Source organism: Cupressus sempervirens, chromosome 9 (assembly GCF_028749045.1).
Source record: "Cupressus sempervirens isolate cs-2001-9-10 chromosome 9, ASM2874904v1, whole genome shotgun sequence".
Taxonomy (NCBI): domain Eukaryota; kingdom Viridiplantae; phylum Streptophyta; class Pinopsida; order Cupressales; family Cupressaceae; genus Cupressus; species Cupressus sempervirens.
Genome location: NC_143126.1, coordinates 826,585,092 through 826,657,180, shown reverse-complemented (window position 1 = coordinate 826,657,180; position 72,089 = coordinate 826,585,092). Strand labels below are relative to the sequence as shown.

General features: G+C 35.4%; 1 protein-coding gene across 5 annotated transcripts; it reads right to left on the bottom strand.

The window, feature by feature from the left end:
• Positions 1-14,825: 14,825 nt before the first annotated feature.
• LOC149541228 (syntaxin-125-like) lies at positions 14,826-51,563 on the bottom strand. 5 transcript variants are annotated; one of them, XM_089802239.1, is made up of 4 exons: positions 51,225-51,563; positions 50,717-50,799; positions 50,507-50,604; positions 14,826-16,121 (listed from the first exon to the last, which is right to left on the bottom strand). In XM_089802239.1, the coding sequence occupies exon 4, from the start codon at positions 16,110-16,112 to the stop codon at positions 15,186-15,188; it is 927 nt and encodes a 308-aa protein (XP_089658365.1). In that variant the 5' UTR covers positions 16,113-16,121; positions 50,507-50,604; positions 50,717-50,799; positions 51,225-51,563; the 3' UTR covers positions 14,826-15,185. The 5 variants fall into 5 exon arrangements, 4 of the variants coding, with proteins under 4 accessions (XP_089658365.1, XP_089658366.1, XP_089658368.1 ...); XM_089802240.1 differs by having other exon boundaries at positions 50,507-50,592; positions 51,225-51,468; XR_016356496.1 differs by lacking the exon at positions 14,826-16,121 and adding an exon at positions 42,752-42,880 and having other exon boundaries at positions 51,225-51,370.
• Between the last annotated feature and the right edge of the window lie 20,526 nt (positions 51,564-72,089).

The following is a 72,089-nucleotide window of genomic DNA, read 5'->3' as shown; positions in this document are numbered from 1 at the left end:
GCTTGAGGATATTGAGGATCCATTCAGAGTGAGGTTGGCACAAACTAAGTTGAAAGGACATGTTTCTCTTTGGTGAAAAGAATTACAAAGTGATAGAGAAGAGGAAAGTGAAATGAATATCACTAGATGGAGGTTGGTGGTGACTTAGTTGAAGGCTAAGTTCATTCCTATTGATTACAAACTTGAGTTGTTTAAAATGTTGCAGAATCTTAAATAGAAAGATATGTCTATGAAAGATTATACCAAATAGTTCTACAAGTTGACTATTTGGTCTAGTCATAGAAAATTATCAAAGGAAAAGGTAGCTTAGTACATTAATGGTTTGAGATTCAATATTTAGGATGAGGTTGGTATGCAGAATATTTTTCAAATTGAGGATGCTTATCAGTATGCTTTGAAGGCAGAAGATAAGTTGAAAAGGAAAATTCAAGGTAATGCTAGAGGGAAGGAGAAGCAGGATAGCTTGGCACAAGCTAAACTAAGTGCTGAAGGTGAACCAAAACCTGTTGATGAGAAAAGGGGGATGGGTAGAGGTGAGTTCAAAGGTAATTATTTTAGATGTGGTAAAGAAGGGCATAGATCATTTGAATGTCCACTTGGTAAGACAATTGTTGTTTTGAATGAGGTTGTAGTTCAAGATAGTCAACCTAAGCAAGGAGAGAGTTTGTTGGATTGGGAAGTACTGGTTGGTGAGAGGACATTAGACTCTTGTCAGAGGACTAGTTTGTTCAAGGCTTGTTGAAAATCTAGTGTTAAAGTCTACAAGGTGATTGTAGATGGTGGTAGTACTAATAACCTTGTTGCTGAGGAGATGGTTTAGAAACTTGGTTTGAAGAGAGTGAGACATCCTTATCCTTATAGGATTGGCTGGTTGCAAGGTCAACATGCTTTGGAAGTGAGGGAGCAATGCCTTGTTGATTTCTAGATTGGGCAGTATAAGGATCAAGTGTTGTGTGATATTGTGGACATCAATAGTTGTCGTGCATTGCTTGGTAGACCTTGTGATTCCAGGGCTATGCATGATTGTGTCAAGAATGTGTTTACTATTGAGAAAGGTGGCAGGAAGTTTTCCTTGATTCCTTTGTAGAATGAAGAGCTTGGTTGGAGTAACCTAACTATCAGTAGCCGAGTTGAGTTGGCAGATTTTGAGAATGTTTGAGATTAGTGTGGAAAGAAGACTTCTAGCACACCTAAGATGGATGTGAAAAAGCAGATGAAGAACAAGGGAAAGAGTGTACAAATTGAAGATTTGGAGGATATGTACGTGAAGAACTAGTTTGGGATTTATGTGTTGAATCCTAAAAGATGTTCTTCAAGTTACTAGAACATCTTTTCAAACCTGGAATGTCTAATGCAAGAGCATCCTGGGATTTCTTGCAATCCTACATGTTGGAGTTGAGTGCCAATGGTTTCCAATTTTTCTATTTCTATCAAGCTCTTAGTGGATGTTGAGTTATTGTAGCTCCTAGTGGATGTCGAGTTATTGTAGCTCCTAGTGGATGTCGAGTTATTGTAGCTCCTAATGGGTGTTGAGTTACTGTATCTCTTAGTGGGTATTGAGTTACTATAGCTCTTAGTGGATGCTAAGTTATTGTAGCTCCTAGTGGATGTCAAGTTATTGTAGCAATCTTGTGTTGATTGAGTGTTCCTATATGTGTCGAGTGCCAGTATTGGTCTTGGTTCTGTTCTTGTTGAGTTTTCTATGAGCCGACTTTTGGCATTTAACTTATGTGTGGTATTTAATTTGTGTTGTGGCTCAACATATATTTAATGTGAGGGATTTAATTTAATATTTTATGCACGAGGTCAACTTGTGGCTTAGTTGGGTATAAGTAAAGGTTTTGTGGAGTCTTTAGGATGAGTTGGAGAATTCATTCATTCAAAGGAGTGGAGGGGATTATGTAGATGCAAATTTTGAAGAGCTAGGGTTGTAGCTTGAGAACCAAAGAATTTTCTTGGTGGACCTGAGGGTACAAGTGTGTATTTTCTTGGTGTTCTTATCCAGTTGTAGATCTAGACTAGCTAGAATCAAGTTTGTAAGTGGAACTTTTTGGATCTTGCATAACTAATTTTGTAATTGTTGTTTGTATTTGGCTCTAACTCAAAAGGCCTTACAACCAGGCATATTGCACGTAATCAGTTATATCTATGAATAAAGAGGTGTGATTTGGTATCAAGTCTTGCATTATTGTTTTTTTGTTGTTGTATTTCCATTGTGTGGTTGTTTTTTGGGAGTTTGGACATCTCCTTTGGGGATTCTTCTACCATGCATTGCGGAACTTGCTACACTAAACTTGGGGAAGCTAACTACACTAGTCATCTTGACCTTTATGTCTTTGGTGCCTAGGTTGGGATTCCACATCTCAATCTGATATATATCATATTCATATTCTCATAGTTATGCCAGTGATGATTGTATAATCTTTCAATGTCCCTAATAAAGCTCGATGAGGAAAACTAGGGCTTACTTGTGCATCCCTTGCAATTACACCTTTTCATACTAGCTTGCATTCTAAGGCTCTTTCTAGTTTAGCTTTTGTATTTTGTGTGATGAGAGAGAACTCTCTATATCTTTTATGGACACATCAGCTAACTACGTTCAACTCCTCTCATTTCCTCTCGATCATGACTTTCGCTTCTTGTCAATCTTATTAACTTACTGCTTCTTTAGTTCCTGCAATCGCGAGGGTTAATCTCATCATCATACCTAATCTATCCAAGTGGTAAGTTTCCAACCATAAGTTGATATCATAACATGAGAGTTAAAACATCTATGAGAGAGATATATCTATACATCCATGAGAATACAAACATAAGATGAGAATAAACATGAACATCCATCACATGTGCAAGAAAGAGACAAGTACACAATACTATATTGAATCCAGTATCTCATATACATCATGAAGTATTACAAACACATTGTGAAACCAAAATTTGGAAACATGTCTCTCAAAAATGATACATAAAATATCACATGGACATCAATACCTCAAACTATACCTAGACCTAGGACTAACTCTCTCCTTCATGTGTGGGAGGAGCCTATGGCGGTGGTGCCTATATCTTATCTAGCGGTTGTACTACCCCCCCAACCTCCTGACTCTCTTAGAGTTGTTGGGTAATCCTTGTCCTTGTGGTCAAACACCTCTATAGACTACGTAATAGTATCCTACCCTTTCTCCATGACACTTTGACTCTTGTCATGTTGTGTCTTGCTCTCGTCTCATCTCCTCACTTTGTTCTTTCTCATCTATGAGTTGTTGGTCTCGCACGACAATGATAGTTTGTGCATGCTATAGCTCTGCCTCCAACAGTCTAATTCAATGGTCCCTCGTATCATAGCCCCCTCCAGCTAGTGCAAGTGGCACTTGACTCTACTCCTGCCTAGGCTACCCACCTATCCACCTGAGGTTGTCTAATCAACCTCTCCTCCTCCATCTCCTCATCTTCCTCTATCCTCTATGCTTGACTCCTAGACTATGTCTGATTGCTAGATAGACCCCAAGAGTCACTAGGTCTATCTCCTCTCCCTCCTATTCCAGACCTACTAAGCCTCTCTCCTCTCCCCCTCCTCCTCCATTGCCCCCATCTCCTTCGTCATCCCCTCCCTGTCCATCATCACCAGGTAGTGCATCTAGTACTATGAACTTGGGAAACAAATGTCTCCTCATTTCTCATGCATAGTCTGGTGACATCTATGTATTTTTTTGTGTAGGAAGATAGTACCAGAACTATCTCTGTAATGCATGTGGCTCTTGGAGACATGCTACATAATACAATATCGACAACCAACCCCTGTCCTCATCTTCCTACACTTGAACGTAGGTAGTGGTCTCAATCGACACCTGTTGTCCCCACCAAAACTACTTCTATACTTGAGTAATCATAAATCACTCCATAATGCATGCATGATGGCTTACTAATGGTTAGCTCCTAAACATGTAACCCAACTCATTTTGGGCCTCTCGCCATACCTTGCAACCTATGTAGGGTCTCAACTTGAATATTGCTAACTCATTAAAAATCTATTGATAATATGTCACATCCCCACTGTGAGGTTGTGATATAAACCCATAGTACTTGTATATGTATGGATTCTATCTATCCCTTGGTTGTACTCTTGGCTAAATCATTGCAATGTGATCCATATTTGTGCCAGGATGGCCCCATACACCTAGGTCTGTCCCTCTCGGTACACAATCTCATGTAGCTCATGTTACATATCTACTAGTATAGCGAAACCCCATGTCATCCGTTGTGGCCTCCCTACCAAGTCCATCACCAATCTGCCCTTGCCTAAAGGGAAGCCTCTTTGGCTCCTATCAGTAACTAGTCCATGTGCCACCAAGGAGCACACTATACACTCCACTGGATATTGATCTCCATAATCTCTTATCAGTCGATCCCATCTAATGTGTCTATCTAGGATCATCACATCCTAGAATAGTGTCTGCAGTGTTGCTCCGTCATCCTCAAGGGTATGGTCATAATACACCCATGACACATAAGCTTGTATCAGTACTCATCTACAACATGCTTAAGTACAATACACTCACTAAACATGCTCAACATACTCATAGCATCCCCATGGCATGGTACTTGTAGGATGTGATACACATCATCAAGTGTAATGGCGGCCTCTCCAATCAAAAAGTGAAAGGTGTTATGCTCACTATGCCACTACTCTGCAAGGGTTGTAAGGAGAGAATGGTTTTCCCAGATATAGGGCATCTATAACCACCCAAACCCCATGGTCTGTAATCTTCCCCTGTCAGCATCATCCAATTGTCACAAGAGTCTCAAACTGACCACTATGGGTGCCCTAATGTTAAGGGTCAAGAATATTTCTTGCATAGCCAAAAACAAGCAAAAATGATTAGCATATGTCAGATGGAAACTAAAATGCAATTAAACACGTCATAATTCAGCTACTCAAGCACAAAAAAATACACAAATCTGATGCAACATGTGAAATAGGCATAAAACTCAACAAGATGTTGAACAAGTATTGTGCAATACTTTCTCCTATAGTCATGCGATACTATTTGTCCATGTGATACTTTGCATGCTATCATGTGGCAGATGGGTAGGGCTCATACGATAGCCTATATACAATGCATGTGATACTTTTTGCATGCCAAAAGTATCACATGATAATTTCTAAACTATCACACAAATTTTTGTTGACAATGTATTTTGACCTAAGGAAATGTGCTAAATACTCATAAAACACACTCAAAATGCTTAGAAAATTGAAAACTTACTAGTGCTCCATACTATGGAGGTTGGTTATGTAATCGATTACGCTTGAATCGGTGTTAGTCGGTCAAAATTCCCTACTAAGCCATCACTATCTCTCTCTAGGTGCTCCAAGCTCTCAAAAAACAAATAAGAAAAATGAATTTAAAATAACCCCTTGGGCCCCATTTATACCTTTTGACCCCATTTTTGAACTCCTCGACTTTGCACTAAAATTGCACCTTTTGAGGCCTACTCTTTGAATATTGTTGGGATGTCTTTATTTCTCCATGTCTTCATCATTTCTACTTTCTTCCACTTTTCTTATCCATCCCATTTTACCATATTTTCATCTTTCTTCTCACTTTGACCTAATTGTAATGCTTCATCTTCTTTGGTCAAACTTAGTAAAACTAGGGAATAATATCACCTCTTGGTGGTCACTCTTTAGTTTTAATCTCTTATCTATCATCATGGACCTTCCTTTTATCCTAATTTGATAATATTTAGCTCACTTCTACATCTCCTCTATCCCATTTCAATTTTGATCCCAAGGGAGCAAAGATATTATATCATCACTACAAATTGCTTTTGTGCTATGACTATCTATTTCTTAGGAGCATATGCTTGACCTTTCTATTTGCTCTTGATCTTGGCTTGACATATTAGTACTCATCTCGAGTTTTTATATTCTCTCTCTCTCTCTCTCTCTCTCTCTCTCTCTCTCTCTCTCTCTCTCTCTCTCTCTCTCTCTCTCTCTCTCTCTCTCTATCTATCTATCTATCTCTCTCTCTCTCTCTCTCTCTCTATACCTCTCCATCTCTCCCCCCTCTCTCCCTCTCTCCTAGTGTTTAGTACTGTCACTAACAGACTATGCATCAAGGATTTTCTATCTCTTTCTCCACTTTGTTCTTCGAAGCCATTTTTTGCTATCTGCTTGGCGTCTTCATTCTTTGACGTAATGTGTTCCCAGATCGATCACACATTAGTCAAAGAGGGGCAAATGTAATCGCCAAAAAATGGTTACCTAGACTATCAACCCCCTTTTGTAGCATATTTGCTAAATTTATTAATCATCCATTCTTGATCAAATCTTCAAAAATTAATTTATTTTATTTTATCCTATAGTTTGACCACTATAACCTAAGTCATTATTTGATTAAAAGGAGCATGTGTTAAAAATTTATTCAGCACTCCCCTTGGGATTTGTGACAAGGGCTCAACTACCTCCTGTGTACGATAAGTTGAGTGGTTGTATCAAGCATTGATAGATTGGTCTTTTGGTGCAATGGAAACCCCACTCTAACAAGTGGTATCAAAGCTTGGTCACAAGTTTGAATCCTCAAACCCTTGGGTAATATTGAGGGGGAGATTGTTAGAAATTTGTTTAGCACTCCCCTCAAGATTCGTGACAAGGGCTTAACTGCCTCCTGTGTACTCTAAGTTGAGTGGTTGTATCAGGCATTGACAGATCACTCTTTTGGTGCAACGAAAACCCCACTCTCACACATATCCCTATTTTATTAAATAAAAGACCTCACTCCCCACTTATCCTAAGTAATTGTATGCACATAAAGTATTATTCCCACTTTAAAAATAAAAGAAATGTGTTTTTTGTCTCACATGGGGCACAAAGGTTAACTCTTGATTACGATTGGTGGAAACACTTGTGCACATGGATCACTCCATTTTCATCCTCCTCCCTTGATTAGATCATTCTTGCCTCATGATCCCCACCATCCGTTATTATTTAAAAGGGAGATCTCTCTCTTCATCTCAATCACTCATTTTTGTACTAACATTATGTTGTAGAGATTCTAGGTACTCTTCGGAGCTTGTGAAGACTTGTTGCATCATCTTATCTCTTGCATCTCATAGTAGCATAGTAGCATTAGCATAGCTTCTATTTTCATGCATTAGAATAGCACATCTAGCTTAAGTAGGGGATTGTAACACTTCACTTGTTAATTTTAGCTTGCATTCTACATTCTCACTTAGCTTAGTTATCATTGTGCATTGCATTCTCATAAAGATATTAGAACACTTGCATTCTTGCTCTTGTTCTTCAACCTCCCATTTCATAATGTACCTTGCAAGGGGCTAGATTTCTAAGCTCATTTGAGAGCACAAAACACTTCATTTGTACCCTTTGCACATCATGAATAGGGACCTCTAGGTCGACATTCAAGGCTCTCAATCCATTAGATTCCTTGGATAGGACTTAGAGAAGAGCACTCTTTTGTGTGTACACCAAGGACCCCTAGGGACCTATTTTATTTTTCTGAATGGGTCGAAAGGGGTCATATGATAACCTATATGACCTATTTTATTGAGTGTTTGAATGAATTGAAAAGGGTGATAGGGTACCATATGAACCCTTTCAATCCATTATATGACAACATATCTTGCTAGGGTTACTAGAACCCCTAGGGACATACATCATGTGTTTGAATGGATAGAAAGGAGTCATAGGGTATGTTATGACCTGTTTTGACCCATTATATGACACCATATGTTCCTAGGTGTCTAGGACCCCTAAAACATACACCATGTATTCGAATGGGTTGGATGGGGTCATAGATTGTCATATATATAACCCCTTTAGACTCATTAAATGAGAAAAAATGTTCGTAAGGGCCCCCTAAGAACATATATCATGTGTTCAAATGAGTTTAAAGAGGTCATAAAGCACCCTATGACCCCTTTTGACCCATTATATGACAAAATATGTTCCTAGAGGTACTTGGACCCTTAGGGACATTTATGGAGTGTTTGAATGGATTGAAAGGGATCATAGGGTACCGTATGACCCCTTTCGACCCATCATCTAACAACATATTTCCCTAGGGGTACTAGGACCCCTAGGGACATACATCATGTGTTTAAATAGATTAGAAGGGGTCAATAGGGTACACTATGACCCCTCTCGACCCATTATATGATAACATATGTTTCTAGGGGTCCTAGAACCCTTAGGGACATACATCACTTGTTTAGATGGGTTGAGTGGGCTGATAGGGTGCCATATGACCCTTTTTGACCCATTAAGTGAGAATATATGTTCCTAATGGTCTTAGGACCCCTAGGAACATATATCATGTGTTCAAATAAGTTGAAAGGGGTCATAGAGTACTATAGGACCCCTTTTGACCCATTAAATGACAACATATGTTCCTACGGGTACTCAGACACCTAGGGTCATACATCATGTGTTTGAATTGATCGAAAGGGGTCATAGGGTACACTATGAGCCCTCTCAACCCATTATATGACAACATATGTTTCTAGTGGTCCTAGGACCCATAGGGGCATACATCATATGTTTGAATGGGTCGATGGGCTCATAGGGTACCCTATGACCTCTTTTGACCCATTAAGTGAGAATATATGTTCCTAGGGGTCCTAGGACCCCTAGGAACATATATCAAGTGTTTGAATGAGTCGAAAGGGGTCATAGAGCACCTTATAACCTCTTTCAACCCATTATATGACATTAAATGTTCTTAGGGCTCCTAAGACTTCTAGGGACATACATAATGTGTTTGAATGGGTTGAATGGGGTCATAGGGTGCCCTATGACCCCTTTTGACCCATTAAATGAGAATATGTGAATATGTGTTCTTATGGCTCCTAAGACCCTTAGGAACATATATCATGTGTTAAAATGAGTCAAAATGGGTCATAGAGTACCCTAGGACCCCTTTCAGCCCATTATATGACAACATATGTTCCTAAGGGTACTATGACTCCTAAAGAAATACATCATGTATTTGAATGGATCAAAAGGGGTCATAGGGTATGTTATGACCCCTCTTAACCCATTAGATGACAACATATGTTCCTAGGGGTCCTAAGATCCCTAGAAACATACATCATGTATTTGAATGGGTCAAATAAGGTCATAGGGTACCCTATGATCCCTTTTGACCCATTAAATGAGAACATGTATTCCTAGGGGTCCTAGGACCCTTAAGAACATATATCATGTGTTTGAATGAGTTGAAAGGGGTCATAAAGTACCCTATAACCTGTTTCAACCCATTATATGACAATACATGTTCTTAGGGCTCTTAGGACCCCTAGGGATATACATTATGTGTTTGAATGGGTAGAAAGGGGTCATATTGTACCCTATGACCCCTTTTGACCCATTAAATGATAACATGTGTTCCTAGGGGTCCTAGGACCTTGATGAACATATATCATGTGTTCAAATGAGTTGTAAGGGGTCAAAGAGTACCCTATAACCCCTTTCAACCCATTATATGACAACATATATTCCTAGGTGTACTAGGACCTCTAGGGACATACATCATGTGTTTGAATGGATTCAAAGGGGTCATAAGGTACCCTATGACCCCATTGGTCTCATTATATGATAATGTATATCCCTATGGGTATTAGGAACCCTAGGAACATACATCATGTGTTTGAATGGATCAAAAGGGGTCATAGGGTATCTTATGACCCCTCTCGATCCATTAGATGACAATATATGTTCCTAGGGGTCTTTTAGGATCCCTATAGATATACATCATGTGTTTGAATGGGTTGAATGTTGTCATAGGGTTCCCTGTGACCCCTTTTGACTCATTAAAGATAACATATGTTCTTAGGGGTCCTAGGACCCCTAGGAACATATATCATGTGCTCGAATGTGTCAAAAGGGGTCATAGAATAACCTATGGCCCCTTTCGATGCATTATATGTCAACATATGTTCCTAGGGGTGCTAGGACCCTTAGTGACATATATCATGTGTTGAATGGGTCAAATGGGGTTATAGGGTGCCCTATGACCCCTTTTGACCCATTAAATGAGAACATATGTTACTAAGGGTCCTAGGACCCCTTTGAACATATATCATGTGTTAAGTGAGAACATATTTTCATGTGTTAAGTGAGAACATATGTTCCTAGGGGTCCTAAGACTCCTCTAGAATTTTAATTAGTTAAGGTGATCAAACACAAGAGTTTTTTAATTCTGAAAATGGTATAGTAGAAAATTCATAATTATTTATTTATTTGGAATAAAAATTCCAGAAAATATGTGTCACATCCAGGCATGAGTGTACTTCTTATATCTAGAATCTTAGTAAAAAATATTTTCATTTGATTTTGGTTAAAGTTGTCAGACATACACCTACTTCTTATTTTTGTCCTGTAATTTTTGTACTACTGTATTAAAAACCAAAATTTTGACCAATAAAAAAAAATTCAGATAAGACCTAGTAGTTTGGAAACTACATTCAATTTCCTACAGATTCTTTTGTTACAACTTTTTGATATAAAGTCCATAACTAATTGAAAATTACTCGTCAAGATGACATAACCCTGATTGTTGGTTTTTCATTGCCACTTAAGGGCATAGTTTAGTTGACCATGATCCTGCACATACCCATGTCTTTATATTTCATTATCATATAAAATCAATTCTACATGTGAATTTTACATGTATAACAATGTGTCAAAGGTAAAATGAAAGATCAACAGGTTATGTTAATATGGTACCACAATGACTGCATCCTAGCCTCCTAAGCCCTTGGATTATCCGTCCACACACAATTCATGAGGTGGGGTGTGGCCCAGATGCTTGTATGTTCTATTCACATCATTCCAATTGTGGCTTGGATCTTGAGTTTGATCTAACCATAAACTTTTTCATTTTCATGGGAGTCTACCTATAAAAATTCCCTCACTTATCCATAACCAAGTATATAATAATATGCTTCTCATAGCATCGACTCATATCACAAATCTTGTTCAGTATTGTTCGTTCTATATAGGATCTTTCAAAACTATGCATCCATGTGCACACTAATTTTGACATAGTTCAAATATTTAGATGCAAGTAAAATATTGTAAGTTCTTCATAATCTATTCGATCAAGTTCTATGCTGAAAATCATTACCTTTTATGCTGAAATTTTTCAGCTCAACCCATACTTGGGTCCTAGATTGATCATAAGTATCTAAAAAAAATTTACATAGGGTTCTTGTCAGGTAGGTAGATCATTTGGGTGTGCTTGTCAATCACCTGTAAACGTTTGAAAAATCACTTTTCTTATTCATGTGACCGAGGCTCTCATGCCCATCTTGTCACCATAATGTTTCAAGGAAAAACTCAAGTCAAACAAAAGTTACATCTATAAATAAGCATTGATAGTTTCAATTATGCAAGTGTTCTTACTCCATACTAGAGCACAAAATGATATATGGCCTTCTCCTCATTAAATCAACATTAGAAAAGAACAACACTAGCATCATGTAGGCATTTCTTAACCACTTTAAGATCAAGGAATCTCAAAATCATGGTTTACAATTTTTCAGTTCAAGTCCAAAGATGGATAACAAAATATTAGCTACCATTTCATATGAACGGAAATGTAACTGCACAAAGCATAATGCTAAAACTGATATAAGCATGCAACTACAAGAAGTAATTAGTTACTAACAAGGTTTAGATCACACCACATCAAATAGAGTGTCGATTAGTCAAGTGCCAAGGTTGTGGACACTTTCCAATCAACCTATCTTACAACTACTAGCACTCTGACCTCTAGCGATCACAACAACAATCTTGCCACTAATCCTACCCTAGCCAAGGATTTCTAATGGACACTGTGTGCCCGATTACCCGTCGCTCAACTTGTCCATCATGTTATCTTCCTTAGTTTTGATCCATTTTTATGATTTTGCAAATTTGTGCATCTATCCTATTCATATAGACCACACGATAATCTCGACCCTTCCCCAATTATTCTGGATAATCTATGGTGTGATTTTCTAGCTTACAAATGTAAAATATCTAGTTATGCAAAATAAATATTCATCTTGTCTCATTCAACATTACATTTTCAGCTTCTCTAAAACAGTGTTGGGCCCAAGGTTCAGTGTTGAACCTAGAGATGTAATACCATATGTAACATCCTCATTTTTCGGATCTTGGCTAACAACTAGATAACATCAAAATATAGATACTACTTCACATTCATGAGAAGGTAGTTATAATAGTTATGTTCATATGAAAGAGATTAATGAATACAACCTGTTTAACCGAAATGACATAGCTAACAATTGAAGGCATGATCAATAAATCCAGTTAGAAGATTTAAGTTTTCCATAGCCTAAATTATGAAACTAGAATCCACCTAGGGCAAGATCTACAAAACCCAAGTTAGTCCACATATACCACTAAGGGCACAAATACTTATAACACTATATCGTATTGAAAAATACTATTTAGGGCATCAAATATCATTGTGACATAATGACAAATATCATTAAAGGCATCAAATACCACAATATCATAATGACAAATACCATTTAGGGCATCAAATACCATTGTATCATCCATTTTCTCCTATTGCTAATTAAGGCAATAACATATAGTTACAAGATACGATCATATTATTCATGTAAATGAAATTCAGATGTAACAACCATCAGGTAAACCTTCCTCACGCATATAGATACTTCGTGTTCAATTGGAAAAATAACTAATTTAACAATTATCCAAATACATTAAAGAGGAACTGAATCCTAAGCATTTAAAGGGAAAAAGCTAATTAAGCAATATCAATCAATCTAACATATATTTAACTTGAAAATTTCAAATTCATTAAAGTACAATACCTTTTACCAACAGATATGAATGCATAACTTATATGTCATGTGCATGTCTTGGCATTTGGTGGAGAGGAGAAGCATTACCTAGGGCTTAACCTCCCAACCATAGAGCCTTGAATATCCCCACACAATCTTAATTGAAAAAGGCCCTCCCTACCCTAGAATTAGGCCCGAGACACCACTGACTAGTCACTGAGCAACCTGGTGCCAGAGTAACAAACCATCACTCGACTCAACAAGAATCCTTACAAGGATTTCCAGAGTTATCATTTTATTGTATTAGATTGTTTTAATTGATTACACTTTTCTTTCATTGCAAGATTCTCCCCACTCTCTCCCTTCATCTCGATCCTATTGATCCTCATGGATGATTGTTTAGGAGGTTCATTACATGATAAATGTCTAATATGAATTCTTATACATTTTCCATCTTCATGCCAATTTTGGCATATGGTATCATAAGGAGATTTTGCTTTCATTATGTTGATGGTTAATCATACGGAGTAGTTTCCATCTCTGTATGACACGTACTCAAATAAAACATATGTAAATGATATTCAAAGATTTTCATAGGCAGGGCATTTTGGAAATCAAAAAAATTGCTATGAGAATTACCACAACTGACTCTATACTTTCAATCAAAAGAAAACTCGCCTTAAAGTGGCTTATGATAAGTTCAGATAAAACATGAAAACATAGTGCATTCCTTGATTCAATTGGTACGGTTGAGGTAATGAATTTAGCAATTTTGAACCCCCAAGCTTCTATTGATATCCAATATGAATCATAGATTCATTCTACAAGCTTCGGCACAGAAAAATAAACACTGTTGAAAATAATCACTCTTTTGCTTGAGTTTGAATAGAGGCAAGACAATTAAACAATGAGAAATTGAAATGCGAAAGAGGAAGAACAAAAACAATGTGAGCATCTCCCAAGCAGCAAAGCAAAGAGCATATATGTAAGAAACAAGAAACTGGCCAAGATGAGCAATTGTCACCACGACGTGCTCAGTTACGCCAAGGCTAAGGTGGCAAGAAACGTTTGCACAAATTTATAAATTCAAATTATCAAAAAGAAAGTTCAATGCCATAAGGTGGCAGATACAATGCAGGCGATCATTCCAAGCAATTTAAAATAAATGACCATGAACAAGGTCAAGAAATACATAAAAAATAAAAGGTGGCAACATACACCTAACCATGTCTTAGTCTAATATGTCATTCCTAATATAATCATGCTTGCATGACTAATTTTGATATGAATGTTTGTGTGTGTGTGTACATACACGATAATAATGTACTTTGTGTGTGTGTGTGTGTGTGTAAATATGTACATATTTCATACCCACACAAGTATGAGTATAACCATTATATTACTATATTAAGGCATTGCAATTTTGCAAGAATACCAAGATCATCCATATAATGAAGGTAATATTTCTTATTTGAGTTTTATAATGTTTTTAATTTAATTAGTTAGCTTATGGTTGTCCTTTGTTCTTCTTGCTTGTCTTCTTGTTTCATCCTTGGTCATGGTGGTCTATAACTACAATCTATTTGTTCAATGGTGGGTGGTGGGTGCCCCTTTGTGCCCAACTCCTTTCAATGTGCTCATATAGGTAAGACATTCTCCATGATAATATCATATTCCTCAATATAACCATAATTACCATAACAATTATTATTCATAAACCATCATAATGGCTAACCACCATTTCACTTCTTATGGATAACATTAAATTATCATCATAATGGTTAACTAGCATACCAACTTCATATGAAATTATAACACATAACCATCTTACTATTTCACATAATCATAACTAATTTTACATGTCAATTGACTTCACATGAAACCTCAATGACTATATGAACATTTTTTAATTGAGCCAAAAATTGGGATGTAACAAAATATAAATAGATCTTTTCATAAACAAATACGACACGATAGCAGAATTTATTGTAACAAAATTTAACATACCAGAGAAAGAATATATAAATTGTAAACTGAAATCAAACAGGAGTCCATTTCTTATGTAATTTTTCACTCTCAAACCAAACTCAAAGACACTATTACATTTTCAGGGTTCGAACCAAAGAAAAAATGTCAAGAAATCAGATATTCAAACTCAGAATGCTTCCAATCAGTTGATCACTGCTAGGTAAAACTGTTAACTTCATCTGCATTTTCTGAAACCTTCCACTTGGATATATTCTGTATAGATGCAGCCTGGAGTTGAGATGCCGTAACCGAAGCCAACTTTCTGTGAGACGTTTGCCTCAATACCAATGATGTTCCCCAATTAAAAAATAATGTCACTTCTTTTTCAGGCTAGTTACGATAGGAATTACAATAATCAGAATAATTATCAGAAGCAAAATAATGCCTATACACATGCATTTCCTTGAGCTTCTTTGATGCTTCTTAGCAACTTGAAGCTGCTGAGCTCCATGGTTAACAAAAGAAGCAGCATTAGTAACATGGTGTTCAATATCATTAAGTTGCTCTCCTTGAGCTTCAACAAGAACAGCCATATCCAGAAATATCTGATGTAAATCAAGTAAGTTCCGCTCAAGCTCCATGGCAGCATCATGGCGCTCTCGAATCTCATGAACAGTATCAAGAATATGACCACGGCCCTGTTCTTGGATGGCCTTTTTAAGAAAGTTTTCACTATCCCCTGTTTGTATAATGTTTTCTATGGTCTCTTCATCTGGCTGCTCACCTGTGACAGTATAGTATCTTCTTTCAATTTTTTCTCTATATTCTCCCATGATCTTTTGTCTCAAAACCTGGAAATCTCCCATCAAATCCTTCAATTTCTTTCTCAGCCCATTCACAACTGAGGTACGGGTGCGATCTGTGGGAGTCCCATGCCCACACCCTGGCAATTTACGGTTCGCAATATTGGCATTATCAAGAGCTTCAAGTTTTCCTTTAATCAGCTTAGACTTTTTGAGAACCATTTCAATATCTTTATCCATTCTCTCTCTCAAGTTTTTCATAGTTTTAGCATTGTGGATGGTTTTGCTTTCTTCATTTGCATCTTGCAGCTTCTTCAGCAGCCCTTCTACCAAATCCATATCATTTTTCACATCTCCAATTTCATCAAAGAATTTACCTAGATTTTTTTCAGTGTTGATACTTATCATTTCCACATCATGTCCACTCTCCAAATCATTCATACCTTCCTCCCTAAGATTTCCATATCGTTTAAAGGATCTTGAGAGAAGATCATTCATTTTGTCAATCTGCAAAGAAAAATACCAAACAGTCAGAGCATAGTGCAGAAATCCCCTATGGAACTAAATTTAGTCAATTCTTGTAAAGCATTGAAGACTTACCGTGTTTTAAGGGAAATACCAAATAAAATAGACTTGAGAACAACCACACACTCTTACCGAAAACAGATTGGCACTCAACCTACTGTTTTGAATTTTGTCCTACATCTTGTGCAATAAATACTCCTCGATCCATGCCTCAAGTGAAAGTATATGATTATCCGTGCAATGAATATGAATGGATATTTCTTTGCCAATTTATAAAAAGGTGTCTGTGAAATGGTCCATTGTCTAAGTATGAATAGGTGTGGACCTTGATGGAAGAGCATCCTAGGCCCATAAACAATCTTTGCATGAACCAAAAATATTTTCTTTATGCTTGTTTGTCTTTTGCAGGTTATATTTCTTGTTTTAGTCTTAAAACAGTTAGTATCCTTGTTCAGCATTAGTACAACTATATCCAATCATCATGGCAGTTTAACAATAGCATCTGCAGGTTACAGTTTTTGACATTGTTGTTGAAGTCCTTTTAGAGATTTTTCGGTGTGATTGAAGGGTGATATTGATGGTTTATCTATGGTTAGGTCATACCATTCTAAAGAAGACTTGCAGCTATGGATGGCATGTTGTGAATTCTATTCAATCCATTGAGACATCTGAACAGTTAAAATAATTCTGGCCATCCCTTATTTCATTGCCCAAAATAATTCTGGCCATCCCTTATTTCATTGCCCAATTGCTGGTTTGAAGTGGTTGGAGTGGGGTTCTTGCATACTTGTATGGCCAGTTAAATGCTGTACAACCTCGAGGCAAAGGCATGAATGCTGGACAGTAAAATTTCCCTCATATCCTTGCTTTCTCTTGCTTGAATGATGGTATATAGACATTATGAAGCTGGTTACAAATGTTTGAAGTTGTATTTCATTATATTGGCATGAGTTTGAAGTGGTGTATTTGTTGGAACGTGTCCAGGATACCACCTCTGGAATTGTGACATGGCCTAACGGCCTCCTATGAGATCCTTAACTGGAATAGCAGCAGTTTCTTGAAGAGATGCTTCTTTTGAGAGAAATGGCCAGCTCAACTCTGCACAAATGGTATCAGAGCAGGGTCACAGGTTATAATCCCCTTGGGTAATGCTAAGGGGAAGATTGTTGGAACGTGTCTGGCATATCTCCTCGGGATCCATGACATGGTCTAATAGCCTCCTATGAGATCCTTAACTAGAATGGTAGTGGTTTCCTAAACGTATGCATATTTTTGGAGAAATGGCCTGCTCAACTACCTAAAGCATTGAACTGACTAGAGTTTATCATTGCTGTAAATTTCTTGAATCTGGATGATAAGAAACTGGGAGGGAAGTTTCTTGTATGTTATTTCCAATTGCTATATTTTCAGAATAAAAATTCTAGGGATGTTATTCAATTTAAGAGCCAAAAACTATTTAAAAGAGGGCATTGCCCATATTTATATATAAAAAAGGACCAAAATCATGCAATTGCTCTGGAATATTCAAGAATTACAAGAGAGAAAAGAAGAGGTAGCTATCAGGCTGCACTAAACATTTGGCTGATAATTAGCTAAAGATGTTAAATTCACTGTTGAGATGATGCATGCATGAGTACTTAGACAATCAGAAAATTCATTTTGGTTTATAATAGGAGCAAAGATTTTAGTCAAGCTTGTCAGAAAAATCACATGAATAATAATGTGTTAGCCTCTAGAATTTGGTTGACTGATGCATTTGGAACATTCATGAGGGCTCGTAAGGAGTATGCTACAATGGTAGGTTGTTAAGGTAGTTGAGGTGCACGATAGAAACATTCTAGGACCTCTTGGAATTCAAGTTTGATTTGGGTATTTGTTCCAAAACATTTTAGGCTTAATTCTTTGTACCTACGTCCATACAAAAACATATAAAACCATAAATAGATCATATTTGCAGCCTAAAATCAGATATATTAGACATCTAATATTTTTTATGTTCAAAATAATTGTAATCTTTGTACAATATTAATAAAGTTAATATATAATATTATAACATAATACTGTAATAATAATTGAAGATTAACAAAAATATTACTATTAAAAATAAAATTTGCAAAATGAGATGTTTGGCTTTAAATTTGCTAATTGCATTTCCTTAAATGTTCCAGTGTTTTTTCAACAAGTATTTTTTGTGCATATCCTGCAATAATTGTATTCTATGATACCACATAGTTTTGACTCAGAGGTATTCTGTCAAAACAATTCACATGCATTTTGTATGCTTTCACATGTTGCAATGCATATCTACCAAGGAATTTCCAACTATAATATCTGATTAAAAATCCCTTTTCCATTATAGTTTGATAGATGACCATACCAAGACTCAAGACTCTTGTGTTGGCACAGGCTGAAGCTTGCTGGCAAAAGTGAACTAGTTTAACTTTAAACACATGTTTGTTGCATTCAATAAAATGGTGTCAATTCTTGTGAGGATAACCATGTTTTCTCTGTTAGCCACAAATAAGCCTAAAAACAACAAGGATGAATGATTGATTAATAATCAAATTAGAAAAATGGAAAAATCACAGAAAACTAAAAGTGATGGATTCATCCTGGCAGGAGCAGGAGGAATTTTTTTGGATATGTTTGTCCCAGATGAATCCACAAAGTGTGTGTCAAACTCCAGTGAATCCCTTTTTAGATCAAACTTGAATATCTATTTGAGCCAACTCAAACTTGAACCTACAGGTCCAGGGTGGCTGTTACATCCCAAATTTTTGATCTTTTAAAATAATATTATAGCTGTTGTAATGGTTAGTTAGAAACTCTTGGATATCATGGTCTTGTGGATTGGAAGTTATGATAACCAAATTGATTCATATATAAATGACTTGTTAGTTGATTATTGTTATTTCAATTAAAAATGAATGCTTATATTTTAAGATAAATGTTAGTAGTGGTTAGCCGTTGTGACAGTTATCAGTTATTGTGTCTTCTTGATATTTCAATTTAAATGGAGGAACATGTTATTACTGTGGAATATGCATTTTTGGTTGCAAGGGCAGATGAAGGGGGGAAACATTGCTAAACGAGATTCAAGGAATGGGACACCAATTTAATCCATCATCAAACCATCAGTTATGGCTTCTAACTACTTTGATAAAGGATTTAATGGCTAGGCAACGGAGTATACCTTGGACAGTCATGAGCTACTTAGCCAATTTTTATAACAAGATAAATATTAAACATTTAATATCATAAGAAGAACTATTACCTCTCTTTTATTTTGAGACTATGGAAGTGATCAACATTGTAACTTCACATACATACATATATATATGTATGCGTGCGTACTTAGAGAGAATATAATGATAAAAAGGAATTATACGTACTCTCAAGTTACACACGCGTATAAATATATGTATATGTATGTACAATTATAGGTAGAATTCAATAGCATGATGACATTATATATATATATATATATATATATATATATATATATATATATATGTTTTAAACCATGAGAAAGTATAATCTTTATGTTTTATTATGACTCCATATCGATGAGCGTTTGCCACCTTAGCGGCATCAACTTTTAAAATTTGAATTTTTGAAGTTCTTGTAACCAATATCAAGCTCTTTTTTGTAACCGGAAGCATGGGAGGCTTTATCTTCCTTCCCCGTGGCTGAAGGATCATTCTTTTATTCACTTCTTCTTGTCATGCAATTACTCTGAACCAAAAATACCTTTCTCTTCTTTCTATCCATATCCTAGAACATATTACCATACTTGATCTGCAGTCTTGGGCTACGCTAGTGAAAGCATTATCCCATGGAGTAGTTGCCTTGGGATCACATCAACGATTAAACTGTTTTTCTCAGTTCATGAAACATTTCCACAAGTTTGTTCTTATTTCATGCTACACCTTTTTCAATGCAAACTTCTCTTTATATATCATTATCGAATGAAGGAATATCATGATCATGAGCTTGGTTACATATCTGGGCCGTAAGAATGACTCAAAAGAAGCAAGAATTTCTGATAAGTACCAGCCCTGCTCATTCTTTATTTATGACTAGTTTCTTATCTATGCATATCGGGTGCATACCCGTAGAGTTTAGTCCAATATAGTTCCCTTAAGACTAAAAGATTAAGTATTATTTAATGCATAATATTGTGCACTGTATAAGGTATGCTCCATCATTTGGCATAAAGTATTTATCTGACTTATACACTGGTATTTGCTATATACCAGCTGTGATAATAATCAGAATGGTATTCCCAAAATCTGATTGATAAGGATCTCATGATTACCAACAATCTCCTACGATGCACCCAAGGCTAGCAGAGCCAAGTGTAAATGGGTGAAGAGGACAGATATTCCTGCAAGAAGAATGAACTATTAATCAATGTCTAAAGTGCATGAACATTCAAAAAAAGAAAATTGTTTAGTCCAAGTCAGCTCATGATTGTCCAAAATATATTCAATTGTCAAATCGAGTGGTGGTGGTGGTGGTGGCGTTCATTGCCCACCTAAATCCTTGGCCAAGGTAGATTAGAGGTATGCTTGCCACAATTGATAGAGTTAGCCAACAGGGGGGAGGTTGACGAAGGAATTCCTCAGTGTTGTCTACTGCTTAGCCGACACTCTAACACCGGAATGCTTGGATGGCAGGACTATGGTGCCCCAAGCCTAACCCGGGGTAAGGAGGGTATTTCTTGTAAGAGATTGTGTGGGGATATATTAAGGTCTACAGTTGGGAGGTTAAGCATATGTCAATGCTTCTCCTCTTCACCAGATGTTGAGGCTTGCACAACACAACGACAATTATTTCAGTTCATGTATGAATTGTAAATCTGTTACTTGTACATACTTTTATATAACTTGAAATTTATAATTGTAAATATGGTTAAGTTGGTTAGTTTTCTTTCAAATGTAATCGTAGAAGTAAGTTATGGAAGTTAAATTAATTGTCTTTCATAGGAAATGGATATAGTCGTTGCTTAAATTCTGATTTTATATCTAGTGTAATAAATTCAGAAATAGTTTCATTTTTGTATGATGTATTGGTTTCCAAATTACTTCATGTCATTCCATTATGATATTCGGTTATAATCTTAGAATATGTTCTTTACTTTCAGCTTAGTGAAAATTGTATGTTACAGGGGCAAACCGATAAGATAGCCAACAATCAATGTCAATTACGGTATTACTAGTCCTAGGAAGGTTTATCTCTAGAATTCCATCAGGTTTGGAGCTTACATCTTGCCACATATAAAAAAGGTGGGCATCTATAAGATTCATAATAATGCATTCAATTCCACAGAAAAAAAAATGAAATCATTTAATATTGATCCCACGATCCTTATTTTTAAATTTTATGGCACATGTAGCAATGCACTATGCCTTTAGGTGCTACTTTACTTCACCAGACTTCATTAAAGCTAGCAAATCACTTAGTAGAACTCAGTTCAGTGGGACAGAAAGGAATGGTTTAGAATTAAGAAACTTAAAGGAGAGAATAAGAAGATTAGAACAAATTGTAAAAGAGAATCCCAACTATAGTCTTGATTTACACTAGTTTTCATTGTAATCAAAGGTTGCATGGAGCATTGCACTATGTCTTTAGGTGCTGCCTTACTTCACCAGACTTCAATAAAGCTAGCAAATCGCTTAGTAGAAGTTCAGTTCAGTGGGAAAAAAAAGAATGGTTTAGAATTAAGAAACTTAAAGGAGAGAATATGAAGATTAGAACAAATTGTAAAAGAGATTCCCAACTATAGTCTTGATTTACACTAGTTTTCATTGTAATCAAAGATTGAGGCCTAGATCTAATTTTAAGCCAACTGGCAAAATTCAAAATGTAATTTGGATATTCTAAATCAATATTATGCAGGTGTTTTTTTTCATTCCATTGAGTGTTATGTGAGTATATTTTCTGATAGGCTCAGTGGTTGGATAGTCTTTTCCTAGATCCTCCATCCTAGCTGCATTATTCCTACGAAAGCAACATATCCCCACCAAGCATTTAACTAACGGAATATCTGACATAATAATGCAGTCAAGGTTAGGGTGTCAAATTAATGACAACTTTAAATTGTAACTAAAACAACTTAGCAATTACTATTAGATATAAACTGAGATTCTAGACATTCGTCTACTAAAAAGTATGCCATTTCATTTTTTTCCCCTTGAAAACAAACAGAGATTAAAATGGGTTAAAAACTTTAAAAAAATCAAGAAGATGGTTAGGACAAGTCTTTAGACTTCAGGATCCCAAACTACTCCAACTGGAATGCAATCCACTCACTGAGGAAGTCAGAAGAATGGAACTCTTCCTCAACCACTTCATCATATAGTTAGCATCAACTGGGACAGTTAAGAGTCTGACCACAAATGTATTGCTGTTTAAACTCAAAAGTGGATTCTTTAATACAATAAAAATACTAGATCAGATCTATCCTCAGTTTCTCCTAGATCCTTCCCTAACTCTGGATTCTTCATTTTTTGTGGAATATGGCCCTTCTTTCTATAAAACATTTTTCCTTCAACTCCCAACAAAATACATAGATCTCTTGCTTGATATTTTTCTTGTATATATCTGGAAGAACAATTTTTCCATAAATAAAGGAACTACAAAAATTAGCTCTTTGATAAATCCAGCAAAGATTCCTGCAAACATTTAGAGTCTGCAGATGGGTGAACATATATCACTGATTAAGGAACTGTGCATAGGTGAATTTCACAAAATGAAAAAAGAAAAGGATATGGGGGAACTTCGAAAAGCTAAATTATTAAACCCCAAAAGACACTTTTTTAGGTGTACTGCTAATTTCCTTCACTTCTTCTGAATCAAAATTAAGGAAATGATGTAATTAAGATCCAGATGTTTTCCATGTCGAGTAACACACATCTAACAAGTTTGATTGATATCATAGAAGTAGAGTTGCATGAATTTGTTAAGGAAACTTTTTTTTTTAAAATCAAATGAAACAAAAGAAGTGAATTAGCTGCCATGATGATGGCCAGAGTCTAAGTCCTATCGGGCATGCTTCCATGTTAACATGGCTGCACTCTTTCTTTGGTTCCAACTTGTATGGCTTGAGAATATAAGATGCAGGTGTGAATGTTCATCAATGCGCTGATTAAAATTAGAAGTCTCTGAATTCGCAATATGGAAACTGTACAGGTTTTAGATAACAGCAATTTTCTGATAAAAAAAGAACGAAGTGACCAGCATTCTTAACATAGGAAATCGTGTAAGACAATATGCATGGAGATATTTTTATCTATAAGCTTGGTGGAGCAATAGCATTCATGTGATAATAGACATTTTTTAGAAAGTCATGTCTTGTTAAGAGGGCGAGATATGTTATCATATTAGTTATTCCAATACATTCTGGTTAGTTAAAAACTTAAAAATATTACTTGTTACTGTAATACATTCAATCAAAAACTCCATCACTTCCAAAAATGCCAAACTAAGATTCAAAAACAACCCCTATAAGATGACTGTCTATTTGCTGATATTTTGATGCAGGAGCATCCAGAGGTATAAGGGCAATCCTGTGTCACCCAAAAAATGTACTTAAACTTAGTTTCTGTTTCATGTCTTTTCATTTTTGGATACCCATTTGGGTCAAATAAAGGTTCCAACTCTCACAGTTCAGCTATCAGTGTGCTAGAAAATCCCAAAAAAATAGGAGCATGCAATTTGGCCATCATTTTGGTGACCTAGAAGGTGTGAATTGGCCAAATGAATGTAATTGTGATTTAGAGCATTCCAAAAAAAGAATCAGGTCAAAAGGCCCCACGGTTTGAAAGTTATTGCAGTTTTTCGGGTTTTGGAGACCTCCTAAGAATGCTTCAAAGTCAGGGTAGGGGCATTAAATGACCTCGAAAAGGGCCGAAAAATGGGGGACGAGCAAAAGCTCATCCATAGGGCTATAGAGCGCTTCGAGAGCTTTCCGAAAATGTAAACGGTTCGTCAATCAGAGCTACGGTTCAAAAGTTATGCCTCCCAGAAGTTCGGCTACCGTTTTTGGATTCTTCTAGATTTGCACCGACTTCTAACGCAGCTTCTAGAACCTTCTATTTGGTCGGTGGATGCCTACTAGCACTTTCTAGAATGTACTCCTAGTCCTTAACCCTCCGGGGTCTATTTAAGGAGATTTCTGGCATTGTAAAAGGCAGTTCGGAGTGGAGTTTGAGAGGAGGTACTGAAAGGAAAATTATCTCCAGATTTATGCTATTGTAAGCCCTTAGGGCATGTCTTGAAGTTTATTTTCTCTGTACTGTTTGTACTAGCTTATTTTCTCAGTTAATACAATTTCCCTTTTCTGTTGTTGTCCATTCTATTCTTGGGTTGTGTCCCCATCATATTTTATTCGGTAATACAATAGCAAATAATATAGAATTTGATTGCATGTACCCCAGATCAGGATTTAATGAGCATCAAAAAAGCTTTCAGGCATGATTATAGGAGTCATTCAATGCTTCCATCCAAATTTTAATTACAAAACTCTCTCCATTATCCCTAAAATGTAAACCATTAGCACAATTATGTTTGTGATTCCAAGTCTATCAGCTAATTTTGGAAATCATCATGGAATATGATAGACACCAAGCTTTAACACCCTAAATTATTCCTTGCAATTGGAAGGTTGATTGCGAGGATGAACTCAAACGAGAAACTAAAGGTATCAACTAATTACAAACAAATTAATTATGTTCTACAAATCATCTATGTTACAAGTATAGTTGTCGTTGCACCAAAAGATTGACCTATCAATGCTCAATACAATCACTAGACTTATAGAATTCATAGAAGGTAATTAGTCCCTTGTCACAAATCAATCCCCCCTCAGTGCTACTCGAGGAGATTCATATCTGTGACCAAGATCTGATACCACTTGTTACAAGTATAGTTGCCATTGCACCAAAAGATTGACTTGTCAATGCCTGATATAGCCACTAGACTTATAGAATCCATAGGAGGCCGTTAGTCACTTTACACGAATCCTGGGGGGGGTGCTAACTATTTTGCTAACAATTAACATACAAAATGCAGAGATAATTTGCAGGGCACAGGGAACACAACTTTTTAATGAAATTCATTGACCTAAAGTACACATTTATACAACAGGGTTCACAACCAAATCCAACTAATCTGACCAACTACCTTCTAACAAATTACTTTACTAATTACTAAGAATGTTCATTAGCCATTATGTTCTTTCATTCTCCCCAATACGAATGTTGTAAACAATATCAGAAAAATGTATGTTAGCTAATCCATTTCTCCCAAATAAAAGCATTGGGAAGAGCACAAAGTGAAGTGTATGAAAGTGTACATCAGAAAGGAGCTCTAAAAAAATATTGATAAGTTGTATTGTACTAGGACAATAGACGAATCCAACCAAGCCTTGTTGAACCAACTTGCTGATGTAGTGGTGCTGACTGTCAATGTTCTTAGTCCTGCTATTGAACACTGGACTCTTACTTATCTAAGTCGTACTCTTAGTATCAAAATATAACACTCTGGGACCATCCCAGATTTGCTGCAAATCCTATAAAATTATTTTCAACCAGATTGCCAAGTAGTGAAAGTGACAACTTTGTATTTAGCATTGGCAATAGAAAGAGATATAGTGGGTTATTTCTTGGATTCCCAAGAAGTGACTATGGAACTAAGACTAAAAGTATAACTAGAAGTAGACCTAACATCATATAAATTGCCAACCAGCTTGCTCTTCTTTGAATGCTGAAAATGAAGACCATAACATGAAGTCCTTCAAAGATATCTAAGAATCCTCTTACCAACACTCCAATGTGTCTCCTTAGGTTCTAACATGAATCTGGATACCAAGTTTATGGCAACACAAAATCTAGTCTAGTAGTGGCCAAATAGAGAAAACAACCACCTAGGAACTTTAACAAGGTTGCATGGGGATGGGGGTACTTGGGTACTTTGGGTACAGGTAAGACTTTTTTTCAAAATAGGAGACGGGTACTTGAGTACGTCAATTTTTTAATATAATTTAATATTTATAAAAAACCTGAAAATATGAGTCACGACAATGGTTTTTCAAAACAAGAACAGTGATAAAGTTTACTGATTAGTGTATTGTTTTTAGTTTCAGATTTGTGATATGCTTGTAATAATAATATATGCTAAATGTTTATTGTTAATCAGTACTGTATCAAAGTCCAGTAGTAATCAGAATTGTATCAAAGTTTCAAACTGATTACATATTGAATTAATCTTGATAAACAACAAGCTGATATGCAAACAAAAAACAGAAACAAAAATCAGAAATCTTAATCAAGGTTCTTAGCTATGATGCTCTACACTAAGCACCCAGTACTTGGGTATGTGGGTACCCATCTCAAGGGTGTGGAGACGCATACCCATGCAACATAGCATTTCCGAATTTTAACAAAATTGTTTAGCATCAAATTATGACACCAATTGGAGGGATGCAATGCTTAGACTACTACAATATAGAAATCTGAAATTTATTTAACAATCTGAAACCAAGTGCTCATAATCTTGGATTACAATGAAGAGATTTAATGGATTTCAATAAAAAACTACTATTGTTCTAGCATACAACACGTGTTTTCCATGAAGCCTTTCTAGAAAAAGAACTCCACTAGGCAGAGAGAGAGCAAGCATATGTCAACTTTGAAATCAAGATTATACTGTCATTCTCCTCTTTGCCTTCAAATTTGCAACACTTGTGTACCCATGAACGGTCTCAACAAAACCAACTCTCTATATTGTTCCTACATTTATTTCTTCCTTTACCAACCAGTTGCGATATTTTTACCATCCTTTGACTTCAATATATGGACTTTCAGAAAAAGGAAAAGCATTGGTGGTTTACAAAATAAGAGGAAGCTCAATAGGTGCCAATAAAGCATCCAAAAATGATCCTTTGTGAATTCCAATGCCCAAGGCAACTCAAGAGTCACCTTCATCCTTACCAAGCCTACAACTTGGGGAACACAAATTATGTGTTTGGAGCTCAAGACTCGTGCTTCACTCTTTCCTAGGTGTTTCACTTGGAGGTGAAAATTCATCACTTAGTTTTGTTTCCACAAGTCAACTTTATCATTGCCAATGAACCCCTCCTTATGAATGTTTTACAAACAATAGTTGGAATTAAATCTATAAATTAATTTGCAACACACCCTAAGTCCCTATAGACATTTTCAAAAATGTTGGAAATTATCCAAAATGATATAGGATTTACAAGATAGATGGCACTGTAACAACTAGTTTTCCCGGGTCTTAATTAACAACTATCATATCAAAGAAATACAATTATTACTTCATTTTCATAGGAAGATAGTTAATTAGTTATGTTCATGTGACTGAGATTAACAGTTACAATTACCTAAACAAAAAACTCATAACTAACATCTGAAAATACCATCAATGAATTTACTATAGAAATTAAAATCTACATACCATGGAATTCGATCTAAAAAATCAATGTAGGGATGCTTCTGCAATCACCCAGATTAGTCCACAAATATCACTTAGGATCAATTGACGATTACCATCAAATACCACTATATCAAAATTAAATGACGATTACCATCAAATACCACTCTATCATTTAGTGCATCACATACCACTGTATCAATTAGGGCATCAATTACCATTGGATCATTTAGGGCATCAAATACCACTGTATCAATTAGGGCTTCAGATACCACTGTATCATTTAGGGCATCAATTACCATTGGATCATTTAGGGCATCAAATACCATTATATCATTTGGGGCGTCAATACCAAGTCGTATTATTCCTTTTCTTCTGATTGCTTAATTGTGGCAATAACATAAGATTAGAAGATATGCTCTTAATCATTATTCTTATAAATAAAAGATTGAGATAACAATCCATCAGATAAATCTATCTCTTGCAAATAAATATATTCCACGTTCAGTTAGAAGATCAATTGATCTAACTGGTTGCCAATTATATTGACGATAAGAGTTGCTTTCATTTAAAGAAATAACTATAACAATGATACAACTCAATTAATCTTACTTTCTACTTGAATATATATCATAAAAGTAAAAATACATGTTTCAAACAAATGTTTGAATGCATAGCTTATCTTTATCTGATGCACATCTAACATCTTGTGGAGATGAGAAACATTGTTAGGGGCCTAAACACCCAACCTCAGATCATAACTTATCCCCTCTCAATCTCTAACAAGAAAGGCCCTGCCTACCCAGAATAGATATGGAACACCTTGTCATTCACTGAGCATCCTAGTATCTAATCACACTACTCTATTTAACAGCAGGAGAATACAATAAATGTGATCATGCATAAGCTATTAATTGATTCCTTTTAAAAGTAATAAACATTGTTATATCACATTTGATTCTATTTCATGTTAATGCAGATTCTTTTCTCTCACCTCTTCACCCTTTTCCTTGGCTATACAGTCGGGTGAGTCCCAAGTGTTGGAATCTTAGAGTAAACGGTTCTATCAATTTATTCATGAAGATTATATACTTTCAGTATTTCACAAGCTGTGATTTGAGAGATTATATTCTATAAAACTTGCAAAAATAAATATCATCTGATTCTGATGTCTTATGGCAAAAATAACACATGATTCCATGTCATGGATACTTTACTAAGCTTATTGGTAAGCAACTCCCTTAAGTTATTTAGTTGTGAATGAGGATAATCTACAACTTACTGCTAAGGAATCGAATTGTAATAACAATTGTTAATGGAATATAACATTAATTGGGAATGATTTACCACATAACCTGATATAAATTCGGAACTGTCTAGAGTCTTGCTAAACGATTAGTATCAGCCTTTTAGGCATAACTACAGTGTATGAATTCCACTTCAATCCTCAGCAAAGAAAAAACACATACGACAGACTATAATAAAATGGCATTGCTATGAAATGAAAAGGTCTTCGAATGGACTTGCAAAAATTCGATTGGTTTTTAATTTTAACAGAGTACCGGTTATGGAAGGAAGCCGGAATGAGCAAGCAAAATGTGATAATAAATAAGGAAATCAAGAATGTGTTCTCTCGACTATTTCGTCTCTCCTGACCCATGATATAAAAAGGATTAAAAGGACTCTTTGGCTTCCGTAACTTAAAGAATTATCTTGGCTCTTTGAACGCCAATTAATGCCAAGTGTTCAGTCGGTTTCAAACAAGAAAAAAAATAAAAAGGATGGAAGAAGATTTGAAAGTTATAATTTGAAAAATATTATGGTTATATTTATCTACATACACGTAGATATATTTGTTAGGTGGCATCATTATATTATAAAGAAATAATATTATGGTGTCACTTTATATTTATATCTATGTGTACATACATAGGTATATATTGTTGTCAGTGAACATATATTAAAATAATATGGTGAAAGATAATTCAAAACCTTTGAGGTACATGTTATATTTTAATTAAAATATTTTATGTTTTAAATTATTTATTTAATAGCTCATGCGGTTCCATCGATTGTATCCTGATGTTCAAGTCACTAGATCCTCAACCATGGTGATTCACGATTCATACTCATTTGCCCAATGATGGTTATGCTCTTGTGCCCAACTCTTTTCTAACAATGCTTCCGCCCCTTCGATGTGTTTCCTACAAGGAAATCATATTACCATAACAAGTTATTTAATCATAAGTAATCATAACGGCTAACCGCCTTTTCAATTCCATGAATTCATAATAACTAATCAACTAGCATGTTATCTTCATATGAAATTATAATGACCAACTATCTTACCATTTCACAGGATTATAACAAATTTAACTGTCAACTGACTTCATGTGAACCTCAACAGCTATATGAACATTTTAAATTAGGTCAAAAACTGGGATGTAATAGGCACCTATATCCCAACACAACCAATCAACTACCTAGTGCATCTCACAATAGAAAAATCATCAAAAGTGGACAACTTAAGTCCAGCTTCCATATATGTGGCCATAGAATTGCAATCCTTCATAAGATACCTCTGAAGAAGATTTGAAACATGCTTTTGTTGAGAGAGAAATATATCATTTGTATGTTGTTGAACTTTAAAACAAAGAAAATAATACATCTGCCATCAATTAATCATCTTAAATTCTAAAACAATAGTTTCTCTAAATTCAACAGAAAAGAATTATTCCTAGCGTATATTAGAAAGAACGAGAATGAAAATATCATCACCACAATATTTGATGTGAGATTAGGATTAGAGTAACTCTTTACAAGACCTTGGAATACCATGCCTTTGGTGCCTATTTCAGACCACATTCAAATATGAACTTTTGACATCCATTTTATAAGCACTCCATCCATTTTGAGCAGCTAAAGACAAGACTAATCTAACAATACCCATTCTTGCTATAGGAGCAAAAAATTACGGATAAGCAATACCTTCTTGTAAGTATCATTTCACGAATAATCTAGCTTTACATTTATCAAAATATTCCCATCAAATTTCTACATAGTTTTATGTATCTATTTGGTACCTACAACTTCCTTACCAAGAAACAACTCAACCAAGTCTAGTGTCATTCCATTGAATGGACACCATTTAACTCTTCATAGCTGCAACCCACTCTTCAATTCCACTAGTTTGACAAAATCTTCTAGCTCATCAACCTACATAACTTTGATTAATTAAAGTATAGTTATATTTGATATGGGACCTTGTAGTCGTATTATCAAAATTAGTGTCCAACAAGAGAGATGGAGGAGGACTTTTTTCATTTATTCTTTGGCATCTTTGTTATCTCCTTGTCTCCACGTGCTAGGATTCATGTTTTGCACTTTCAGTTACTTCCAATTCATCAAATACAAGTGAATGGGAGTCTTCTCCTACATCATTCACTAGGGGTTTATGTTTCCTCAAACCAATACATTGTTTTTATCCTTTTCATTAGGAGTATATTGTGCTTCTTCATCAAATATTGCTCTCTAAATAGGCTCAGTTTCTTATGTAAGACATTATACAATTTGCTAGCTTCATTTTAAGGACCATATCCAATAAAAATGTATTTGAGGCATTTTTTCTTCCAACTTTGTCCTTTTTCCAATAGGTATGTATGCATAATCAACATAGCCAAATGCCTTCAGATGAGCAACATATTGAATAAATTGAACCAGTTGTTTATGAGTCATTCTTGAACCACTTTTGTGGCACTCCTATTCAACAAAAATACTATAGCAGTGACCCCTTTCCCAAAATTGTTTTTCTAGGTCCTTTTCTTTAGCCATTTCAATATAGTCCTGTTTTTTCTCTTATTTTTTTGTGGAAAGGAGAAAGTGGTAAATTCTTTTTATAGCCCTTGCTATACATAAAAATATATTTGACTTACACTTGCCTTCGTTATCTTATCTGGATAATTCTATGTAATGACCATTTTGTTTATAAACTAATTGTTGAACTTAACGAACGAATCACAAACATGATTTTCAGCCAAATAGTAGATCCAACTTTTTATGGAAAAAATCATCAATAGAAGTGAGAAAGCACTTGAGCTGATTTCCCAAAAAGAAATATTACAAGTTTTATATGTTGCAACTCAAACTTGGTTGCCCAAAATCCTGCACCTAATTTTGGAGGAGAAAAAAAAAAAAAAACTCTTCAAAATTGTTGATTTAATCCTAAATGGGCACCTAGGCCCAAAATTTTACAAGTTACACCTTACACAATAAGGTTGGCTATAAAGGCCTTCCAAGAAATAAATCATCTCATTTGAATCAAGCAATTTCTAAATGAGACTAAATAAATTAAAAACAAGATAAGACAAGTCTGCTCTTCCCAAAATTTCTTGTCCTCAAGTAATGCAAATTAGGATGCTCAAGTATCTCTAGTCCTTCCCAAGTGGCATCCCATTTTCGCTTAAGAATCGATAGAGATTAAAGTTGGACTCTATGAAAGTTTTTTCTCCTTTGTTCTGGTAGCAAGTCATTCATTCTCTAACATACTTATGGACATCATTTAATACCCTTGATGCCTTGCTAGTGCAGTATCATGAAAGACTTCCAAAATATTTTCCTTGATTTTAGATTCCAGCACCAAAAAGATTCCATTCATGTATATCCAACAGAGTATGGATGCTCATTGAGCGAGTGGAGTATGTCTTAAGTAACACAGTGTGTATCCGTACACCTAGAGTAACGTGTGGGCTTTAGGACCTAGCCAACTACATGTTTGGTTTGATCTATGTGTGTGGCCAACTTCCAAATATTATTAAATATGTTCTAGGTCAACTTGTGAATGTAATATAAGTGTAATTGTATTCATTCCAAGTTGAGAGTTGCAACTGTGAGTAGAATAGATAGCTGTGTCAAAAGTTGTGCAAGTTGTCTACTCAATTTATGCTAAGGATGTGAACTCAATTAACGATCACATGAACACTGTATCTGTGTTCCAAAGAAAATCAGCTAAGAAAGGTGCTCAGAGTTCAACCTTGGATATCCAAATAATATATCTTTTGTATCTTGATGTATTGGTGTCGCATATGCTGAGTTGGTCCTTAGATCTTGGATTAAGGGATTGTTGTCCCCTAGAGATTGGTGCCTCTAGCAAGTTGGTGCATACTAAATATATAAGTCCTTTAATATTTTTTGTGAGGCTAAATTTGGGCGATAGATCCAAGCAACTATTCTCACTATGGTTTTTACCTTTCGAGTTTCCATGTAAATATGGTGTTATTTGTGTTGATGTGTACTTGCTCATTGTTTAGTTATTTTCATGGTGCTTGAAGAAGTTTCATGATAATTAATGTTGAATTAATTTGGAACTAGTATATACTAATTCATTCCCCCCTCAATATATCTTTGTGCTTAACACTAAGCTTTTGTCCAGAAATTTGTGAATACTCTCCTAGAGAATGCAACCATTGTACACCCAAAATCATATTAGTATCTCCTAGACAAACCAAATGAAAATCTTCAAATTATCTTTTGGTTTCCTAGAGTTATATAGCTGCTTGACTACTCTGGTACATGGAATGGTGAATTCATCAGGTACTATGACGTTGAAACCTTCAAATTATTTTGTCTCCAATCCTCACTTCATTATCAAACCTTCATCAATTAATTTTGAGTATCCCCAATATTTATTAGCATAGTCCCCCTTTGTATGAATATCACTCCATAAACTTTGGAAGGATGACATTTTGGGGCTATTAAAAGAGAAACAAGTGTTCTCGCTTTTATGATGTTCTTTTCTACCTCTTTGGCTACATGTTCAATTACCTCTAGATTTACCCTTTGACTCTAAATCTTGGTCTAGCACCACTTTAATGTAATGTACTTGTTCCTTATCCAATCATCTACATCCAAGAACATAAGGCTCTCTTCTCAAAAAACATTGTGTCTTTCTCTTGAGATCATCTTTGTCTCTCCAGCCATCTTCTTTGTTGCCACTACTAGACGAAATTATTGTAAGTTAGGGCATGGAATTGTATCCTTTGGAATCCTCTGCTCTGCAACCATGAGGTGGATGCCTTGCATCTACAATTAAAGCCCTCTTAAGAGCTTATTGCAACGTTGTAAGGCCTTCATGATTCCCTTGAAAGGTTCAACCAAACTCTCAACAAAAAGAAATATGATTCTTTTTACTGAAATATAAGATACCATAACCACAACATGCTAAAACTCAATTGCATATTCTTCCAATGTATCATGTTGTTAAATTATTGCAACCTCTCTATAGTACTCATCCTCATTCTTCCTTTCAAAATGATCCAAAATTCTTTGATAAAATTTATCAAATGTCTACACATGGTCATAGGACCCTATGTAGTTAATCCATGATGCCACCAATCATTAGCAACTCCCTCCAAATGGAAAGTAACAAATGAATAGCATTTTCTTTCACCATGAGATTGAGTGTAAAGAACAAATGTAGTTTTTGTAGCCAAGCCCTTGCAATAATATTATTACTTTATCATAAATGGGTGTGCTCAATTTTGAAATCCTATACTATAAAACTCTCTTCTCATCATTTTGGTGATCATTATGATGTGTTCTTAAAGCCCTCTTATCATAGATTTCCAAAAAAGTGATAAGAGACACATTTCCTTTTGAAGACTCAAGTTTTTTATTGTATTCTTCAAGGATTCTTTCAAGATCATTTCCATAAGGATCTTCAAGAGATTCTTATTAACCTCTTTCCTTGTCATGTTCCCTCGGCCTAAATCTATTTCTATTTTTGTCATATTTTTTGTTGACAAGTGGCACACTCCTTGATAAATCACAACACTTCATCCTCGAGGCCTTTCCATGAAAACTTGTAATGTATCTACCTATATCTTTTGAGGTATTTGGGACATCTTTCTATTGGTGACTCATGAAGCTCCCTCAAGATATTCTACTTCAACTTCGATTTTGGAACTGAAAAATGTCTTGCCCTTGTAGTAGATGACATCATCCACCACCTTGTATCTATCGCCGTGAATTTGTCCATCCATTAATTGGCAAGTGAAGGTATTCTTGGAGTACTCTATCAACAAATGAGTCTTCCAATCAGATGAAACCAAGGACAAAGAGCATATGGTGGATCTCTTGGATAATGAATCAGGCACCATGTTCTTCTTCCCCTTTGTATACTCAATGTTGAAGTAATAGGCTTGAATCTTGCTTACCCACTTCTATTGCCTCCATTCAAATCCTTCTCCATGATGTATTCAAAGCTATTATGAATGGTCCTAACCACTAAGTTTTTTCCCCAACCCGATATCACATACTCAATCAATGCATTCATGAACAGGAGCATGTCCATCTTATAGATTGAGTGCAATCTCTCAGTCTTCAGGAGCTTCTAGCTCTCAAACACAATGGTATGACGATCTTCGACAACTCCACCCAAAGGCTTTCTTGGATGTGTTACACTTAAGGACATATGGTTGAGATAAATCAAGTAATGCTAATACTGGGCACATGCTCATAGTTATTGTCAACTTTTTGAAAGCTTGTTGTGCCTCAGTCCAACAACATGAGGTTCCAAGCTGTGAGAAACCCCTCGTGAATCTCTTGTACTAGTTGCACAGACCAAAGAACCCTCACAACTTTGTGAGTGTCGTTGGAGTTGGCCAATCGTGAATCGCCTAAATCTCCTAGTGTACTTACATTCCTCATGCATTGATGTTGTGACTCGAGTCCCTCATGAATCTCCTATACTATTTGCATAGACCAAAGAATCCTCACAACTTTGTGTGTCATTGGAGTTGGCCAATCGAGAATCACTTGTATCTTCTCGCAATGTACTTGCACTCCTTGTGCATTGATGATGTAACCAAAGTATAAAATCATTTTCATGTTGAACTTTTACTTGGACTTCTTTGCAAATAGTGATCGACTCCATGATCCCAAAACTTCATCTACGTGCCTCAAATGTTCTTCCAAGTCTTGTTGTATATGAGTATGTCGTCAGAGAATGCCAACACGAACTTCCACATTTTCTTGTTGAAGATGTGATTCATGCAAAATTGGTAAGTAGCGCGCATACTGGTCAAACCAAAAGGCATGACCAAAAACTCATAGTGACCATAGTACCATCAAAAAGTTGTCTTGTGCAATCTTGATCCCCTACTTGAATATGGTGGTATCTAGAATGTAGTCTTCAAGAAGTAGATTGCGCCAAGAATCTCATCCAACAACTCATGTATCCTTGGGATGGGATACCATGTAGAACGCGATAGTCTATATACATCCTTAGATTCCCATCCTTTTTCACCAACACCACTAAAGATGCAAAGGGGCTTGAGTTAGGCTTGATGTGTCTTATGTCAAGAAGACCTTGAATCATCTTCTATCTTGTCTTTGAACTACTTGGGACTAGGAGTTGTGATTTTGGCCCCTTCCTGCAACCCTATCATGTGCTCAAAGCCTCAATTTGGTGGTACTGCTAGGGGAATGTTGCTAAACTGAATTGTGCTTGCCAAACATTGATTGAAGCTCATCTTTGTGGTAATGTGTATGTTGCCCAATCAAGTGTTTGAATGAAACCAAAAATTGTGATGCCCAAACTACATCATCGTGCCTGAAAATGTTCTCCATGTACTTGGTTGAAACCACTCAAGGACCCCCTCTAGACATTTCTTGCAAAACCACCTTCGTCTCATCCACCTTGAATGAGAACTCCAAAAACTTGATATTGTGTGTGTATTTGTTGAGAATCTTCATCCATTGAATGCCCAAGATGATGTCTACATCGTCTGAGTCTACCACGAAGAAGTCATCCATGACCAGGTAGAACCCCATGCTAATGCTCAATTCTAGTACCAAATGTGGATATAATAGATGTGAGCCTCTTTCCACTATGACCTGAAATTCCTCATGCTCAACTGTGCAGTCCTCTCCTAGCAACTAGAGAGGTGTTGATGAAATTGAGTATAGTCCTGTTGTTGAGCATTACAATGATTTGATGTCTTCGAAGAGTGCCACATACACGAAACGCACAACACTATGGAGTAGAAGAGAGAGCAGCAATAGTACCTCCTTTCCTTGTGAGTGTAACAATCTTCTCTATGCAATGAGGCTCCTCATCATGCTTGTTAGGTTCCTCAACCTCCTCACTATTAGACACATCCTCAATGTAATTATATTCCCTTTTCCAAGGCATCTATAACACGACTTCATGGCTCCTTGTAGTCGAATGTCACAATGTATTATTGTCACCATGGCCATTGTTCTCTCAATTAGCTCCATTCATTCTTTTGTTTGCCTAGAAATTGAGTCTCTCCAATCTTTTTCCGTTCTATGGCCAACTCTTGTCAGATGACCATCATATCTACATGTGCATCTCTCATTCTATTTAAGAGAGTACTACCTTCTCCTTTCATAGACTATGTAATCGTCAGTCACTAACCTTAACTTGATAAGCTAGCAAGGTTAAGGCTTTGACATTCGATTATCCCAAGCAGATGAATAGAAACATAAATTGGCAAACATACACTAATGGACCAGAAAATAAGAGATTTTAATTTGTATTTAGAGAATTGAAAATGACTATCACAATAATTTAGGACCTTGCACCTTGGTCTACTGTCTATTTCTTAATGTTGGGAGTTGTAGAGTGGTGGTGATTATTAGTCTATGCGATCTCAATGCTGACAAATGAATGATTCTGATCACTACACAATTCTACCAATGTAGTCAATCCTTCCAAGAATGTATTGTGATGCTCTACGATGATCGTTGCATGTGTATATATCACTGCCATGTGATATCACACATGAATCTATGTAGGTTGTTCTATGCCTATGACTGAGTGCTAAGCTATATGTCGATGAATACTTTAGTTTCAAAAGTAGACATGTGCATGAGTAGTTGTTACCTTGAAGGTAGTAGGTCGCTATCTCTATTGAAGGCCATGAAAGTGTGCTTCTTATTGAATGCCCAATCTGTGTGTGATCACTATTGATATATGTTGATCAAAATGCACATGAAGTTGCGATAGGAAACATAGTGGTGCCAATAGATGCCGCAATAAGTTTGATGCTTATTGCAAGGATTATATATATTTGTAACCTTGATCACCACTAAGGCCAATGTAATATCCCTATCAATGTATTTGCAACCTTTTTAATATGTCACTCATGTAAAGTACCTCCCCAAAAATGATTGTTGATCCAACAAATGTTGCTAGTTTCTAGTGATTTTGTGGTGAAGAATTGTTGATATGAAGATACCTCCAAATTGCATGACAAGTAAATATGAATTCTATCAATCTAATTTGGTCTCGAAGAGACTTCACCAAATTGAGATCGATGGTAGACGAGGGAGATATTTGGCCTCCAAAATTGTGATCAAACAATGAATTTCAATAAGAAATCTCAAAGATAAGTAAAATGCTAATCCATTGATGGAGAATATGCTCTCTTACAACTGCTACATATACGAAACCTAGTGACTTAATCAATTATTTTGAAATAGGACTAGGCTAAGAGGGTAGAAAATGGGCCCCATTGCAAGGGTAACTAATTCATGGGGGACCATATTGAGCGAATAATACCTTTCTAGCAGGGCTACTTTAGGCTTCAACCATTCTGGCACTAAGTTGGTTTCGAGTACTAGTCACCACCCCCAAACAAATGGACAAACTAAGGTTGTGAACAAAGTGGGTGGAGGGCTACTTGAGGAGCTATGTGGAAGCACAACAAAAGGTGTGGATTCATTTTCTACATCTTCAAAGTACTACTACAACACAACCTATCATATGTTGATTGAGAATTTTCCCTTTAAGGCACTCTACAACTATGAGACTACATTTGTGGATTTGACATTAAGAGATACTATAGTGCTAGGGCAAAGGATTGGTTGTAGGAGAATTAGGATATCCTTCAGTCCCTCAAGGACAATCTACAATATGACTACAATTAGCAAAAGATGTATGCAAACCAACACCAAGTTGAGTGTAGTTCTAAGCCAAGAAATTTGATCTATCTTCATTTGTAGTCCTATAGGTAGTCTTCTTTGAAGAGGAGTGGATCGGAGAAGCTTAAGCCTTGCTTCTATGGACCCTACAAAGTGATTTGACGAACTGGATAAGTCACATATGAGTTGGAGCTTTTGGAGGATAGCAAGATACACAATGTATTTCACATCTCTTGCCTCAAGAAGGCATTGGATAGTGAGTCATGGTTTTGGAAGAGCTTCCACCACTTGATGATGAGGGCAAGCTTGTGTTGAAACCCATTGAGTTCATTGATTTTAGGGAGAGAAGACTTAGGTCACGTACAATCAAGAGTACCTTTCCAAGTGGAATTAATTGTTAGTTGAAGATGTTGTGTGGGAGAGAGAAGATTCTAGAGCATCTTAATTTGAAGTTGCTTGTGGACAACAAATTCTGGGAAGGGGAAACTCTCATGGCCCCTACTTAGCCTAGAACTATTTCTATTCTTCCATTATCTCATACGATCCCCCGCGAGCTAATTATCCTTGCAAGAGGACCCATTTTAGATGGTGCATGTGTGCACTACATCTCTTAGCCTAGTCCTATTTCAAATTAGTTGATTTATGGTGCCTGTTTGGGTTAGCCAGCTTGCATAATTAATTCATTTTGGATTTCCTATATGTAGCAATTGTGGGAGAGCTTATTCTCCATCAATGAACTTGCATTTTACTTGTCTTTGAGATTCCTTATTGGAATTCATTGGGTTATCACATTTTTGGAGGTGAGCTATCCTCCTTAATCTGCCATCAATCTCAATTTGGTTATGTATCTTCAAGACCAAATTGGATTGATAGGATTCATATTTTCTTGTCATACATTGGAGGTATATTCATATGTGTATTTCTTCATTGCAAAGCCAGTAGCAACCAGCAACATTCTTTGGATCAACAATCACCATTGGGATGGCAATTTACTCCAATGACATATCAAGAAGACTATGGATACATTGCCAAGGATATCAATTCGGCCTCAATGATGACCAAGGCTGCAAATACATTTAATCCTTGTGATCAGCATCATACTTATTGCAACATCTACTAGCACCACTCTGATTCCTATTGCAGCTTCATATACATTGAGATCAGCATACATTACTTACAGATTGAGCATTCAACAACTAGTGCACTTTGGCCTACAATAGAGATTGTGACCTACTACCATATTAGCAACAACCACACATATACATGTCTACTTTTGGATCTGAACCATTTATCAATGATAGCCTCTCTGCACTCAATCATAAGCATACAATAACCTAGATAGAGCCATCTGTGATATCACATAGCAGCATTATATACACATTACAGCTATCATCCTTGGAGCATCATGCTACATTTTTGCAAGGATTGACAACATTGGTGGAACTGTGCAACAATTTGTATCATTCATTTGTCAGCATGGAGACCGCATAAACTACATTATCGTCACGACTCCCAAAGCAGAGAAATCAATAGTAGACCGATGTGCAAGGCCCTGAGTTATTGTAATGGCCATTGTCAATTCTTGGATTACAAATTGAAATCTCTAATTTGTTGGTCCATTATTGTGTGTTTGTGTATTTTGCTTGGGATATTTCATTCCTTTCTTAGAAACATTGGCTTTGTGAAGGTTTTGGAATGAAACGCCTTGAAGATATACCATTTCCTGATGTGCTTCCTTTACCTTGAGTTGCTTTGCTTAACTGTGCATTCTTCAATTCATTTGGCGTTTCTATCATTTTCACCATTAGAGCAGTCAATGCAACTTGCCTCTCAGTCATTATGATTTCATTTTCTTGGAGGATCTTCTCTCTATCTTCATCATTGATCTTTCTTCTCCTTAAGCTTTTTCTAACACTGGGGTTTTGTTATAGCAACTTCTTCTGGTCTCTTTTCAAGTACCAAATTTCTCTATTACCTGAAACCATCAACAAACATATCTACCCTACAGGCTGGAAAGATCTTAGTTCTGATACCACTATCCCAAATCATAGTTTTCAATGATTATAATAGATTTGAACATAAACAATAAACTTCACCAAACTTCACCAAACATCACTGAAAAAAATTAGCTAGTCATCACCCAAACTCGCACAAATTGAACTAGAAATGCATTGGCATAATTCTGACATTAGGTACAATTCTATTTTTTACAGCATAATGGGCTGATGTGAAAGTCGTTACATAAGCCAAAATAGTAAATACAAAATTTGAAACTAACAATGCTTAACTCGCACTACCAAGAAATTCACTATAAACTCTTTGATCTCCACAGCAAGTTTGATATTCCTAACTGGAAAAAATTAAGAACAACAAAAGGAATGGTAGCAAGGAATTCAACACAAAAGAAAACTAACATGATCACTTCACTCCAGCTACATATACTTCACCTATGACAAATGAACACGCTTGGAATGTAACAAACGGATTTTCATAACAAAATAAAGGAGATCTAGAAAGTGTTTTCCTCAACTAATTATTGAAACAAAATATCTTGAATTCATTTTCATGAGACATTAACTGATTTTAACTACTAACGATTAACTGAGTTAACAAAACTAATTGAAATAACTATAATAACATTCAACTATAATAACTGTAATAATGATTAACTGAAATAACTATAATAATGATCAACTGAAATAACTGAAATAATGATTTACTATTTTTCCTTGCATACAAGTAAAGTAAATGCATAACATGAAATAGAAAGAGGAACATACAAGAAGTAACTGATGAGTCTTTAATTGGTTGTGCAAGCCTCGGCTTTCGGTAAGAGGAGAAGCATTGACTTAGGCTTAACCTCCCAACCTTGAATCATATTCATCCCCACACAATCTATTGAATAGAAAGGCCCTCTCTACCTCGAGATCAAGCTTGGGACACTTTTAGTCCAACCACCTGAGCATTTCGATGTTGAGAATTTCACACAGTTATGGACGGACATGTTTGAATAACTGGCACTACTGACATCAAGTGATCATAGATGACAAACATACGTTTAACGACCTTGGCCAATGTTTTCAGATGAGTTCAATGACCTGATCACCACCGCTCCACTTGATAACAGGGGAACAATAAGTATGAACGTGCATGAGCTATTAAATGATTTTCCTTTTTCAAATAATTTAAAATTGTTATGCCATGTCTGATTTTTATTCCTTGTTAATGCAAATTTCTATCTCACCTCTTCACCTCTTCCTTGGCTATACAGCCGAGTGAGTCCCAAGTGTTTGAATCTCAGAGCAACCAACTCTTTCTGTTGATCCTCAACTGATATAAGAATATTATATGTTTCCAACATATCACATTTCTGTGACTTGAGAAATATAACTTCAAGACTTGCAGAATAAATACCATTTGATTTTGACATTCAATGGTAGAATAAAGATATGATACCATGTCATGGATACTTGGTCTTGACTCATCATAAGAAGTTCTATCCTAAATAGGAACTAATCGATGATATTAAACAAAGATGACTTACAACTTATTCTGAAACTGTATCTTACTGCTGTAATTTTTTTAAAAATGCAATAGTATCTAGTAAAAACATATTGTAATCATTGGGATATGGGGGCAACCACATAACCTGGTAAAATTCAGAAAGTAATTGAGTCTTGACTGGATGCTATCAATCAGCTCCTTTATGGAAAGAACTCTGGACGCAATCATGTACTTCACCAAGGAAAATATAAATGAAAGGAAAGTTATTGTGGCAGAAATGTTATGTAGGGAAAGAATGAAAAGAAAATTATAGAGGGATCCACCGTAAGAAATACTGCAAAGGTATATCGTGAGGAATGAGACTCTATGGTCTCTCACGGCTTTCATAATTTAAAGAAGTATTCGAAAAGCCTTTTGGCTTCCAAGAAGCCATAACTTATAAAGAAAGGACTTGGCTTCTTGAACGTCAATAACATGCCAAATGTGCATTTCGGTTTCTAGCAAGAAATTGAATAAATATGAAAAAAGATTTGAAGGTTATAAATCAAGGATAATTTGCATTATATTTATCTACTTGCATATACATAAATACACATTATCATGATGTGGTGAAAAAGTCAATCAAAAACGCATTTATTTTAATTAATTAAAAATAACTAATATTTTAAATGTTTATTTAATAGCTCATGCATGTCCATCGATTGTATCCTGATGTTCAAGTCGCTAGGTCCTTGCCAAGACAGTTAAAGGTCATACCTGTCAACCCAATAATTAGACTAAACTAGTATCCCATTCCGTTGATCCCATTTAGCAATGCTTCTCCCCTTCATCTTCTTCTGCAACCACCCGTGCAGCATTTTCCATGATAATAACAAGTTCCATGATAAATCCATAGTAACATTTAATGTAGATAAGGAATTAAATTATTAACCATAATTCTGAAACCAAGCAACTGCTAATCATCATATGACAAACAATGGATAACGATCATCATCACTAAATAGTTAGCATAATGAATACAACAGATATATTTAACTACCTTTTTCACATGATTATGAAAGAAAATCCATTCAGTTCAACAACTATAAATAAATTTAAATTAGGTCAAAATTTGGGATGTAACATTGAATAGCAGAAAAGTCTTGTAAATCTTTGAAGCTCCCATGCAATCCTTCAATGAGAATGCCCTCCTAGATCAAAGGGTATTCATCCTCTGACTCTTGTAACTCGTGGGTTCTTTTCCACAAGCCACAATCCTCTATGTGTTTTCATCCACAAAAGGATACTTGAACTCAAAGTGCTCTCAAAGATGAGTTGACATGAGATGAATTGCCAAATGAAAATGTTACAAGTTCTATATGTTGCAACCCAAATATTGGTGCCCAAAATCCCACACCTCATTCTGGAGGACAACAAATAAAAATAACTCTTCAAAACTATTGGCCTAATATCAAATGGGCACTTTGGTCTAATGTTTAAAATTTACGAGTTACACAACAAAGTCAGACTTAAAGGCCTTACAAGAAATAAATCATCTGCTATGAAATTGGAAATTCATCCATGAAATTAAATTTTAAAAAAATGGGACATGAAAAAGTAGCATTCAATAGACAAAATGCTTTGCAAATTTCCTCCTTTTGTATCTCCATCCTTTAATCTAGCTGAAACCATTGCCTCCTTTAAAGCCCAAACCCTACAACAACCTTTTGTAGTCCTCACACCCAAAGTTAGAATTTTTAAACTACAACCCAAGTTTCTTTCGCATTCAACAACAAATTTATGTCCTTCTCACATTCTCACATTCAGCAATTAATTATCACTTTCCTATAGATTTTCACAAACTTATTTATGCTTTTGCTAGGAGATAAGAACATACAAGATGATGTCTCAGTTTTTCAACAAATCTGCAACTGCCATGCAACAAATCAGTGATCAATATGCACACATTCGTTGGCTCATCTCAAATTCTTCACAAGCATAGAATTGCGGGAAAACAATGTAGCACCCTTATAAGAGCAATCTGAACCCTCGCACATCACCCTCTATTCTTTCTGAACAGAAACAATTTGTCATTTAGAATCTCCTTCCTATTACCCTAATAATAGATGAAGTTATCAAAGAATTACAAACAAAATCCTAATGATGGTCTGCACATCATCAACACACAAAATGCAAAGATAATTTGGAGGGCACACTATAAATCCTTAATGAAATTCTTTGATCCAAAGTACACAATTATACTATGTTACCCAGGGATGCGTACCCGGCCTACATACCCAAGTTTTCGAGACTGGGACGTCTTAGGGATGGGGGGATAGGTATGGGATGTCCCCCAGCCATCCCCAAAAAGGGAAAATTTGCAAGGGACATCTCCAAAACTCGGGGATGCCTAGGGTAAAAAGGGTGATGGCTTGTCATCCCCAGTACGGAAAGGGGACATCTAGACATCCCCTAACCATACCAGGTACGGTCGGCCACCCCCCTTTTTATGTATGCAAAAAAAATTTAAAAAGAACATAAAAAAAACATTTTTAAGCCTCCAACTAGGTTGCCTGGGTGGGCCCCACACCTCCAAATGCCCTAAAAGGTTTAAACTCACCACATTTTAATTGTTTTGTCATTTGTTTGGTTTTCATTTTGTGTTGCAGCTGGCTAGAGGTTTTACTTTGCAAGAGGAGGTGATATTTTTGCTTCCAAGAGCTTGACCAAAGGTTTGATCTTCCATTTTGTGCACCAAGTATGGAACTCTTTATGCTTCCATCTATCATTTTTTAAACAGATTTGCAACTTGCAAAGTCTAATTTTTTAAAATCTTTTTTCATTTTTTCAGCTCATATATCTATTGCATATTTAAACCTCAAAAGAAAGCACAATGAGCAACAATGTGAGTACTAGTAGTAATAGTGATGAAGAAAATGTGGTTGGGGTTGATGTTGCTAGTAGTGGGACTAGGAAAAGAGCAGATCCTAAATCTGATTTGTTTAAATGCCCTTCCACCATTATGAAAGATTTTGCAAAGAGTCCTTTCAATAGGAAAAAACCTCTTCTCCAATATGTCAGACCTAGGGCAAAAGACAAAAAGAATTCAAGAGGGATTAAGGTGTGGGATTTTCATATTTGTCTTGATGATTTTAGGGGTAGCTATACAAAGGTGAAGTCACACTTTTTAGGTCTTTCATGCCAAGGAGCCAAAGCTTGTCCTAACTTAACTAATGAACAAAATTTAGAATGTCAAAGATTGCACTTAGAGGCTGAAATGGAGGGGCACAATTTGACAGTGACATCGCGATCTATTCCCTTACAATCATCTAGGCATATGTCATCTGCCATTGACACTAGTGGCAGCCCTACTGAGTCTAAAGGGAAGAGAAAGATGAGTAGAAGTGAGAAGGGCTCGGTGGAAAGTATGTTTAATGCACAAGCAAAAGAAATGTGTGAGGCATCCATTGGTAGATTCTTTGTTGCTAATGGTATCCCATATCATGCAACCTGTTCCATTTATTATAAACAAATGGTGAAAGATAGTTTGAGCATGAATTCCTCATTTGTACCCCCTAATGAGCATAAGCTACAAACCACCATCCTAGATGAAGAGTACTCAAAGGTTGTTTTGTTATTTGAGGATATGAAATGCACTTGGGTTAGGACGAGCTGCTCTATTGTGATGGATGGGTGGACTGATGTTAGACATCGGCCACTTATCAATGTCATTGTCACATCCCCTGCTAGCTCTTATTTTTTGAAAGCCATAGATTGCTTGGGAAAGAAGAAGGATGCAAAATTCCAATTCACCATTTTGAGAGATGCCATAGAGGAGATTGGGTCGTCTAGTGTTATATAGGTTATCATAGATTCTACACCTATGTGCAAATCAGTTGGTATGATGATAAAGGGTGCTTATAGGCACATCTTTTGGACTCCATGTTGTGTTCATTCCTTGAACAATGCATTGAAGGGCATAGGAAAGATTGAATGGGTGAAACAAGCGGTACTAGAAGCTAGAGAAGTGCAAATGTTTATTTTCAACCACCACACTTCACTTGCTCTATTCAAGTCCTTCTCTAAGAAGGAATTTCTCAAACCAACCGAGACAAGGTATGTCAACTTTAATTATAATTTACTTTTAGTTTGTTTTAACTTTAAATTATTTTTAAAAATTATTTATAAGTTTACTTACATGTGATGCTTCTAGTTTTAATCATAAACGTTTAAGTTTAACTTAATCAATATTTTAATTTATAGTTATTGCTATAGGTATTGCATATATTTCGTCTTGATGGAGAGGATGATTGAGGTGTATGAGGCCCTTCAATTAATGGCGGTAAATCTAGTGTGGGGACAATGGTCTAATTCTAAGACCTCTAAAGGAAAAGCAGTGAAGCAAAGGGAGTTGGTGGTCCATAATGAGGTAAGTTGTTGATTTTAAAATTTAAAATTTATCTTTTGCTTGCTGATTTTCCTATTAACAGTCTTAAAATTCTTAAAATTCTAATTTTCATTTTCATTTTTGTTTGCATCTTGCAAATATATTTATTTTGCCATAACACCCATTGTAGATGTCATTAGATATGTTGATATTGACGCTCCTAGTTTGGGAGAGATCTATGAGACTATTGATAGCATGTTGGGGAAGATGAAAAGAATTGTTGCAGCAAAGGATCCTACATTGGAGTTTTATGAAGAGCATATTAGGCCTATTGTGACACGGAGGTAGAACATGATGAATACCCCACTTCATATGGAAGCCTTTGCTCTAAATCCCAAATGGTATGTACAGTTGGGTGGAAGGGGCCTCCCATGTGATGATCCGGAGGTATTGGATGGCTTCACAAGAGCAATTGATAAGATGTATTCATCTCAAGATGCCTCTACTCTTCATGCATAGTTCCTTGACTTCACCAACCTTCGTGGCCCAAACTTGGGTAAGCCACAAGCAAGGTTGGATAGAGTTGTTTTGGCATAGAGAGATTCTATTGAATGGTGGACCTGGCATGGGAGAGATACACCTGAGTTAAAAATACTTGTCAGTCGCCTCCTTGCACAGGTTTCTAGTTCCTCAGTTGCAGAGAGGAATTGGTCCACATATTCATATATCCACTCTATCAAGAGGAACAGACTTACTTCTAAAAGAGCGGAGAAGCTAGTGATAGTGCATCATGCTCTTCAACTTGCGGATCGTCAGACTCCTGAGTATAGGCAGACACCAGCTTTGCGGTGGGATGTTGAACCTAAGGATATGGCCTAGATAGATGAGGATGACATAGCACCAGGATTGGTTGGGGTTCCATTAGATGAGACTACACTTCCTATGGAGGATGATAGTGAGGAGGACTCTGATTTTCATGCTATGGCGGTAGAGGCAGAATAAGAGCAGCAGTCTACTTCATTTTTCTATGTTTTGTCTTTTATGTTAAACGTGAACATGATTATGATACATTGATACTTATTACTTTACAGCAGCCCTCTACTCTTTGGGCCTATAGCTTTGGGCATATTTAGATTTAGATTTTCAGATTTATCATGTTTATCATTATGACATTATGATATTGTTAATGTTCATTGTTCACTGATATTGATATGCATTTTGATAATTGGGTACTGAAATTAGATATTATTTCCTAGATGTCATTAGAATGTTGTATGTTATAGTTCTATAATGTTTAAATGACATGCTTTGTGCTTAGTTTCATATGAATGACATGTATATTTTAAAATTTCAATGTATATTTTAAAATTTCCCTATATATATATATATATATATATATAGTCGTCCCCGTTTTCCGTCCGTGCCGTTCCCGTACCGGAAACTAGGGGTAACATAGCAATTATACAATTGGATTCACAATTGAATTCAACTAGTCTAACAAATTACCTTCTAACAAATAACTAATTACTAACAATGTTCGTCAGCAATTAAGTGCTTTCAGAAACCCCTTCACTTCTCTCAATCCCAATCTAAATTTCAAAATGCATTCCCTCCAAGATGACAATCTATTGTGGATGTTTCCATTGATTATAGTCCTGTAGAATATAATGGTGGAATAAGTAATAAAGAATTCAATTTCCATAATAGTCTATCCCAGTTAATGATTTAACGAGCATCAGATCCTAACATTGATTAGATAACTCCCTCATTTATCAGTAATAAGTAACTGGTTAGCCCTATCATGTTTATGATTCCAAGTTTGTTTAGCCAATTTCAGAAATCATTATGGAACATTTTAGACACCGAGCTATAGCACCCTCAATTGTTTCACATACAATTGGAAAGTTAATTCTCAGAACGTAAGTGTGATGTCATCCTTGAACATCAAATGGTGTCTAGCCAAACAATCAACATGCTCGTATTCAAGTGAACCAAGTGGTAATGTAATGCAAATAATAAATGTCAGCATCAGCCTCCTGCACTATATGCTCTGCCTAAGCATCAGTGGATAACTTGGAGATGAGATGGTGCGCGACAGAAAACAATGCCAGTACCTTAGTTGTAATGCCAGCCTTCTCAAAGCAGGGAAATGAACTTCTTTGTCTTTCTCATTATTTACTCTTATATATTTGACAGTTTCTGTAATCTACATGCATATATATATCATAAACCTAAAACAAGAGTTATAAAAATTTACAAGAGATGGACACAAATTACATACAGATCTTGCTATCTACACAGCTTTCAGATATATGGTATGTTGGTTTCTGTTCTTATCCATGTAGCCTTCTCCGTGTCTAGTACTCCCTTATATTTGCAGTACCATTTCTTTTAGATTCAGCAGCATGAATTCACTTCTACTCACTACACATTGAATTCTGCAATTCAGTATGCTGCCTCTTGGATTTCTTCCAGAGTCCAGATCAGATTATTCACAAGCTCAATTAGCCTTGGTCCTCCTGAAGTTGTAAACTTGTAAGCTTTTGACTGTATCGCCTCCTGCCATGACCTCCATGGCTACAAGTTCATCTTCTTTCCTACAACAGAAATCTAATTGAGCGCATTCAAACTTTTCATGGGCATTTTCTCGAATGATAAGATATAAATAAGATCTGCTATTATCAGCGTTGGATGGTATAAACATTTCAATTGAATGACAAATGAATGGTCATGAATCTGAACAGAATGGTTTGAACTTTGAACAATGTGATCTGGAAATTCATCCTCTACACTATGGTCTCTTGCAAAACTATTTAAGCCAAGCATATGGATTATAGATATAAGTGTAGCAGCTCCTCAAAAAAACCAATTTGAAAAATTTAAAGCAATTTATTCCTATTTTCACCTGGCAGGAGGACTAGTTTCCAGTTATAGGGGTGTGAGACAGGCGGATGCATATGGAAAGGTTATGAGCCTGGTGGAGATGATATGCTTATATTTGTAAACCATGGCAGCGGAGACAGAGATGCAGATCGTCATGGAATTCTCAGCTTATGATGATCACTGATAACAATGACAACTTATAGCATACTCAGAACCAAATTTATTTGTATGAACTATGAAACTGTATAGAAAACACAATAAGTTTTAGCCTTGAAACCGTAAACTGTAATCTTGGATTTGTGCAAAGTGTTGGCACCTCGCTATCCAGCCACATATTCTAACATCATGAAAGCTGACTCTGTGCTTGCCTTCTTGAAGAGGAGACAGCAAATTTCGTCCAAAATTAGCAAGAGAAGGTCAAACCTTCTAAACGAGTCAAAACACTGGGAACTTCATCCTCTCCTCTCGCATCTAGCTATAATCAGTTTTTTTTTCTTATGTAATTTGATCTTCGCAGTCCCACATACACTATTATGATCTCATAAATGTAGAAAAAATAATTTTGACTTTGAAAGGAAGCAAGTTATACAAAAACAAGCAAATTCTGAACATAATACAAAGTCAAATGAAAATAAATGTACACATAAATTACAAATCAGCGTTCTTTGGGGATAACCAGAGATTACTGTGCTGTAACGCTAGTGAAACAAATTAAAAGGATTTTACTAAGGATCAGCCAACATTCTGTTTGTAAGTCTACTAGCTATCAAGAAGTTATAATTATGGTAATTCAAATAATAACTTCTCAGTCCTTTTCAAATCACTCTAAAGGAGAAAAATTACATGAAAATCGCCAAAATATACAGTGCCGATAACCTCCCTGGATACCATTCGGGAAAACATTAATAAACAGAACTATATACATTTCTAAGAACGTGGCATTCTGCATACAGAACTAGAAGATGCTTCAAAATATGCAGTAATCAGCTGCTTAAAAAAAAAGGTCAAATGTTTTGACACTTTATCACTTTTAAAGCAGTGTTATCAACATCAAGCTGAGAGCAAGTAAATTACAAGAAAATCCGAAACTTACACACTAAATTTGAAGAGAAGAAAAGAAATGAGCAAACAAATCAAAAAATATATTGCACTGAAAAACAACAAATTGAAAACTTCGGAAATTCTACAGGGATCTCTGCTGTGTTATACTTACAGATTTAGAACACGTAGTAAAATACCCTTATACTCCAAAATCGTCAATCAATTGCAGATACAACAACTTTAAACCATCGAAAGCTCCTGAATCGTCACCTTAAAAGTTTAAAAATAAATCAGAAACTGGCACGAAAAACATCACAAATATTAAATGATCAATGGAACAATCCTAAAAGCGATTAAAATGTTTAAAAAGGGCATATTGTACCAGTGCAAGTGCTCCACGGCAATTAAAAACAAAAGCCTGTCAGCCTGGCAAAGACATTATCTGACCTTATAGCAAATCTTAGCCTGAAATGAACAGATGTCTAATAAAGATCAAAGCCCTTCCTGCTAGCAATTAAATTTCAACAATCTAAGATCCCGTAATTCAACAAAGATCGGACCCTTGAGCTAAAGATATTTATTAATCTTTTAACAAGGATCAATGGCTTTCACTCTAAGCAATTCAGATTCAACAATCTTATAGTCGAAGCATTCCGTCTTTTCACAAGATCAAAGCCTTTCCTTATAGTAATTCAAAATCTCCAGTTTTGAAGCTAAAATATTCCTACTTATAACAAAGATCTGAGCCTCTCTTGCTAACAAGCGAAAATCAACAATTAAATATTCAGTTTTTTAAGGTTACAGTGCAAAATTCATAATTATTTTGTCCTGGACATAAGATCTTGCAAATAAATCAAAAGAAAGGGGTAAACAGGAATTGAACCACGCACCTCATTGCACCAATTTGCTCCAGCCAACTGTATGTGGTAGACAAATACAGCATTTTTAAATTTTATGGATGTTTGCTAACGAATACAAGTCAGGCATTGACCACGCAATAATTAGATGAATTCAGCGAATATGCAGCGTACGCGCCATTTTTGACACGGTCTTACTAATCTTTTATTATAAAGGTGGACTTTTCTGCTTGGCTTCCCATGTCAGAAAAATAAAAAATAAACTTAATGAAAAAACAAGCAGAAGAACGTAGAGTATGTGTTTTAAAGAAAAAATTAATCGTCACGTTGATCTAGGGAGCATGAACAATCTTTCTTACAAATATTTTATTTCTTAAAATTTGGTAATAAAATAATAATATACTTTTTAGCATAGTATATAAGGGTATGGTATTAAATGGTTTTTTAAATATCTTTGAGGATTGTCTTTTATATGATACGAAGTTTACACTGGTATATTCTTGTATGGATAGTCATGACATTATTTTTTTCTTTTTTTAATTATTATTTATTCTTAGATATTTTCTAGATCTTGTATTTTTTTATCTATAATAAATTTATTTATTTTTACAATCAAAATATAAATCTCAGACTTTAATAACTCATATTCAAAATAGAGTTCATTGGTTTCTATTGATTTGTATGATTTGTTATAAGTAAATACATTCAGTTGAAATGTGTTAATTTGTATGCTATGTTGTTTTTAATGGGATCCATTCATTTGAAGTCATTTTGGAATGTGAAAGAATGCCTAGATAAAAGAGCTTAAAGGAGAAACATTTATGCACTATCTACTCATGACATCAATCTAACCACATAACATGCTTGACTAATGTCCTAAATCTTTATTCCAACATTGTTGAATTGTTCCAACTAGGGGTTTAGTTAAGGAGAATGTGACTGATGAAGGGTACTCCCATTAACAACACAAACACATAAGAAAAATAGAGAAATAACAAGAAGTTACGAGAACAAGAAGTTGGCTTATTATTATTTCCAAAAGTATGGAATTATAAATTTTAGAAATACAATATGCAAAGCCACATGGACATTTTCCTTATAAAAATTTGTAAGCTAGAGCCACCATCAACCACCCTGAACTATTATAAACAACCCTACAGGCCTTCTTTATATAGACAAATTTTCACTGGCCATGAAGGTTCTAGAATTTTAACCCAAGACCATGAGGTTGACCAACCCTAAATTATTATTATTTTTTATATTTTGTTACATTAGAGTTGGCCCAAACAATTTCATTTATTATAATTTCAAGTAGCTTAACTTCCAACAACTATAAGTTATTAATTGTTGCTCTGATTGATTATGATTACACCTTTTCAGAAATGGCACCTTATGATCTACAACACATGATAGCACAAGTTTCATCAACCGGGGTTTGATCCCATGTCGAAGCCTCTAAGACTGTCAAAATTGAGTTCAAGTTTTTTGTATTAAAAAAATCAGTAACTTCACCAATACTCTTGGTATTGCAATAAACCTTACTGGTAGATTGATATATCTAAAATGAACCTCCATGGATGAAATTAGAACATTCTAAGCTTGAATGACCAACTTACTAAAAATAGTTAGCTTTCAAAAATAGCAACTCTCCATTGAAATAACCTATATTGAAAAGGGATAACATAAATATTTTGTGTGATGTAAGATTGCCCTTACACCCCAGATGCTCCTGCATTAGTGACCCTTATTTATCAACAAGTTCTCATAAGATGTTACTAAACCCCATCAATACTTACCAAAATTTATACAATAGAAGCTTAAGGTGACCAAATTCCAAGGTTGGTTTTCTACAAGTTCATTTCTCATAGACCTCTTAAGTTTAGGTCCATATATTAGATGATTTTGAGACTACTACCTAGATTAGCTCTGTGAGCACAAATCTAAACTAAAGAAAAACATGTTGAATTTGAAGATTTTTAAAATCGTCTAATACAATCCCTAAAAATCTATCTTTATAATGAACCAACTCTTAGTATATTTAGCATCATTTTTTCACATTTAAGATCGAGCTAATCATCACATTTTTATTTGATCTATTGTTATATATAATAAAATATTTATTATTTCAAGCTCCTACTCATGCATCTAAGTTAGCTTTTAGATGATTACTTTATTTAATTGCTCGCCCAAATACTTGTTTAAGTGGTATTTATCCCATACATTTTTAATGAGCTTGTCATTCTTATGCAATCTAGTATTCCTCCTCTAAGATCTAGCCATCTTTTGGGGTTTTTATTATTACCTATAAGTGCTCTCCACCCTTAAAGTTAAACTTTACGAATAAATTGTTAGAGTAATTGATATTTTTTAATTAACTCTAATTTACTTAAGTTAAACTTTAGGCATATAATAATTGATTCTTTTATTAATTATTATCATGCAACCTAGGTTTTACCTTTTAGGGTTTTGATCTCCTTTTATAAAGATTGATCTCTCTTTGTACTGATTCTTTCCTATTTTATTATAACAATTTATATTTATGCTCATCAAGAATCTCTCGTCTATGGATCTGGAAATTCCAGCCTCCATGGTTTTTTGCTTCTCTCTTCTATGATAGGTGTTTGCATGCAAGTGATTCTTGGGAGTTGTGTGATTGATCTTTTATCAACTTCAACGTGGTATCAAAACCCCAAATCTTGATGCCCCTGTTTTGTTTCTGAGAGGTTTGACTTGGTTTTCAGATATGTGATTTTTTTCAGAGGGTTTCAGTTTTTAGAAGTATTTTATATTGGCTCTGGGGGGGAGGCTATTTTTCGGAGCACTTTGAGCTCAAACAGAGATCTATTGAACTTAGAGCACTAAGAATTTAAAAAACCCCAATTTCATTGTAAAATATGTTTAGTTTGGATGTTGTAGAAATACGAGGCCAAAAAAAATTTAGCCCAAGATCGTACAACCTTGGGCTCAAAAATTGAGGCAACAATTTTTTTTTCTCCAAAAATTAATACCAGTTTTTTTGCAATATTTTTTTGTAAAAGCATATTTACAAAATGCATGGTTACATGTGATTTATTAATAAGTGGGAGGCAAATTTAATGCATGTGTCAGCACTTTTTGATGTACACAATACAAGGTCAATGTGCAAGGTACTCTACCTCCACATCAGCACTACACCAGATCCAATTCAAGCCCACCAAGCACACAAGTTTGGGATCACATGAACCGGTGTCAAAGGCCCTTGGAGACTTCACTACTAATATTTTGAGGCAATGCAGGTTTGTTTTACGGTGTCACATGCCAACTCAACAAATATTTTTGGGGGAGTGTTTTCTTTCTTTCCTCATTGGTCCCCATCAACATGTTGGAACCTCCGCTCACAGGAGTTTACATGTGCAGGGTATCAGACCAATACCATCTCATGCCTGCCTTGTTGACTGCACACTTTTGTTTGGCGCTGAGGATTTTTTGGCATGAACACACTTTTTTCTTAGGGAATTCGCTTGGTGTTTTTTGGGGAGTTACAAGTTCCTTTGGTTTTGGGCAATGATTTTTCCTCTTCAAGAGTGGATTTTCCTTTTTCCATGATGATTTCCTCATGTTCGTAGCATTTTTGGGCCCATTTATTGTGGTTAATTCCCATTTTTTATTCACACTTTGGGATTTAAATCACAGGTTCAAAGGGCCATATTATGACATGCTTAGTTTTTTGTCAAGAAGTGAGGAGAACTTTTTTGGCATCTAAATTTTTTTGATGCCTAGTTGCATTTTGACAAACAATGACTTCTTATTTGGCCATCGGGATATTTTCCAATACTGGCCACATTATTTTTCGACAATTTATTGTCGGCATACTATCTTTTTTCAGCAACTAGATCTTTTTCCACCTACTTGGTAATTCAACAACTTTTTTCAACATGTGAGTACATTTTTTTGGTTTTTTTTTTTGCCTTGATGGTTGTTTGACCATCAAATTTTGGTTTGTCAATTGCTGACATCAACACTACATTGTCAACATGTTTCCCTTCTGGCTCTATTTGGACCTATCTTTAGTTTTTTGTTCAAATATGAAGCATATGAACTCCATTTTTAACAACTGAGATATCATTGAAGAGATGGTTCCGAGCCTATCACAGTGGTACAAATTTTATTTTGTTTTGATAATTTTTTATGGTTTTATCTGTTGTCGAAGTTAGGGGTTCTATTTGCATTCTGGGAGACATAATGGTCATAATTGCAATAATACAAAAATAATAGATAGTAAATTAATATTCACAAATTCTAATTACATCTCAACAATACAGTACTTAATGTAGGATTAACATGTGAAAATAATGTGAGTGCAAAATTAGGTATCGCATGCCATGTGTCCAAGACAATACCATATGAGGTACAATACAAAAGACACATATAATAAATTAGAAAGAAAGCATAGTCAATAAGTCTTTGAATGTCATCAACCTTAATAGTCATCCACTATGGTAAATGTAATTTCACCTCTTATATGCATTTGTTTTCATCTCTTATATGCATTTTTTCTCATATCTTACATGCATTTGAATAATATTTTATTTAATTTAGAAATTTGTGTTAAATTGGGCATTTATTTATTGATAAATAATTAAGAAATCGGGGGACCTACATTTGGTATTAGAACTTCATCAATATGTTAGTCCATAAATCTTAATTGAAACAAAGAGACATAATTCATATCATCATTTTAGTTTTTGATTTGCATGCAAAATGATAATAAATTTTCAAATAAGATAGATGACCAAAAGAAAATTATCCATAATTTATATTAAATTAATGAATTCTTTAAAAAAACAAAAAGTTGGGATGTGGCATTATCGAAATATTTCATTTATATTTAATTGGGATTTAGAGCCATTGTTTGTTCTACCTTATTATGCCTTGATTGGAAATTTGGACATTCATTTTTGTTAACTATTTGGTCCTTACCCTCTTACCCTTGGATTGTACATTTTTGTATTATCATTTATCATAGTTTACCATGCATATTTCCCTTTATCTTTTCTTCACGCTTATCTTGCCCAGATAGATGTAAGTATATACTTTATCTCATTTGATCCCCTCATTATTGATACATTCAAATATCTTAATCTTTTGGATTATGATGGATCTCATGGTGTTATTTCCCATGTCTATGAGATCTTCTTCATTATAGATTTTTCTATTATTCATACTTCTATTTTAGACACTCTTGCCCATGAGTTTCATATTACCTCTAATACTTATATGACTAGTGAATCTGATGTAAACATGCATCATGATGTATTATGCTTGACCACATTTCCTTTTCATTCTTGTAGCTCTATTGATGATCATTTATCTATGAACTTTGATCATGTCCCAAGCATCGAAGAATACCTATGCAACATGTGGTCTCAATTCATAAATAAATAATGCAATCATACATACAAAACATTTGGAAAGCCCCATGACATGATAAATAGTTGTATTAATGTTTGATGTGTTTAGCACCACACATCTAGCACATAGTGGTATCTAATACTTCATATATTAACACAATATTGATTTAATTGTTGATACTATCCTATCCATATATATTACATAACACACTGGAAATATGTGGCATGGATGTGGCTCTTAGTTATTGACCTTCATCTATAAATATATGTGCAATGTGTATCATTTTACAAAAACATAAACTCTCTTAATATATAAACATGCTTCATGTATTCGATACCATTTCTTTCATAGTCTAGCAAAATATGTCTTTTTTCCTAGTAATGAAAATCCTCATTAATAGACTTAAGTAAAGGCATGAAGTTGATTCCACTTCCTCTAGAAGATTTTAACTTGGAAAAAAAAAGCACAAATGTTAATAGAAATAAGTACCCATCATTGTAGAAATGGGTACTCAATTCTTGGCCTAAATTTGAGACAAGTTTCTATGATTGTTTAGGTCCCATATGAACCAAGTACCCATTATCTAAAAAGGAGGTCTCTATTTCTAAAGATAATGAGATTATTATTTTTTAGATATATTTATTTTTAAGAATAATCATGAATTATTTTATTTTTGGTGTTGACAATAAAAAATAACTTGGTCCTAATTGTTATCAAAATTTCACTACCTACGAAATTTTGTCCTAACATTCATTACTGGTTAGTAATTGCTTTCATTTTCCAATGATCATAGAAACAAAAAAAAGTACATCACATTGATGAAATGAGAAAAGTTCTTTATTTGTATTAAGCAATGGCAAATTTCAGTTTGGAGTTTATATATTAAAGAATTAAAGCACATGTACTAAATAAAAAATGATCAAAATCTCTTACACAATGTTGTGAGAGTAGCTTAGTCTTCATTATTCTTGTGCAAATAAGGAACGTATAAAAAGCAGAATAAATGATACAAATGAACATGCAAGAGTATAAGAAAGGGAACCAACCATTGCTTGGGGGTATATGGTTGGTCTGAGTTCGTGGTCCCGAGGTTGCCTTGCTGAAATTCAGTTCTCCTTGGATCCCTAAGCATCCAACTCCTACAAAAAGGTCAAAGAAAGGTACAGGTTAGATCCATATGGATCTAAGCAATGTCTGGTTCCATAAAAATATACATGTACACTTGTACCATTTACCCATGATTCTAGTTTGAACAAGAATAGTGAACTCAATCAATCACAAAATAGCAATATCAGAGTCAAAAAATCAAAACCATGTGTGCAAGTGATTTTATTGCTAATGTGTTTGTGCCATGTGCAGAGAGAAATGAATGTTATTCATGAGTGTCATGAGCCCGTGCTCGAACCTCATGAAACATAGTTTATACATCATCAAAAGATCAGATCAAAGTTCAGACATGATTTCAACATACAAAGACAGAGAGTATTCGAATGAATTCCAGCATGTAAATTCAATTGTTAAGAGATTTGCAAAAGAGATCCATCTTCATCTACAAGAATGTCAAAAGAGGTAAAAAGAAACTTTAAAAAGGACAAGGCAATTAACTTTTGAAGGAAGGCCATAAATGCATACAGCCAACCAAAAGATGTATTAAAAGGGATTTGTGTAGACAAGTGTGCACTTGCTCATTCAGATACAGGCTACCTGCTATTAAAATGTTGAAATGTAAGGAGCAAAGGGACCCACAGATGACTCAATTTGGAAGAATGGGTAAAGATAATATCAACTTCAGCAGACATTCACGTTTTAAAATTCAAAAATAATGTGCCATTAAAATGATGGGAACGCTCTTTGATGTTGTTCAGGAGTTGGAATAACTACTTAGAAACCAGAGTTTTAATTTAATTATCATATATGAAAGGACTTGGAGACATCTGAGAGTAACAAAAGTATCAACAACACTTTGTGTTTTCAAGCAGCTAAAAAAAAAAAAAAGAGTTGATTGACATAAGTGTGCATATGGGTTCTCTGAAGCGTATTGTTTACATGGAAGAGAATGCCTTTACATCTGAGATTCATATTCCTGAAAATAGCAACAACTGGACAGTAACATCATTTTCTGAAGATGAAAGACTAAGTTTGCAAAATCACATGGATACAAATTTGCCTTTGTCTTTAGATGTTGCAGTTATAATGTATACAAGTGGTAATACAGGGTTACCCAAGGGAGTAATGATGACTCATGGGAATATTGTAGCAACAGTGGCAGGAGTCATGAGGGTTGTCCCAACACTTGGTAATAAGGACATCTGTTTGGCATACTTACCATTAGCACATATTCTTGAACTTATAGCATAAATGAAGCAACGTCAGCTACCAAACAGTTACATGAAGCTAAATCAGAAGCAAAATCATAGTAGCCACATGACTCAAAAATGATTTTGACACAAGAGAAAGTGGAAATGACGAATCTGAGAAAAGGAATAGAGTTGTGCGCGATTTGAATGACTTAACTGGGGAAGGAAATATTGAGAGCATGCTTCAACCCATCGGCTACAGCAGTTAATGTTGTCCCTGGCAAGAAAAATAACAATGGCTACATCCTTATTCAAGAAAAGAAAAGGGGCTATTCGGGTTTAACAATGAAGATGTTATATTTCATAGACAAAATAGAAAGAAGAGAACATTTGTAGATTCACCCAGAGAAATAACAAACCCATTTCAGGTTTTGTAACATCAAGTTACGACGGTGAACCCAATTTCTAAATGCAAAATATAACTGAAGTATATGCAGCGAATACCCGGGCTGGTTCAGGCATAAGTAACCCATTCAGGTTTGTTATTGAAATGATTTGTAAATTCTTACATAAAAAAATTTGTTGTTTCAAACTTCAAAAGACATCAAATGTATCAAAGTGATAGTAGTCAGCAACTTAGCGCATGAAATAAAACAGATCAAGAGTATGTATTTTCTTCATGACAGCATCAAACATGGAGCCCAAACAGTAAATTTGAAATGGACAGCAAGAAGAAGTAGCAAAAATAGCAAACCTTCTCCAAGCATGATAACCATGGCGGCTCCAAAGACTATCATTTCCATGAAGCTCCAGCAAGTAAGCATTGGCAGCATATAAACTAAAAACCCTCATATAAAAAAGCCGAATGAAGGAAACAAATATCTCTTTTAGGTTTATGAAGGCTTTTATGCCATTTTTTTTTAATATTCTTTGTAGTCTGCAGGTTTATCATGGGATATTTTCAATCCCTTTCTTTTTTGCATCAAGTTTGATAATGGGCAGGTTATGTATATTGTTTTTGCATAAATTTGCATATTTTTTATAAGAAATAATATTAATATAGCCTTTAATATTATTTCTTATTCTGCAAAAATAATGAGAGGGAAGTTTTATGTTCTTTTCTTTTTCTTTTGCATAATTATTAATGTGAAAGAAAGATATTTAATGGTGTAATTATAAGTCATTGGATATTATTTTCTTTAACACAAAAGAAAAGTGAGTCATCTTTTTCCTATAATGGTCTTTAAGTTACAAGTCAGTTGGGAAACATATGGAGAGAATATAGGGGGTCAGATTTGACTTTTCCCTATTAGTTTGTGACTCTTTATGACTTGTTAGAGTGTTTTTAGGGTAGTTTTGATGAGTCATAGGGGGCAGTTATGAGTGAATGAAGTCTTAGGCATTATGGGACTTCATTTTGGAAGTTTCTAAGCCCTATTTTGGAGGCTATTTTTCTGATTCGACCAAGAGAGTTGGGCATGGTACTTATGGAGTTTGGTAACTCAATTGTAGAGTAGTTCTGAATTATGCAAAATAGTATTGAGTGATATTTTATCCTGAGTATTGTTATGTGTTTTTTCTGTAACTATTTTGAAGAAAAGTTGAATATATGACAAGCATTTTACAGGTTCATTTTGGAAAAGATTTTCAAGCCTCAATCTTTTTATGTGGTACTGTGTAGTTTTTCTGATCTGATAGGTTAGTTTGTGAATCCAAGGGTTCCTTGTTAATCTATCTCAGTGTTTACCTTGTCACTAGAGTGTATTTTGTTTGCAAGTCACTTTTTGTGTTTTGTTTTATTTTCATCTTATTAAGTAGAAAAATCTCTATTTCTCTTAATGAGTGAGAATCAAAACCTTAATGTGAAACACTGTTGCAGGCCAATATAAAGTCTGAGTGCTTATTAGTGCTTTCTTGTGTATTGATGGTAAAATAGTTGTTATTTGCTAAAACCTTTCTTTAAACATCTTTGGTGCATCACCTTTTAGGAAGTAGTTTATTTTTCTTCTTTTTTTGCAATCTTCCTTACCCCTTTTCTCAACAAGAAAGTAGTGTTAGAAGAATCAATCAAGTGATTTTCCATAAAGGAGTCGGCCTAGAATCTAAAGGTTCAACCATTGACAGATTACCCACAGCCTTTGGCTATCCCAATGTTGTCCTAAATTTTTCAAGTTTCTCTTGTAATTTGATAGGGTGCAAATTTAGGTGACAACACTAATTTCACACACCAACAACCTATTTTAGCCAACAAGATATCTCCTTGCCTTCAAGTATGTTCATCTTACCTTTTTTTTAAAATAGTAATTTAATGAAAAATAAATGACTTTAATTATTATTATTATTATTATTATGAGGGTTTAAATTGTTAGAGTAATTAGATATTTCCAAATTAACTCTAGTTTGTTTAAGCTAAACTTGAAGCATCTAATAATTAATTATTTTATTAATTATTATGATGCAACCTAGGTTAGAACTTTTTAGGGATTTGATCTACTTTATAAGGATGATCTCTCTTTGTAATTATTAATTAATTCATTTTTTATAACAGCAATTTCGCTTTTTTTCTCATCAAGAATGTCTCATCTATGGATTTGGCAATTCTAGCCTCCATAGCTTTTGCTTATCTCTTTCTATGATAGGTGTTTGCATGCAAGTAATTCTTGAGAGTTGTGGGGTTGATCTTTCATCAACTTCAACATGGTATGAGAGCTCCAAATCTTCATGCCCTTGTTTTGTTCTTGAGAGATTTGGCATCGATTTTTAGATCTATGGATTTTAGAGGTTTTTTATATTGGATCTGGGGGACCTATTTTTCAGAGCACTTTGAGCCCAAAGAGACATCACCGTTGAACTCAGAGCACTCAAAAGCCCCCATTTCCATATAAAATATGTCCAGTTTGGATGCTATTGAAATCTTAGGCAAAAATATTTTTGCAACCATACCGTTTTGACTTGGGCATGTAAATCAATGCGACGATATTAAAATATATTCTTTGAAAAAAAATTATTTTTCTCAAAAATATATAATTTTCCATGCATTTTATATAATGGTGGGTACACTTTTACAATGGGTACCTAAGCAGCTTGTACCACCTATGCATGCTCACACTTCTTCCTGGGTGCATTGTATTTCACGGGATCCTCACACTCTTTCTTGGTTTTTATAGCACTCAGAATCGAACCCCACCAATACTCTATTCTTTATGCCAGTCAGATCAAGTGTCTTCAATCAAATCTAAGTGGTTGGTGCTTGTTTCTCTATGATTTCTAGTTTTGGAGGGCAGTTGTAGGAATTACATGAGTGGTTTTTTGGATTTTTGAGGCAGACTTCCATGCATGGTTTTTATCCACCAAGCTTCTTGCCTCAACTTGTGCCTCCTGACAAGAGCCCCAAGATCTTCTTTGATCCTCTTCCTAAGAATGAGAGCCAATTTGATCGAATTCCTCTCGTTGTGCATGAGCTGAGACCAATCCAAATTGACATATCTTTCAAGATTTTCTTGTGCAACATCTAAAGGCTTTGTAATCTCTCCCACACATACTCATATTGAGCACCAATAACTCCAAGTTTAGCTTGGATATTGATCACCAACTTAGCTTGTTCAAATTATTCCCTGATTGAAAGGACCGTAGATGAAGGGCCTTGCTGCCTTCTCCACGTGGTGGTATACACACACTTCCTTGGCCCCCTTGCCAAAAAATCTCCACATGCAACCATTTTTTGGGAGATCTTCTTTAACTCAAACTATTTTTTAGCCCTCCAATCATGTTGCCTTTTGGCCAAGTAATCCCCCCTTTCATTGAGCACATCAGTCTTTCAATATTAGAGACATTTTTAGCATATAGAATTTTTCCACCAATGGTTTTGGATTTTTTGGGCGCGACACTTGGTTTATCCACTTGGACTCCTTAGGTGCTAAAAATGTGGGCCTTATCTATGATGTGACGTATGGGTTTCGAATTTGTTTCCCACCTCTATTTGTGATGTTCACATGGGCTCTCTATTGCCACTCACCTTTTTGGGGGATGGGTGGTTTATGTGGCCATCAACAGTTTTCTTGGGTCTTTAGTAGTATTTTTCCCATGAGTGATTTTAAGCATTGATTGGTGGTTACAAATTTCAATGGATATGCATAGTGTTACCTTATGAAGGTGGGAAGTCTAAGGATTTTGGCATGGATTTTGGCCACCAGATTTTTTTCCATCACCGACTCTTTTACTGACGACATTATGACATCTATGTCTTGTTTTCAATGGCTGTGATTTTTTCTGGTAGGGGTAATTTTCAAGCATTTTTTGGCCTCGACAACCATTTCATCATCAAATTTAGGTTTGTCACTTGCTAACATTAGCACCATGTCAACACTGTATCAACATATCATTTCACCTCTTTAGGCTCTATTTGGACCTACCTTCATGATTTTGCTCATATATTGGGCATACAGACTCCATTTTTTGCAAACAAGATATCGTCAGAAAGTTGGTTTTGATCCTATCACAATGGTATGGTTAGTTTTAAGTTTTGAAACTTTTTTAATAGTTTGTTCTATTGTCAAAGTCAGGGGTATAGTTTTACACTCTAGGAGACATATCTTGAGAATTTGATCTTTGATTTGAGAATTCTTTATATCATTGGAAAGGTATTTCGGAGCTCTTTCCACTGATGGTTATTTTTCCAGATTATGTTCTAGGCACATTCTATTCAGTCTTTTGCATTTTTGCATTCTAGTGGATATCCTGGTTGTTTCAGATCCAAGGATCAATTTTATTGGTTCAGATGATTTGTCATGATTTTTACTATCTATTATATTAGTCTTATGTCTCTTATGATCTATTTAGACATCATTTGTATGCATTCTTGCAAACACATTGAGATAAAGTGTCATATTGCATCTGTATTTTTGTTTTAGTTGTTTTGCTTTGTTTTGCCTTCTGATTCGAGGAGTGTTATATGAGGACACTCATGCAAATTATTGTATTCTTGGATTCACCGTACCTTGTGCCTTATTATACATGCACTACTTTGATTAAAATGACATGGGGGGTTGTTGTTTTGCCTTTGTTTTCCTTCTTCCTTTGTCCAATGAGCTTCCCTTTTTTGATATTATCCTCATGAATTATTTTAGATAGATCACCTCAGTACACACATATGTACTCTTTTATGCATCGTGATCATGGTTCCCTGACTTACAATTCTTTTGGCTCACTTTTTCAGTTTCCTATCACCTCACCCTTGTCTACATTATGAGGGTTCTTCTATTGTTTCTCATGCTTCTTTGGTTTGATGGAGTGAGCTATGTATTCATTTTTTGTTCCTATGTACTACGCAGATGCAGTGGCTAGGTGCCTATGCATTTCGGTGAGATGGATCATTTACCATATAGAAACTTTTATTTTCATTCCTACTTTGGATGCATCTTTCCATGTTCAATTGATCTTGTTGGTAAACAGATTGTTCTTTCTAATTTTGACTCTTAATGTCCAAACTATGAGCAATATCTAATTACAAACAGTTGAAAAGTTGCTTCTAAAAAGGCTAACTTTTCTCTGAATTAATAGGTACAACTCCCTATTGTGGATTTACAATGAATTATGTTTTATTCCTAAAACTTATATGGGGTGTGTTCTTGACCCGAGAATAGGAGAGGTGAAACTAAGCCAAGCCTAAATAGGATCTAACTCAGGCAAGAAGTGATTTCTAAAGAATTGATTAAGTTCATGAACTCACACAGCTTATGAACTCACAAAGCTTATTGACTCAAAATAGCATAAAAACTAATACTAAACCGGTTCAACTAGAATCTAAGCTACAACAAAAGAAAGATTAACTGAAGGGAAAACATCTAAGGGATTTCTCTTTGAATATGCAATGACACTAGTTATCACATATTTTCACTACTTTGAAATAGGGGAATGAAATTCCATTCGTTCCTTACTTTAATTTATATAAAAGAGAAAACATGTAATTAACAACTAATAGAAATGGAACAAAAAATAATTGATACAAAATACCATTCAATTCACTCTGCAACATCAAGTACTTCACACCAAAAATTAGCCGACCTTTTTATCAATCTTTTAATTTTATCCATATATAATTTTAAGATTATCATTACAATAGAAGTTCAATCGGTTCATCTCCTCAAAAGAATGAAAAATGGCAAGAAACCAATTTTTCATATTACAATGATTACATCAGAAAAGGAAAGGGGCGGAATATGAATAATTTCACCTTCTTTCCCTTTTCTACTTTTGCCCTATAGGCCTTAGCAAAAACAATGATTGGGATTAGCTCTTCATGTCTAGGCATGTGTATGTTGGTGTATCTCAAGAGCCACTTAGAATGCTCCCTAGCCAAATCCTTCACAACATTCAATCAATCTTGCAATTCCTCTGTGGCCACATGTATGTATCCACTGAGTTTCTGGAGTTCTGAAACACTATTTTGATTACTGGAGGATACATCTGTCAGACTATCTATGAATTTGGAGAAATTCTCTTGCATGATGGTTATTCTAATGATTCCTTTCCCTTGGCTGCTAGTCTGAAAATTTGTATGCAGTCCCCTCATGAGCTCAAAATCTCTATCTTGGTCCTTCTTTACTTTATCCTCTGTCTCCTTAAGTCCTTTCTCTGCTAACAAGATCATTTTTTATTTGAACTGGATGCTCTGAAGCCATTCGAAAAAAGGTTCATCTCCCTTGGGCAAGATCTTTGCTTCGAAATCTTCCTTTTCCTTCATTTGAATAATCATCTTCAAAAGAGATACAATAATCACTCTTCACTCTTTCTGCAACCAAAGTATTTGTATTTGCTGAGATGTTATCCTTCTCTGCTTCTAATCTTAAGATGACATTGCCAATTTGTTCTATAATAAAGACTCCCTCCAATTTTAGCTTCTCAGTCCAATCTTTACCAATTTGACCAAAGTGCTTATCTTCTTGGAGTTGAGATATAAGTGCTTGAACATCCGTAGTAGGAGGATTAGTAGTCACAGATCTCCCGTAGATGCTTGCCAATGGAGTAACCAATTATCTAATAAATCCATTCAATTCTTGAATCTCCACCTACATCCTAACCTTTGACAACTTGAGGCTCTCTAGTTATCCTTCATTTACTTTGTTGGTTGACTTCCACAAGCCAACCTTGGTGTCATGTCTAGCCTCTATAAGCTCAACCAAGTGTAGAGTGAAATTATCTATGGACATATCTTCAATCAGTCCATCCTTGGTGGGTTTTGCAATTTCCATTGTCAGGTGCCCTATTTTTGGATCTTGTCTCAAAATAGACAAGGTCTTCTGCTTCTTAACCTTACTCAATGAAGATCCAAAAAAAATTGTAAGAGATAAGGTATCCTTACTGGGAGCACCTTCATCCTTTCTCTTTCTTTTTTTCTTCAAAGTTTCCTCCAACGAAGAAACTATGCCTATCACCTTAGAGGCTATCCAAGTGAATCTATGCTAAACATCTTCTTCTTAACTAGAGTGATTGCCATCGTAGTCGAGGAGAAGGGGTTCTTCAGGGTTTGTGAAATGAGCTTGGAAGATCTCTAGCATTTCTCCACCTCTGAGGTTTTCTTATCTGCCTCATTCGATTCAGTAGATTCATTGCTACTACTCCCAAATCCAGTATCTGCACTAGAGAGATACTTGGTTGCAAAAGTGTAGCACTTACTTACAGAACTAGGCTATTATGAGGTGAGGGAACTGGGGTGACATGAGGAGAGGGAACTGGGGTGACACGAGGAGAGGAGACTGGGGTAATAACACTATCTTTTGGCTTCTCCATCTTCTCCTTCTCAGCATCAATTTGGATTCCAATAATCGGGAGGGAGCCATCTTGACAAGTCTTAGCCATAGGGATATTCTTGTCTAGAGGTTGATCACCTCCCCCTAATGGTTGAGTTGCTCCTTTAGTGATGACCAAGGTTACACCTGTTGTGCCACCTTGAGAGAGGAGTTGTAGCTACTAGAGAAGCTTGAGTTGATGTGCTTTTACTTCTACTCCTCCTCACAATAGTCCACATAACCCACTTTCTAGTTCTTTTCATGATTCAGGTCATCATGATATCTAGGTCTTCCTCAGCATCCTCGTAAGGCTCTGAACTGATAGGAGTGCCTCTTAACTTAGTCAGATATGTATTACTATACATATGTTTCCCATCATCCTCTAATCCTTCAACATCAAGATTGATCTTATATGTTTTTATTTGCTCCACTATGAGCCTGGCAAAAGCATTATCTCAACTTTCAAATTTATCTTTACAATCTGCCCAATAATCTTCAACAGTGGTAATGTGTTTGATCACACTCCCAATCTGCAACACCTCCCTAGCATATCAGTTCGGATGAACATAGGTTTCAAGACCTCATACATCTCCAATTTGTGCTTCACCTCAAACACCTTAAGAATATTCTTTGCATCAGGTTGGGACTCACAACTGAAAGATCCTACTTTCATAAGGAACTCATATCTCTTCTTCTTCAAGCTCTCACTCAACATGTTCACTTGGATTTCCTGCCTCATGATCTCGATCAACACAATCATGTTGCTCGGATATATGGGCAGCTTCAAGGGGAATCCATCAAAAGTTGCAAGGCACAAATATGAGAAAGATGAGAACTAGATAAAATAGCTTCCGAATTGGCTAATAGTCACCATTTCTTCTAGGATGAATCTCCTCTCTGGACATCCCTAAAGCTCCCTGTAAATTCTCATAGTGAATGCATCATTAACTTTGACATACTCTGCATAAATATTTTGCAATTGTAAGCAGGGGTAGAACTCATGAGACTTCACATCATTAGGAAACTCTTCTACTCTTGGGAGTTCTGGCCATAATTGTAGAGAAGCTAACATATAAATGAGAAAGGAGAACATATAGAAGGTGTTGTAGAATTTTGCAGCACAGAGAGCATTGGACAGAGTCTCACTTACCTTGTGAACCCAATCAATATACTGAGTATCAGAGCATATAACTTGCACTAAAAAGAAATATTACTTAATAAATTTGAAAACCTCTACTTCACCTCTCACTCTATACAAAAAAACTAGGATGTCAACAATCTCAAGTTTGAGATTAGTACCAAATAGAGTTTTGGGGACCTTACTCTTGGTGCTCTACGGCTTTTGAAACTAGGACTGCATAATCTCCTTTGTATAGACCATCTTCTTAGCGGAGAACTTAGAAATTGCTCCTCCCATTATGAAATCTAAGAACTCCTCCCATTTTGGGACTCCAAGGTAATTCACGACAATTTTCCTATCAATGGAGATCAAAACTATATTGTCTAGTAATGCAATATGTCTGGTGTCTGAGTTGTAACAATTTATGCATTCGTAGATCAATTTTGGAGCTTGGATTGCCACTGGGAAACCAACGGCCTCAACTAGCCCACATCCTTGAAGCTTCTCATTTATGGGATGAATTGGCTCTGATTTCACTCTCTTCTAAAAGTCTTGCATATCATAGAAGTGGAGAGAGTTATTAGTGAAATTCTATCGTGTGGACTTTATTCCATTCAACCCGTCAAAGCCTGCAAATATAGTTGTCATTTTGTTTGAGAATGAATTGAATTTTGAATCTATTTGAAGAAAAGAAAAGTTAATGCACAAACATAGGCTATTTGAAAAAGTTGTGCTAATTAATAGAATAATAGTTCAAGAAAAGGCAGTAGTTTGTATAACTATTCATGTTTCCATCTGTATAGGAGTTTCAATTCACCCGTTGATCTTCAGGATTTGCATCACATGAATGAATTAAAAGATAAATCTGTTGAAATAGTAAATTTAGAGGCTCTAACGGATATTTTAGTGTCTTTTCACTATTTCTATTAGCCCAATGGTAACTTTCTATTCTTTCATACTTACTTTCCCTTTTCCCATTAAGTTTCGGGAAGTTATAAACAGAGTACTCCTTAAGAAAATATCTGCCAAATCAAATTCTGCTTAGTATATCTTTCCTGCAATGGTTAGATTGTTTCCATTATCATCTTAAGATGTTTTATGTATAATTCGTGGGTCCAACCCTCTTACAAAGTTGATTTTCTTCAAAATGCAAAAAATTGTCCTCATGGGTTGAAAACCCGCTGAGGAGAAGACAATTTTCATTTATCTGACTAGCCTTTCTTTTAATTTTATCTTTTGAGTTAATACTTCCTTTGAGTTTTGAGAAGTTCAAAAGGAATGTCAAAGTTGAACAGGACCCACTCCTTGTTTCTTTTCATTTACAATTGCCTTTGGTGAAAAAAAGACTTCATGGGTTAAAAATCCGCCGAGGAGAAGACAATTTTCAATTTTTTGCTTGAGATGATTCTGAGCATTGTGATGAATAATAAATGTTTCCCAAGGTAGTATATCATAGTGAACATAGGAAACTACCATGAGGTGTCTCATTATCTTCTTACATGGACTCGTACACATCATTTGGTGCTCTTCGCAAGAAATCACCTTCATGGGTTGAAAACCCACTAGGGAGAAGAGGAAGTCTAAATTTCTGCAATTTTTTATTCTCACAGAGAAATTATTGGGTCGCAAGCAGAATTTAACTCTTGAAAACAATCTTGACATGTTTCATGAATCTTCATCAGATTGGGTACTAATCTACCTGAAAAAATCTTTCATCTGAAAGGGAGAAAACCGCCTGGCTATGGAATGCAGAGAATGGGAAAACAGAAAATTTGATGAAGACTTCTTCTCCCTAAAGGGGCTCACACCTAAACTATAACATGTCTAGGGCCTCACAAAACAATAAATACACTTTCATAATTGGTTAGTAGTCAAAAAGTGGGGCAACAGTTGGCTTTGTCTGGGGACTTGGGTAAGCCATACCCAAGCAAGGAATCCAAAATCTCTAGTTTTGCAAAAAAAAAGGGTGGCTACAAAAAAAAAAACTAAAGTGGGGAAAAATAAGGAAGCAAAGGCAAGAAAGGAAAACTAGCTAGGAAAACACAAAAAGGAACTAAACATAACTATAATACAATACAGGGGTTACCTATTTTCAATTTGAAATTTGCTAGAGTTTCAAATCCTGACCATTGTATGTCAGGGGTAGCACATTACCATCTGAGTATGCCAATTTAAATGATTTATTCTCAAATGCCTGATGAATAGTAAATGGACCCTTCCACAAGGTATCAAACTTATTATGCATACCTTTAGGTGCTCTTTGCTTATCCCACAATAATAATATATCTTCTACCATGAATTTTTGTGGTCTCGTCTCTTATCAAAAATACTCTTCACTCGCATTTGGTGTTGTGTGATATGATCTATGATTTCTTCTCTTTCCTCTTCAAGCTTGCTCAAGTACAAATTTCTCTTTTCTAAGCCATCTTTATAGATATCATCTTCAATTACTATCTTCAGTTTGTTTGTAGCTAGTTACAGGGGTAATGGGAGATTAGCCTCAGTTCCATAGACTAATTCAAAAGGAGATATACCAATCACCCTCTTAGGTGTCACCCTATCTGCCCATAGTGCCTCATGAATTTTCTTGTGCCAAATTTTCTGATTATCCGACACCAATTTCTTGACAATATTCATCAAATTTTTGTTACTAGATTTTGCTTGACCATTTCCTTGTGGGAAATTGTCAGATGAATGACTAACCATGATGCCATGCTCAAAACAAGTGATCTCCATAGAAAAGAAATATGCCACATTATCCATCACCAATTTGATGGGGACTCCAAACTTAACCAGTATGTTTTTGTTAATGAATTCATATACTACTTCAGAAGTAGTTTTCTTAGTTTCTTTGGCCTCCACCCACTTGGTAAAATAATCAGTTGTCATTATAACATACTCATGACTAGCATTGGATGTTGGGTTAATCGGACCAATAAAGTCGAGGCCCCATTGTTGCAATGGACCTTCCATGATGACCAACCTGAGAGGTAGAGCTGCTAGCTGAGGTCTCCTGATGAACATCTTGCATTTTTTACATTTTAATACCCAAGAGTAGGCATCCTTAAACATTCTAGGCTAGTAATAATATTGTCTTTATATTTTGATCACCATGACTAAAGAGGAGAAATGTCTGCCACATGCTTCATCGTGAAGGTTTCTCAACAACTTTTCTTATTGTTTGTCTATGCATTTGAGGAAGGTACCTTCTATAGCTTTCTTGAACAATTTGTCATCCCAAATTACATATTTGGCTGCTTTCAACTTGAGGTCTCTTCTTTGTTTGGTCGTCATACCTTCTGGGCATTCTCCATATGTTAGCAGATAAGTAATATTCTCAAACCAAGGATCATGTAGACCTATAGCCAAAACTAATTGTTTTTCTCCCAATTCTTCTGATTCTTCAGCAATCTTGTTCTCTACAATCACTTCTCACAAGGTATTACCCCTTACTAGTTTAGTAGGCTTAATTTCAATGTCATACTCTTGTGTTTTTTCTATCTATGTCCCTTTAGCATTACACCCTACATCATGTTGTGTCAACACACTTCACTGCTATGTTAGGTACATAAACTACAGAATGCAAGTGCAAGATATAAAACCTAAAATTCTTTAGTGCTTTAACTACGTCAAAGGCATGTTTTTCAATTTGGGAATATTTCAATTCATGACTTTTTAGAGGTATTCTCATGAAGGCAATAGAGGCTTGTATTCCTTCTTTATTATCTTGCATGAGGATAGCTGATAAGGTGTGTTCAGAAGCATAACAATAGATGATGAAATATAATTTATAATCTAGATGACATAGTATTGGAGCATTAGCAATAGCAGTCTTTATATCCTGAGATGCCTACTTTCTTGCCTCATTCCATTTAGAATTTGAATTTCCTTTCATCATGTTCACAATACACTTAGTGGTTTCTGCAAAATTTGGTACAAACCTTTTGAGGAAATTCACCTGCCCGAAGAACGATTTAAAACCTATTTTATTTGATGGTAGGCTCAATCTTCGAATGGCTTCAACTTGTTCAAGATCAATTCTAATACTTCTTGAGAAACTATATCACCAAGGAGCTTTCCCTCTATCACACATAAAATAGATTTTTTTGGCTTAAGTGAGATTCCATGTTCTCGACACCTTTGCAATACCTTCTTCAAATCTTCTATGTGGTTTTTTCTCTTCTTTGAAATCATGGTGAGGTCATCCAGATATATAATGATAATCTAGTCCTTTAGATTAGCAAATGTTTTACTCATACACCTTTGAAATGTAGCACCAACATTAATGAGCCCGAAGGGCATT

Coding starts and splice junctions, on each gene's coding strand:
- LOC149541228 (XM_089802239.1), bottom strand. CDS start 16,112: ATGAATGATCTTCTCTCAAGATCCTTTAAACGATATGGAAATCTTAGG.